This window comes from Dendrobates tinctorius, unplaced genomic scaffold (genome assembly GCF_039654945.1).
Source record: "Dendrobates tinctorius isolate UK_male_01 unplaced genomic scaffold, ASM3965494v1 ptg000151l, whole genome shotgun sequence".
NCBI lineage: Eukaryota > Metazoa > Chordata > Amphibia > Anura > Dendrobatidae > Dendrobates > Dendrobates tinctorius.
Window position 1 is genome coordinate 30,520,542 of NW_027361818.1, and position 72,089 is coordinate 30,592,630.

At 45.0% G+C, this 72,089-nt stretch overlaps 1 protein-coding gene across 1 annotated transcript; it reads left to right on the forward strand.

Annotated features, from left to right (window-relative positions):
* The first annotated feature begins 11,998 nt into the window (after window positions 1-11,998).
* Window positions 11,999-50,594, forward strand: LOC141050026 (alpha-2,8-sialyltransferase 8F-like). The gene is made up of 7 exons (XM_073546860.1): window positions 11,999-12,090; window positions 12,186-12,266; window positions 42,271-42,357; window positions 45,473-45,614; window positions 46,855-46,967; window positions 49,505-49,591; window positions 50,072-50,594. The coding sequence occupies exons 1-7, from the start codon at window positions 11,999-12,001 to the stop codon at window positions 50,532-50,534; spliced, it is 1,065 nt and encodes a 354-aa protein (XP_073402961.1). The 3' UTR covers window positions 50,535-50,594.
* Window positions 50,595-72,089: the final 21,495 nt, after the last annotated feature.

Sequence of the window (72,089 nt, forward strand, 5' to 3'; positions counted from 1 at the left end):
TAAAGAACCTGTGGTCCCTCATTAAATGTGAGATCTACAGGGAGTGAAAACAGTACACCTCTGGGAACAGTGTCAGGGAGGCTGTGGTGGCTGCTGCACATTGCAATGTGGATAGTAAACAGATCAAGCAACTTACAGAATGTATGGATGGAAGGAAGGTGAGTGTCATCGTAAAGAAAAGTGGCTCTGTTGGTCCCTTTTTTTTGGTTTTGAATGTCAGAAATGTTTATTTCTAAATTTTGTGTTGTTATATTGGTTTTCCTGGTGAAAATAAACAAGTGAGATGGGTATATATTTGGTTTTTATTAAGTTGCCTAATAATTCTGCACAGTAATAGTTACCTGCACAAACAGATATCCTCCTAAGATAGCCAAATAAAAAAAAACCCACTCCAACTTCCAAAAATATTAAGCTTTGATATGAGTCTTTTCGGTTGATTGAGAACATAGTTGTTCAATAATAAAAAGAATCCTCTCAAATACAAGTTGCCTAATAATTATGCAAACAGTGTATAATGCTCCATATATAATGGGCCCCATTTATAATGCTCCAGTGTATAATGGGCCCCATATATGATGCTACAGTGTATGATGGGCCCCATTTATAATGCTCCAATGTATGATGGGCCCCATTTATAATGCACAGGTGTATGATGTGCCCCATGGATGATGCTCCAGTGTATGATGGGCCCCATTTATTATGCTCCAGTGTATGATGGGCCCATATAATGCTCCATATATAATGGGCCCCATATGATGCTCCAGTGTATAATGGGCCCTATCTATGATGCTCAAGTGTATGATGGGCCCCATATATAATTCTCCAGTGTATAATGCTCCCCATATATTGCTCCAAACATTTAAAAAAATGGAATACCTCTCCTCGCTGGGCACTGCTCTACTCTAAACTCCTCAGCGTCGCCATCTTCTAGCTCTCTGCACTTGGACTGTCCAGGCAGAGGATGTACAGACGCGATGTCATCGTGCTCTCTGACCTGAATGTCACTGTCAGGAAATGCGGAATAGGTCACAGCGGCGGAGCAGGGAGAGGTAAATATTGCAAGTGCTGGTGCCCTGAGCAAGCAGGGGGGCCCACTCATGGGTGACGGCACTGGCACAGGGCCCCTCATAGTACGACGGTGTCTGTGACGGCGAGTGGGCCCCCCCACCATCAGAGACTTGCGTACTGTGAGGGGCCCTGTGCCAGTGCCGTGGTCCAAGAGTGGGTCCCCCCCACCTGCTCAGGGCCCCGGCACTTGCCCAGGTGTGCCAGGTGCTGACGCCTGCCGTGGGGGGTACAGCCCAGTTAGGGAGGTGGAAAAACTGGCATATGTTGAGGTGTAGGCTGGATGTTCAGCAGCTGTAAATTGAGGAATTGCAGAAGTCTGAGGAAAAGGAGGACAAAGCAAGCCATTTTGCTGGCAACCTATGTGTCATAAGGGGAAGGTGGGACAAAATCCTTTGAAACCCATGCATGATTCCAACATTTTGGGTCGACAGCCGGGTCCTTCTTTCTGTCAGGATTGATCCAGCAGCACTGAAGAATCTTTCTGATAGCACACTACCAGCAGGGCAAGCGAGCTCCTGTAAGGCATATTGTACCAATTCAGGCCAGGTGTCCAGTTTACAGGCCCAGTAGTCAAAGGGGAATGAACTGTGAGGGCGAACGTCAATAGGGAAGGAGAGGTAATTTTGAACCATAGTTGACAACTGCTGTCTCCTGTCTGTTGCAATCGATTCAGTATTATCAGTCGTGTGAGCGGTCCTCAAGAAATCAGTCAACAACATGGTCATGAAATCCCTGTTAACAATGCCAGTTCGGCTGTGTGCACCACGAACACCTCTTCCATTTGGCCCACTACTGTTATGATTGAGTCACCGTAGGAGGCAAAAACAGAAATGCTAGCTAAGTCCAGAAAACCAGAGAAGTTGGCAACTATCAGATTGCAGACCCCTGAACCTATCAACACAACTAGCAGTAGCCGTGGGGGGTTCCTACGATGACCTAGACCCCTCGATCACAGCCGGAGAGATACATAGGCCTAAAGAAGGAAAGGGGAAATCTAACTGCCCCAGAGCAGACCCCAAAGCAATAGGCAGCCCCCCACATATAATGACGGTGAAGCAAGATGAAAACACTTACACAGACAGTAAGACAGGCTGAGCAAAGACGGGGCCCAAAAACTGCCTAGATAGGAACGGATAGGAAGGCTGCTGTCTGCAATCTGCCAAAACCCTATCAGAGACAAAAGCCAACAAGCTGATATAAAAATTGCCCTGAAGCAACTAAGCTTCAAAAACTAAATCAGCACTCAGGTACTTTCAGAAGACAGAGCTCACGGAACACTGCACACTCCAGCAGGGAGTGGCAGAATCCAAAAAGCAAGAAAAACAAAAACAAATCTTAAATGCAAAAAGGCAAAACAGAAAACTTAGCTTTAGGAGAGCAGGAATCAGACTGGTGTCCAAGTGTCCACAGAGAAATCACCCGCAGGGCAGAAAGGGCGTAGGCTGCCTTAAATCCAGTCAGTGACTCCACTCAGCCAATCGTCTTCATTAGTCCCAGGTGCCTGATAATCAGGCTCACTACCTTCCTTCACTAGAATAGGGAGTTCACCAGGCCTCGGTGACGGAGGGGAAAATGAACTCACAACACACTACGGCTCGTGGTAGAACTTGCACCACTGCTATGTGCTGGGAATACTTCTACCAAAATGGTTTACCAGAGTTGCTTGTTTGTTCACCAATATTAACTGTAGGTTCTCCTGTGGCATGATGTTCTGTAATTTGCCTTTATAGCGTGGATTGAGGATGCTGGCCAACCAGTAGTCGTCATCCTTCATAATTTTGACAATGTGGGGGTCCTTTTTTAGAATCCGCAAAAGATAATCACACATGTGGGCCAATGTTCCAAGTGTCAATGATGCACTGACAGTGGTGGGTGGAGGAGCACTTTCTGCCAAATCCACATCCCTCCAGTCATGCACAAACCCTGTACTTGACCTTGGCAAGTCAACATTTTCTCTTGCCACCCGAGAAGCATCCTGGAAATTCCCACACAGCAATGGCATAAAGTGAGACTAGGGACTTTTTTTTTTAAGTGGCGGAGGAATACAGTGCGGAAGGATACCTACCTTCTGTCATTGGATTCCTGCAGCCCGTAGAGAACGGCAGCATCAGCTGATGCTGCAGTTCTCTACCCAAGATCGTCGTGGGACACACTCGTGGACTGCTTCGGATCGTGGGTGAGTATTTTTGTGGTTTGTTATGTTAATATTTATTCCGTAAAAGACAATGGCTTCGGGGAACAATGTGACACGTATTGGTAAGTATGTTACTCTATGTTATATGTACTGTATGTCTATGTATGTATTGTATGAATGTATTGTATGTAGTATGTATGTAGTATATATGTGGTATGTATGTAGCATGTAGTATGTATGTAGTATGTATGTAGCATGCATGTAGCATGCAGTATGTATGTAGCATATATGTAGTATGTATGTGGTATGTATGTAGCATGTAGTATGTATGTAGCATGCATGTAGTATGTATGTAGCATGCATGTAGTATATATGTAGTATGTATGTAGCATGTAGTATGTATGTAGCATGCATGTAGTATATAGTATGTATGTAGCATGCATGTAGTATGTATGTAGTATGTATGTAGCATGTAGTATGTATGTAGCATGCATGTAGTATATATGTGTTATGTATGTAGCATGTAGCATGCATGTAGTATGTATGTAGTATGTATGTGGTATGTATGTAGCATGCATGTAGTATGTATGTAGTATATATGTTGTATGTATGTAGCATGTAGTATGTATGTAGCATGCAGTATGTATGTAGCATGCATGTAGTATATATGTAGTATGTATGTAGCATATACAGTGGGGCAAAAAAGTATTTAGTCAGTCAGCAATAGTGCAAGTTCCACCACTTAAAAAGATGAGAGGCGTCTGTAATTTACATCATAGGTAGACCTCAACTATGGGAGACAAACTGAGAAAAAAAAATCCAGAAAATCACATTGTCTGTTTTTTTTTCATTTTATTTGCATATTATGGTGGAAAATAAGTATTTGGTCAGAAACAAAATTTCATCTCAATACTTTGTGATATATCCTTTGTTGGCAATGACAGAGGTCAAACGTTTTCTGTAAGTCTTCACAAGGTTGCCACACACTGTTGTTGGTATGTTGGCCATTCCTCCATGCAGATCTCCTCTAGAGCAGTGATGTTTTTGGCTTTTCGCTTGGCAACACGGACTTTCAACTCCTTCCAAAGGTTTTCTATAGGGTTGAGATCTGGAGACTGGCTAGGCCACTCCAGGACCTTGAAATGCTTCTTACGAAGCCACTCCTTGGTTGCCCTGGCGGTGTGCTTTGGATCATTGTCATGTTGAAAGACCCAGCCACGTTTCATCTTCAATGCCCTTGCTGATGGAAGGAGGTTTGCACTCAAAATCTCACGATACATGGCCCCATTCATTCTTTCATGTACCCGGATCAGTCGTCCTGGCCCCTTTGCAGAGAAACAGCCCCAAAGCATGATGTTTGCACCACCATGATTTACAGTAGGTATGGTGTTTGATGGATGCAACTCAGTATTCTTTTTCCTCCAAACACGACAAGTTGTGTTTCTACCAAACAGTTCCAGTTTGGTTTCATCAGACCATAGGACATTCTCCCAAAACTCCTCTGGATAATCCAAATGCTCTCTAGCAAACTTCAGACGGGCCCAGACATGTCCAGGCTTAAGCAGTGGGACACGTCTGGCACTGCAAGATCTGAGTCCATGGTGGCGTAGTGTGTTACTTATGGTAGGCCTTGTTACATTGGTCCCAGCTCTCTGCAGTTCATTCACTAGGTCCCCCCGCGTGGTTCTGGGATTTTTGCTCACCGTTCTTGTGATCATTCTGACCCCACGGGGTGGGATTTTGCGTGGAGCACCAGATCGAGGGAGATTATCAGTGGTCTTGTATGTCTTCCATTTTCTAATTATTGCTCCCACAGTTGATTTCTTCACTCCAAGCTGGTTGGCTATTGCAGATTCAGTCTTCCCAGCCTGGTGCAGGGCTACAATTTTGTTTCTGGTGTCCTTTGACAGCTCTTTGGTCTTCACCATAGTGGAGTTTGGAGTCAGACTGTTTGAGGGTGTGCACAGGTGTCTTTTTATACTGATAACAAGTTTAAACAGGTGCCATTACTACAGGTAATGAGTAGAGGAAAGAGGAGACTCTTAAAGAAGAAGTTACAGGTCTGTGAGAACCAGAAATCTTGATTGCTTGTTTCTGACCAAATACTTATTTTCCACCATAATATGCAAATAAAATGAAAAAAAAACAGACAATGTGATTTTCTGGATTTTTTTTTCTCAGTTTGTCTCCCATAGTTGAGGTCTACCTATGATGTAAATTACAGACGCCTCTCATCTTTTTAAGTGGTGGAACTTGCACTATTGCTGACTGACTAAATACTTTTTTGCCCCACTGTATGTAGTATGTATGTAGCATGTAGTATATATGTAGTATGCATGTTGCATGCATGTAGTATATATGTAGTATGTATGTTGCATGTAGTATATATGTAGTATGCATGTTGCATGCATGTAGTATATATGTAGTATGTATGTAGCATGTAGTATATATGTAGTATGTTGCATGTAGTATATATGTAGTATGAATGTAGCATGTATGTAGTATGCAGTATGAATGTAGCATGTATGTAGTATGCATGTTGTATGTATGTAGCATGTATGTAGCATGTAATTTTTTTTTTTTTTTTTACATTCAACACATTAGCCGGATGATGGGACTACTACTGTCCCATCATTGGCTAATGTGTCAATCACTGTCATGGTAGCAGGCATCGCCCGATGGGACTTGTAGTCCCATCGGACGATGCCTGCACAGACCCCCGAAGCCTGCACAGACCACCGGCAGGCCGGCACAGCCCCCCGGCAGGCCGGCACAGCCCACCGGAGCCTGCACAGACCACCGGCAGGCCGGCACAGCCCACCGGAGCCTGCACAGACCACCGGCAGGCCGGCACAGCCCCCCGGAGCCTGCACAGACCCCCTGGCAGGCCGGCACAGCCCCCCGAAAGGCCCGTACAGACCCCAGAGAGGCTGTACAAGGCAAAAACAGGGTTTTTCTTATTCCGATACCGGAAGTCCCATAGACTTGAATGGGACTTCCGGTATCGGAATCGGCGATACCGATACTTTTTTTTTTTAAGATCGGCCGATCCATTCCGATCCGATACTTTGAAGTATCGGACGGTATCGCTCAACTCTACTGCTGACGCTTACCACTAGCTGTTCGATAGTGGGACACCGAGTGTGCAACACTGGCAGCTGCAGATGGAGTGCACGTGCGACTGCGCTCTGTCGACGATCTTTCGCTTCTGGAGGAGGAGGAGGAGGAGGGTCGAACGCCTACAGCCAACTGTTTCCTATAGCATGGGCTAGGCTGCACTGTTCCACTGCCGCTGTCCCCTGTGGAGCCTGCATCCACCACATTAACCCAGTGCGCAGTGATTGACATGTAACGGCCCTGGCCATGCCTACTGGCCCATTCATCTGTTGTCATGTGCACCTTTCCACTCACTGATTGTTTGAGTGCATGGACAATGCGGTCTTTCTCATGCAGGTAGAGGGCAGGGATGGCTTTTCTAGAAAAGTGCCGACTGGGTAGGTCATAGCGTGGGACAGCGTAGGCCATGAGCTCTCAGAACGCTTCGCTTTCAACCAAACGGAAGGGCATCATCTCTAATGAAATCAGTTTGTAGGCATTCAAAGCCAGTGTACGCGGATGAGAGGATGAGTACTTTCTTGTCCTACTCAGTGTCTGGTAGGGTAAGCTGGACTTGAGAGCCGCATATGGGGGAACTAGCGGTGGACCTGACGGACTGAGAGGGGGCTGGTGATGGTGATGTTGGTGGTGGTGATGGCCTAGATTCAGTCTTTCGTTACAAAAGCATTGTGATTCCCTGACTGCTTTGGCCTTGCGACGACACCTCAACATTTCTTGCTTGTGGTGTGCTTACCGGTTGGCTTACAGTGGGGGAAGCGATGGAGCGTTGCTGGCTACCTTCAGTCGGGGCAGGTGCACATGTGCTACCTGAGGTTTTGTAGTCCGCCCACGCTTGCAAGTGCATGGTGATTAAATGTCTAAGCATGCAACTGGTATTCAAATTTCAGAGATTTTTCCCTCGGCTAAAGGTCCTTCCGCACTTCTTACAGATAACCTTTGCCTCATTAATAGGATTTTGGTCAAAAAAGTGCCACACTGCACTCTTCCTACTATGGTATAAATTTTCAGGGCTTGCACGCTGTGCTAATTTGACCGTCTTTCCAAGCTGTCCTGCAACTCTTTGTTTTTTTACCACGTTTATGGACAGCTATATGCCTGCCAGATAACCGCTGCTGCGATGTCGATGCCTACTGCGGATCCTTCTCCTCTTCTGAGCTATTGCCAGCGGCACCCTCTTCCCCCAATGGATGCCAATCCGGGTCAACAACTGGGTCATCCATCACCTCCTCTTCAATTTCAGCTGCACCTTCCTCTGTGTCACCGTGTAAGGTGGTATAGTATGCGGGAAGGGGAACCTGAGTTTCATCAGGGTCAGATTCTGGCTCAGTAGACTGCGAGGGCAATGTAGTTCTCTGGGTCAATGTACCAGCAGGATCATCTAGCAGTGGCTGTGCATCAGTGCACTCCATGTCAGATTCATCTTGGACTGGGGAATTCAGGATTTGACTTGATAACCCATGCATGGTATGTGAAAAGAGCTCCATGGAGTAACCTGAAGTGTGGCCTGCTGCATCCTTCACTTTTGGTGGGGGTGAAGGACACAAGGAAAGGTGTTGTTGCTGACCTGAAGCCTGCACTGGCGACTCAGTGCTTGCAGTTTTTAAAACTTCAGAAGAGGAGGCGACAGAGCTGGAGGCTGTTTCGGCAATGTAAGCCAAAACCTGTTCCTGATGCTCCGGCTTTAAAAGCCATTTACCTACTCCCAGAAAAGGGATCCTTCCAGGCCTTCATGAGCAAGATGATGACGCAGGCTCAACACCTCCTGCCTTAGCTGCTATTGTGCTTTTGGCATAACCAGCAGATGCATCACCACCACCATCAGTACTGCCCCCCTCACCCATGTCCGTGGCCTCTTCCACCATACTTCCTCATGTTTGAGAAAATGTACCAAAAATACAAGCAGATATATGGTACTGTATGAGGAGCATACAGCTGTATAAGGTGTAGGGGAAAAATTTAATCTCCGTATATATTTTCTTAGTCACACACAGATGCTCTCCCAGTATGGATTTGACTGTAATCCAAACAGCAGATATACAGTACTGTATCAAAAACGTACAGCCATATACGGTGTAGGGGAAAATTTAAATCTCCGTATATATTTCCTTAGTCACACACAGATGCTTTCCCAGTATGAATTTGACTGTAATCCAAACAGCAGATATACGGTACTGTATCAGAAGCATACAGCTGTATACGGTGTAGGGAAAAATTTAAATCTCCGTATATATTTCCTTAGTCTCACACAGACGCTCTCCCAGTATGGATTTGACCGTATACAAGCAGCAGATATACGGTACTGTATCAGAAACGTACAGCTGTATATGGTGTAGGGAAAAATTTAAATCTCCGTATATATTTTCTTAGTCACACACAGATGCTTTCCCAGTATGAATTTGACTGTAATCCAAACAGCAGATATACGGTACTGTATCAGAAGCATACAGCTGTATACGGTGTAGGGAAAAATTTAAATCTCCGTATATATTTCCTTAGTCTCACACAGACGCTCTCCCAGTATGGATTTGACCGTATACAAGCAGCAGATATACGGTACTGTATCAGAAACGTACAGCTGTATATGGTGTAGGGAAAAATTTAAATCTCCGTATATATTTCCTTAGTCACACACAGACACTCTCCCACTATGGATTTTACCGTAATACAAACAGCAGATACCGTATTTTTCGGACTATAAGACGCACCGGACCATAAGACGCACCCCAATTTTCAGAAGGAAAATAGGGAAAAAATAATAATGTGTCAAATGGGGGTCCGTCTTACAGTCCAAATTCAGCTTACCTGGGAAGGGATCCGGCACAGGTGGAGGAGTGGTCACAGGGGTCATTCAGTGGTACAGGCTCGTGCGGTGGTGGCAGGTTGGTTGTGCTGGAGCAACTGGGCTGTACTGTGGCAGCTGGGCTGGGCTGTGCTGGGGCAGCTGGGCTGGGCCAGCTGTGTTGTGCTGGGCAGCTGTGCTGTGCTGGGCAGCTGTGCTGGGGCTGGGGCAGCTGGGCTGTGCTGAGGCAGCTGGGCTGTGCTGGGGCAGCTTCGCTGGGGCAGCAGTGCTGGGGCAGATCTCGTCCCGAGATCTCGGGGGACGAGATTCAAATCTCGGCAACGAGATCTCGTCCCCCGAAATCTCGGGACGAGATCTGAACCTGCGCATGCGCCGTCCCTGGACCGGCAGCCATCTTCCCGGCGTCCATGTTCCCGGAGGCCACCGCAACGGAGCACTATTTAGGGGTCATTCATCCGTATTATGCATGTAAAATACGGATCGAATTTTGCATCAGTATGTGTGACCCCGGCCTCTCCCTCCTTCTTCCAACCCATTTCACCTCCTAGATAGAAGCTTCACGACAGCCACGGCACGGCATGTCCGACATGTCAGTCCAGCTCTTGTGCCATGCTGCAGTGCTCCTATAATTGTGCCCTTGGTGCATGTGATCTGTGTGCATATGTATTTTATAACGTAAACTGGTGTATATATAGAGCTCTGGCAAAAAATTAAGAGCCCACTGCACAGTTTTATAAAAATCACCATCTCTCCATGTCTGACCGCCATTCCATTCCAATGTCAGGTGAATTCCAACCAGAGTCCAGCTCATTCTACTTAATGTGCTTCTGATTAGGTGATCACCTGAACCAAATCTTATTTAATGAGGGAAAATATAAAAAACCCTGCTGTGGTGTTCACAATCCTCCTGCAATAGGACAAGCTGGATGGCAAAACAAGTGCTAGTAATATCCCGAAAGTAATAGGAATTAAGAAATAACTTTTAACCATGCCAAAGGAGCTGAAAAGAAAAGTCTTGAGTGAGGAAAAGAAGGGCTCAATTCTGGCTTTACTAGCAGAGGGATACAGTGAGCGTCATATTGCCTCCATCCTTAAAATTTCTAAGACGGCAGTCCATTACAACAAGGTCAAGCAGCAGACATTGGGGACAACAAAGCTACAGACAGGCAGAGGGCGAAAATGACCCTCCACTGACCGGGATGACCATCATCTTATTCAAACGTCACTCAACAACTGCAGGATGACATCAAGTGACCTACAAAAGGAATAGCAGCTGGGGTGAAGTGCACATCAAGAACAGTTCGTAACAGGCTCCAAGAGGCAGGGCTCAAGTCATGTAAAGGTGGAAAAATGCCTTTCATCAATGAGAAGCAAAGGAGTGCCAGGCTGAAGTTTGCCATAAGGATTGGACTATAGAGGACTGGAGTAAGGTAATCTTCTCTGATGAGTCTAATTTTCAGCTTTGCCCAACACCTGGTCATCTAATGGTTAGACGGAGACCTGGAGAGGCGCACAAGCCACAGTGTCTTGCACACACTGTGAAATTTGGTGGAGGATCGGTGATGATCTGGGGATGCTTCGGCAAGGCTGGAATTGGGCAGGTTAATCTTTGTGAAGAAGGTATGAATCAAGCTGCATACAAGGTTATCCTGGAGAAACAGTTGATTCCTTCTGCTCAGGCAATGTTCCCCAACTTTGAGGACAATGCGCCATGCCACACAGCTAGGTCAATCAATGTGTGGATGAAGGACCACCACATCAAATCCCTGTCATCACCAATCTCCAGACCTGAACCCCATTGAAAACCTCTGGAATGTAATCAAGAGGAAGATGGATAGTCACAGGCCATCAGACAAAGAAGAACCCCGGGGTGTGGCCTCCCTGTCCTGAGCTGGAAATTGCATATAAGGCTTCCCCAGACAGGTGTCCACTTATTAGGTCCAGTCCTTTTGTCTGCCCTTATTCAGACACTGAGGTAAGGATTTAATGTTAGACAGTGTAGGACTGTTCCGATCAGAGTTACCTTGTTGTGGTGGGATGGCTTTTATGCTATTTTTTGGTTGAAAAAAAAACATTACTAAAAACTCTATTATTGAAATGCACTTTTTGCTTTTTATTTACTTCGTTACAGCAGGGTTTTTGCTCACATTTTCTCTTGTAACTTTTATACGTTTTGTGGCCAATGTGAACATGCATTTATGTTCTGCATGTATACCAACTCAAGTCAAGCTCAATTTTTGTGTTTAATAAGTTAAAGATGCCGTAATTTTTAAAATATTTTTAATGATCAACTGTTCATCTATTATTCAGTTTTATATTTATTATTTTATCCTCATGATCCTTCATTCTGCACCTTTGCCATTATTATTCACGTGATTCTAAGCGTTATTACGATTTGACATCTGCCCGGTTTGGTGTTTTTTCTTTTCTAAAACGCCGCCCATTTAACAGTATAGTCCTGAAGAAGGATCCTGTGTAACTGAAATGTGTTGACTGCGAAACCTGTTCATAATAAACTATTTTAAAGAATGAAGCCAACATCCTGGATCTTTCAGCAGCAGGTCTGACACGTGTTTTCCGCCACTTGTTGAGTGACTGGTTCAAAGACAGAGAGTGAGCGAGATGCAGTGGGCGAGGGAGGACCGTGCATGGGATGAAGTCCTGTCGGATACGGTCTACATGAAGGCTCTGAACTGTGACCCAGTTGTGCAGAATACGAGAACTGGGCACGGCTCCAAGTCTGTCAAGTCTTTTCCTATTTATTATTGTTGACAAATGAGTTAAGTTCTTTGCAGAGACTCTGGATGATGAAGAGGAGGAGGGAGAAGCATCCGAAGCTGTAGGAACTGTAGTTTGAGGTGACTCAGTCAGGCTGAACCATGCGGTTGGGTTGGTATCTCGCCATCTTCACACTGATTGTCCTACATGGATTCTACAGCCACCTGCAGAGGAGGATAGAAGTCTATCTCTGGTAAGACCATTGGAATATCTCCTGTAATCTGTCGATTGATGCCTCTAGGAGCAGCGAGTAGTTGTACATAAATCACTCTGGTCTTCTGTCTTCAGGAATCAGATAAAGCACAAGCAGCTGCCACCATCACAATGTGCGGAAATCAGAGAAGTCATCCTACAGGAATCCATGAAGAGGTAAATATATATATATATATATATATATATATATACACAGTATATATATATATATATATATATATATATATATATATAGTACATAGAGTAATACACACATATAGTGTAATAAATACCCACAGAGTATAATACACACATAGTGTAATACACACACATAGTGTAATACACACATAATCTATAACCACACAGGATAATAAACACATATAGTGTAAGATACCTGCAGAGTGTAATAAACACACACATAGTATAATACACATAAAGTGTAATAAACACAAATATAGTGTAATAACCACCCGCAGAGTGTAATACATACATACAGTGGGTGCGGAAAGTATTCAGACCCATTTAAATTTTTCACTTTGTTTCATTGCAACCATTTGGTAAATTTATAAAACTTCATTTTTCCTCATTACTCTGCACCCCATCCTGACAAAATAAAACAGAAATGTAGAAATTTTTGCAAATTTATTAAAGAAAGACTGAAATATCACATGGTCATAAGTATTCAGACCCTTTGCTCAGTATTGAGTAGAAGCCCCTTTTGAGCTAGTACAGCCATGAGTCATCTTGGGAATGATGCAACAAGTTTCTCACCCCTCGATTTGGGGATCCTCGGCCATTCTTCCTTGCAGATCCTCTCCAGTTCCGTCAGGTTGGATGGTGATCGTTGGTGGACAGCCATCTTCAGGTCTCTCCAGAGATGCTCAGTTGGGTTTAGGTCAGGGCTCTGGCTGGGCCAGTCAAGAATGTCACAGAGTTGTTCTGAAGCCACTCCTTTGTTATTTTAGCTGTGTGCTTAGGGTCATTGTCTTATTAGAAGGTGAACCTTTGGCCAAGTCTGAGGTCCAGAGCACTCTGGAAGAGGTTTTCATCCAGGATATCTCTGTACTTGGCCACATTCATGTTTCCTCAATTGCAACCAGTTGTCCTGTCCCTGCAGCTGAAAAACATCCCCATAGCATGATGCTTCCACCACCATGTTTCACTGTTGGGATTGTATTGGGCAGGTGATGAGCAGTTCCTGGTTTTCTCCACACATAACGCTTAGAATTTTCACCAAAAAGTTCTATCTTCGTCTCATCATACCAGAGAATCTTATTTCTCATAGTCTGGGAGTCCTTCATGTGTTTTTTAGCAAACTCTATGCGGGCTTTCATATGTCTTGCACTAAGGAGAGGTTTACGTCGGGACACTTTGCCATAAAGGCCCGACTGGTGGAGGGCTGCAGTGATCGGTGACTTTATGGAACTTTCTCCCATCTCCCTACTGCAACTCTATGTAAAGATTCCGGACTTTCCTTTGTGCCTGTTTGCCCTGATCCAAGATGGAGTCTTATATCTCGCCCTATGATGGAACTTCCTGGCTGTCCTGATTATTTAAGTCCGGGTCGTGTACTCCTCTTTGCCCGAGTATATTGACACTGTTGGCTCCAGAGCTCCTGCTCCATGCCCCATTTTTGTGCCTTTTTCTTTAAATACAGCACCTTCCATTTATGTTCTAGTCCATGCATGTAGCTGAGGAAGAAATGCATAGTCACTGTACATGTTTAATCAAGGTTAACCACTGAATGTAAATCCCATATAGAGTCACAAAACAAAAAAAAGTCAACCTCAAATAACACAATTCTACTTATAAAGGGAAATGTAGAAAAATCACAAACAAGAGTATGCTGTGAGTTAGAAGTCTGCATAGACTTTAGCATGCTCAGTGCATATTCTAAGTGCAGCATCTAAGTGTATTGCCTATGAATTAGACCAAAATTGTACCAGAAGGGAACTGATGGTAACTGGACACAGTCACTGTAAAAATACTTCTGTTTGTCTCTACTCATCGTCCCCATAGTCCTTCAATTCATACTAACCCCTCTAATCCCTACATCTAATAATAAACTAGTTATCTTTCCTCCATACCCTTCCACCTTACATCTTCCTCAGATCTGCTCCTCAACATATAATCTTTTATCTCCAAAACACAGACAGCCACATCATACCCACTCTGCCCCACCTATGATCACTTTCTCTGCTCCTCCTTTCTATCCATCACAAATTTCCAAGACCTTTCTAACCTCATACCCATTGACTAGCTCCTGCTTCCCCAGTCCCACTAACATGAACTCAGTGGAACACTCGCTCTGTCTGCAATAAACTTTCATACATTCATTATTCATTATCTTTTCATCACTAACAAATTTTCCTTCCTCATAATCACTGAAACCTGGCTCACCCCCTCTGACACAGCCTCTCCAGCTGAACTTTCCTATGGGAGATGCCATCTTTCTCACTATACCCCACCCCAGCAGCAAGCATGGTGGAGGAGATGGCTTTCTCTAGTCAGATAACTGCTCCTTTACCCAATTCTACACTTTGCTACTCTCTGTTCTTTTGAGGTGCATTCCGTGCACATCTACTCCCCCTCCAACCTCCAAGTGACTGTCATTCACTGCCTCACAGGGCCAGCCACCACCTTTTTGACCAATTTACATTCTGACTGCTTCATTTTCTTTCTGCTCACATCCCCATTATCATCATGAGTGACTTCAACATCCCAATTGACACTTCCCACTCAGCCATCTCAAAGCTTCTATTTCTCACTTCCTTTGTTTTTTTCAATGGTCTTCTGCAGCCACTCACAAAGACATCTATACACTGGACCTCAACTTCACCCACCTCTGTTCCCTATCATACCTCTCTAACTCACCTCTCTTTCTGTCTGATCACAACCTATTCACATTATCTTTCCTCTCCAGGTGCACAATTCCCATTCTACAAACTTGCACACTCTTTCGCAGAAATCTCAAACACCTTGATATGCACTCACTTTCTGAGTCCTTTCTCCCTCTGTCAAACAAAAGTTGCTTACACAATGCAGATGTTTCTACAAATTTATATAGCCACAAAAACACCACAACAGCTGTAGCTCTCGAATCAGTCGCCCCCTCACACATACTGTACCAAAGCTTGCACAATTAACAGGCAACACTGGCACACTAGCACCTGACTAGAGAACTGGAGCGAGCATGCAAGGTTGCTGAGTGGAGCTGGAAAAGATCCCACTCCAATTAGCAGTTCACACCAATTCTCAAATATCCCTCCTTTGACACATCCTCTGTATCTAGATATCACCCCCACATCATTTTTCCCCAATGCCTCAAAGCTACTGGAACAACACGTCCATCTTGAATTGCCCTGCCACCATGCCTCCTGCTTCCTCTCTACAGTTTACATCTGACTTTTGACCCCATAATTCCACTGAAGCTTCCCTGACAAAAGTATGATCAGCTAACCACAAAACGCAAGCGACACTACTTTGTCCTCCTCCTACTGGACCTTTCCTCTGCTTTTGACAAAATTGATCATTTCCTCTCACTACAGATTCTCTCATCTCTTGACATAAGTGACTTGGCCCTATCTTGGATCTCTTCATGCTTAACAGACCAGACTTTCAGCGTTTCCCACACACACACCTCCTCATCACCTTGCCACCTATCTGTCAGTGCCCCCCAAGGTTCAGTCCTAGGGCTCCTGCTCTTCTCCATCTACACTTTCGGCCTGGGAAAGCTCATAGAGTCTCATGACATTTAGTATCATCTCTATGCTGATCACACACATATCTACCTCTCTGGACCTGCTATCACCTTCTTATTAACCAGAATCTCACAATGTCTGTCTGCTATTTCATCCTTCTTCTCTACTAGATATCTAAAACGTAATAAGAACAAGATAGAATTCATTATTTTCCCCCCATTTCACTCAATCCTCCCAAACAAATCTATCCATTAAAGTAAATGTCTGCTCACTCTACCCAGTCCCACAAGCTCGCTGCCTTTGGAAATCCTGGACTCTAATCTCTCCCCCAAACCACATATCCAAGCCCTTTCCACTTCCTGCCAACTTCAACTCAAAAATATCTCCCATATCCGCACATTCCTTAATCAAGAATTTGCAAAGACCCTAGTGCATGCCCTTATCATCTCTCACCTCAACTACTGCAACCTAATTCTGTGTGGCCTCCCTTCTAAAGCCCCCATTACACACTGCGATATCGCTAGCAATATCGCTGTAAAGTCACTGATTTTGTGACGCAGCAGCGATATTGCTAGCGATATCGCTGCATGCGATACTTACCTCCGACCGGCTCCCCCGCTGGTTATCGCTGATCGCGCGAGAAGCTCCTGGACCATTCCTCGTCGGCCACTTCCTGCTGGGCTTCCTGCTGTGGCGACGAGCGACGCGTGGAGCCGGGCGGGAGGACGCAGGATCGCTGCGTCTGACAGGTAAGTACCGATCCCCGTCCCCAGCGATGTCACTGGTGAGATCTGCCTGTGTGGCAGCTCACTAGCGACCACCTAGCGATGCACCAGCGATCCTGACCGCGTCATATCGCTGGTCGGGATCGCTGGTCCATTGCTAGGTGTAACGGTACCCTAACACTCTCTCACCCCTCCAATCTATTAACACTAGAAGTCCCAGAGAGGGGTCATTTAACATTTCTACCTTTGGAACCCAGAGACGGGTCGAATGACCTGAAGGATTTTAGCTAACATCCTATAATCACCGTCTTTTGTTCTGTAATTAAGGCCACTACTGTCGCACCACAGGAGGTGGTTGTTTTCCATTGAGTTTAGCCTTTTAGTTTCTAGTTAGTTCTATTCAGTTTATTGTATTTGATAATATAAAGACTATACATATTGTATTTAGTTTAGTTTTATTTGACCAAAAAAGCACTGAAACAATGAATCATTTTTTATATATTTTAAATAGAGAATTAGAAATTTTAGAGCAAGGTACAGCTGTGAGTGATGACCAGAAGCATTTGTGTCTAAGTCATGAGGACTGAAATGTCAGTGTGAAAAATTTACAAAAGAACAACTGTTATTTGTCTCCATGCTTTTTATTTTTGATATAAAAATAATAAAAAAAAATACAAGGAATAAAACAATTCCACACATATTTACAATAGGCTGCAGTGGGGGCTGCGTGTGTGTGTGTGAGTGGCATGTCCTTCTTGTGTGACTAGCATTTCAGCACTCACCGAGCAGTCTGTCTGCACTGTCGGAACATACCTGGCACTGGCTGGGTATCCAAATCCAAAGAAAAAAAGAGGGGGTCTCCGGCACCAAAATTAGTGAAAAAAGATAAAACTCACATTTATTAGGATGGTTTTAAAATCATATTAATAAGCCACCATGACAGGCAAGGCTACCTTACGCGTTTCAGACAGATATTACATGTCCTTAGTCATAGGTATATCTTATCAAAACTAGGAAGCTTAAATAAATGAATACCTGAGGAGACTGCAGAGTGAACACCCAGTTTAAGGTAATTAATTAGCTTCACCCTTTTGAGACCTAAGCAAGTAATGCTGCTAAACAAAGCTAACATGTAAATAAGAAATATATGTTTGCAGACATAAATGAATACATACAAAAACAGCAATAAACCATAAATCACAATAGACGTAAATAGATGAGTATTGCAAAAAAACCATATTACATTATATATTGCAAATCTGATCTATAATTTAAACCTTTTGGTGCACGAGCATCAAGAAGCAGGATCCATTTAGCCTCAGCTGATAATAGTGCAGCAAACCAATCACCACCTCGCTCCGCTCTGTGAATTCTCTCTATGCCCCTCACGGACAACGTAGACAAATCACCTCCATGCACTTCTGAGTCGTTTCTTTAACTTACGTGATGTACAACCAACATACTATTTGCTGCATGCTTCACAGCTGGCTAAATACACTACATAAGTTGTTGAACAGTTTATAAATGTTTTTATCTTAAAAATTTTACCATTATTAGCCGAAAACTCCTTACAATTAGCCATATACCTGCACAGATTACATCTGGAGGTACCACACCTAAATGAGCCCACTGTGCTGAGCCACATGTTACTGCTTCTAGGGGTGATCTACAGACTTGGTGATAGCAAATTGCCCAAATTTGTGGATTTTCTAGCTACAACGTTCACACCATTTGACAGAATATCTGTCTGAAACGCGTAAGGTAGCCTTGCCTGTCATGGTGGCTTATTAATATGATTTTAAAACCTTCCTAATAAATGTGAGTTTTATCTTTTTTTTACTAATTTTGGTGCTGGAGACCCCCTCTTTTTTTCTTTGGATTTGGATTTATAGCGCCAGTTGAACCGCACTGGACATCCCCTGTCATCAGACCGCTTATGGACCATATGGACACTGATTTACGGTAGGATGAATATTTTTTCCTCTTTTTCTGCTATTTACCTCTGGCGGTTTTTTCACGCCTCCGTTTCAGTGTGCGATCTTTTGAAAATACCTTTATACAGTTAGATTTTGGACGATTATCCTCTTTCTTCGCTGCATTCTTTCAACATGGATTTAACCACGAAGGTTTTGTTTAATAATGAGGATAGACTTAAAAAACTGGATTCTATGTTCTCCAACAAATCTAATTCTGATTATTCAGCTGGCACAGACTTGGATAATATTTTCTTTGATCTGGAAAAAACTATGCTACAAAAACTGAGGACCTGGTGGGATTCAACTATTTTGCAAAAATATGTTGATAGATCAATGATCCCTAGAGGTCCGAGAATCAGGAAAATACCAACATATCCTTTTCCAGAGTCATTTATGTGTGAATGGAATAAAATTCTTACGGATTGTTCATTGCAACTAATGAAACTTATTATTAAAGAGGAAACTAATCAGGTCATTGAGTTGGAAAAATCCATTACGGAATATCATAATCCACTGAAGGATTTTGCTGGGAACCCTGAAGTCAGGGCCAAAAATGATAAATTGCTGTATAGAATTAATAAAGAAGAGGAGAAGATTATTAGTATTAAACAGAGCAAATTTTCACGTGATTGTATTGATTATGAAACGAATAAAGTTTATAATTGGAAGTCTCCAAGAAAAATCAGACCTATTCTTAAGAACAAGAAGGGTCAATCTCTAAATAAAAGAGTGGAGTTTGTTACGGATCAGGAGACAGCTGGTGACACTACTGATCGCTTAGGTGTGGACACTAATCCCCCGACCCCTCCATCTGCTGGAGTGCCCAATATAGGGGTACCGTCAGCGTCAAAAACCGGAGATGGCATAGGGCAGGGAAGAGGCACAGGGGGAGAAAAGATACCCCAAGAGACAGTCACATCGCTGCAGATATTAGACAAAGCTTTGTCTGAGGTGTCTAATTACTCCGTGATTAATCTATCAGTACTCATACTCAGATGAAAGTGTTGGAGAAAGGAGTGAAGTTTGCACCCAGTGTTCGTGCCAATATGTTACAAAGATGTCGATAAGTTTGTCCGCTTGTTAGCAGTGAAAAACACTTTCATCAATCTGTGGCGGCTTCTGCTCCTATGGCTGATCCAGCGCCTGAATTTCCTGTTATTCCACTATCTAGGACTTTGACTGAACAGATCGCATCTAAATCCTTGATACTAATCGGAGGATTGTAAAATCTATGGAACTAAAACCGATACAAACTCCAAATCCAGACTTTTCTCCTGTCTCAGCAAGGGTCCCATCATGGACAGCTTTCAGGATGTGTCGGAGAAGGAAATAAGAGATATCCTAACTACTGACATAGGAGCTGCAAACAATCTAACAAAAGCGGAAAAAAGGCTTTAAAGGATTTATCGTGAGACACTAAGGTTGTGACCCGCCCGGCGGATAGAGGGGGCTCTCTGGTTATCTTGGATAATGCCTTATATGAGAGAGAAATTCAGAGCATGCTATCAGATTGTAATACAGAAAGTTGGACGCTGATCCTACATCAGAAGTTAATGGGAAATTAAGATGTTTAGTAGGTGAAGGGGAAGCTCTGGGCATTTTTGACAGAAAAATGATTGATTATCTTGTGTCTGAAAACCCTGTGTGTGCTATTTTTCATGGTCTGCCTAAGGTGCATAAAGAGGTATTTCCTCCTGCCTTCCATCCTACTGTGGCGGGCATAGGATCTTGCACAGAGAGACGATCTGCCTGGCTGGATGAGATTTTGCAGCCATTTGTTAAGAGAACAGTGGGTTATATCAAAGACGCGAAACACCTATTACAAGCACTGTCAAATATGTCTTGGTCCAAAGATTCGATTTGGGTTACCTGTGATGTTGAAGCCCTATATTCCCATATCCCCCACCATTTAGCTATCAGAGCTCTCAGTTTCCACTTGGAACACTATGGGGATCTTGAGGCTTCCCACATGGAGTACATTCTACAGGTTGCAGACTTTCTGCTTAAACATCATTTTTTTAGTTTTAATAAGCAGTTTTATATTCAGGTGTGTGGTTGCCCTATGGGATCATCTTTTTCACCATCTTTGGCGAATTTATATATGTCATGGTGGGAAGAGACTTATATTCATTCGTCATTTACATGACCATCTATAACCTGTCTCCCCCATATGTCTCTGAACTAATCTCCCGATACCTTCCCTCACGTAATCTCCGGTCCTCCCAAGACCTCCTTCTCTCCTCCACACTTATTCGCTCCTCACCCAACCGCCTCCAAGACTTCTCCCGAATAGCCCCTATTCTCTGGAATTCTTTGCCCCAACAAGTCCAACCATCAACCACATTTGGATCCTTCAGACAGAACCTGAAAACCCATCTCTTCAGGAAAGCCGTGATACAGACAAGGCGTGCACTCTGTGGATATGAGGTAGGTGCAAGCTGAACCTGGAACTTAGTCCAGACACTCATCCAGTGAAGAGAAAACAGCTGCACTCTGGGAAATTTTGATTTTCAATGCAAAAAATTTTTTTTATTATTGAAGACACCACAGGGGAATAGTGCGTTGAGGTAACGTTTCTACCCTATGTCGGGTCTTTTTCAAACCTCACTTAAAGCACAAGAGAAAAAGAAGCACTCATGGCAGTATGAATGTGCAGGAGGGGCTAAAGTGCCATATGTAGAAGTCCGGTCTGGCAGGGACCAGGCAGAGGTCCTAAGATGAGCTGGAAGCGTGGGGCAGCTAGCGCCGTCTGTGGTGTAGCGCCAGACACACTCTGGAGTAGCTTACATTCTTTTGCTCTTTTACAAGACCTTTGTTGAGGTGGATCAACACAATTAATTTGTTTTGTTTTTTGTCTGTCATTTTTAACCCACTTCTTTCACATCTTTTTTTAAAAGAAAAACATAACTAAATTCTTTTAGAAAAACTTGAAAAATTGAAACAGATTGTATGTTTTGCAAACTATATGTACATTTGGCAAAATGACCTGGATAATGCAGCACAACATCACGGATCAGCAGCAAAAGGTCACATCTCTCCCAAAACACTTCACTTCAAAACAAAATGTGTGGTTTATACAAATTGTCAGTTCCCTCAAAATGCAAAGTCTCTTGACCTGTGTTTCACACAGTGTTTTGAGGATGAATTCAGCTCTACTCCCCCTGCAGATTCCTCAGACAATGGCCACATTTACAAATGAAAGGATGCTAATTGGAGCCATCAGAGTCATCAGTTCGGACTAAGGGTCATTTGACCCTCTTTCGGGACTTCAAGGGGGAGCTCGAAATTTCTGGGACTTCTAGTGTTAATACAGCAAAAGGGGCAGCAGTGTTTACCTGCCCAGGTCTCCAAACTAATGCACTGTATAAAGATGGCAGCAACATCACGGGTGCAAATTACTGATGAGACATCCACTCACAACTCATGGAGGGGGAGATTACTTAGTATTAGATTGCACGAGACTTGTATAGGGCACTGTTCACACAGGTAATGCACAGTATCTGGCTTACAGCCTTTTAGTGACACACATACTATTAGATTAGGTTGGCTGCCCAGCACTATCTAAAAGCATCACATGAGAACAGACACCCTAGTTTATAAAGCCAAAAATGCTGGGCTTGGCTTCATCCTGAGAAATGAAGTGCAACAAAAATTATATATACATAATATATGAGGTATTGGTCGATATTTTGGCCATGATGTGCAAGTTCGCAACCCGCATCAAGGGTCCTCACACAGAGTCCTAACACTAAACTTAATAGCAAAGCTGCAAAAACAGTCCTAAAAATTCTCCAAAAATTCAAGAATTAATACAGCAATAGAGATGAACAAACTTGTTTGGAAAATGTTCAATTACTTTGGCTAGGATAGTGGTGCTGTATAATGATCGGGAGGGATGGCAACGTGTTTGATTGGAGGGGATGTGGAGAGATTACAGGAGCGTGTGGAGAGGTTAGAGGAGCAGCACGCCTTTTTTTTCTTTAACTTTGTGTGATTCTGGCAACCAATCAGGGAGCAGAAACCATCCACAACATCATGACAAAAGGTCTACTGTGATTGGCTGTCAAAGTCACATATCCATGACCAGGTAAAAAGTTGACATCTTGTTTTGCTGGCGCCATTTTCTCAGTGTCAAAGTCCAGAGAAGCCGCTCTTGATAGTGCTGCAAGTGAACTTGTCAATTTGCTAGATAGGATCCTGTTCAGTGTGAAATCAATCTTCCAGCATCTAACTAGATTGTGCTAATACTGTGTGGCAGTCTCCGGAGGACGCATTTGCTAATCCAAATAGTAATTTTGTGACGCAGCAGCGATATTGCTAGCGATATCGCTATATGTGATACTTACCACCGACAGGATCCCCGCTGTCTATAGCTGATCGCGTGAGATCATGCAGGTCCATTTCTCGTCGGGCGCTTCCTGCTGGGCTTCCTGCTGGCGCCGACGAGCGACACGTGGACGTGGGCGGAAGACGTCATGATCGCCGTGTCTGACAGGTAAGTAACGACCGCTGCTGCGTCGCTGCATCGCTAGTGAGATCTGCCTGTTTGGCAGCTCACTAGCGACCATTTAGCGATGCACCAGCGAACCTGATTGGGTCATATCGTGGTCGGGATCACTGGTGCATCGCTAAATGTAAAGGGGCCTTAACACTATATAAACTCACCGTTCCCTCCCACATACACGCTCCCTGATTATTACCATGGCCGGTCAGGTGAGGCAAATCTCCAGGAGTGGACCATATGGATCGTGGCATCTAAGGGACCCCAGGTGAGCCGCCAGGTGGAGCCGACCCCTATACAGGGATCGTTAGGAGCAGGCCCAGGGATTCAGGTACCACAATAGCCGGTACCGAGAGGGGCGGCTCAGAACGTACTGGAGTAGGACCACAAGACTGTAGAAGATAGGACCAGAGTAGGATTGCAGGACTGGAGCACAGATGGCAGGATGGAGCAGGGACACCGGAGTAGGACTGCAGGACTAGAGCACAGACAGCAGGATGGAGCAGGAACATGGAAGGCAGGACTGGAGTAGGACTGCAGGACTGGAGCACAGATGGCTGGACGGGGCAGGAACCCCAGAGTAGGACTGCAGGACTGGAGTACAGACAGCAGGATGGAGCAGGCACACAGAAGGCAGGTCTGGAATAGGACTGCAGGAACTGAATCACAAGTGGCAGGATGGAGCAGGGACCACAGAATACAGAACTGCGGGAGACAAGTGAGTGTATGATGAAACAGGGCCCAGTGTGCTAACAAATATGAAGATCAGGCATCTCCATCAAAAGAGGACGGCCTGATATGCCCATGTCTGGTCTGCCATTGGTCCGGCAGTGCTTCCGGGTCAGGGCACCGCCGGAGCACAAGTGACAGGAGGGACGAGCGGCCGTGGTCTATGGTGCATGCGGATTGCATGCAGAGATGCAGTCAGCCGCGGACCTGTCAGAAGAGACCACCGCATCTTCCGAATGACAGGGGGATGTGGCGTGGGAGCGAAGGCAGGGTGAGTATACAGTGGCAGCATGATAGTACCCTTTCTCTTAAGCCGCCCTCCCCTGAGATTAGCAAAAAATCTCTTGAGAATGCTGGGAGCATTGATATTCTCCTGGGGTTCCCAGGACCTCTCCTCAGGACCAAAGCCCCTCCAGTCAATAAGAAAAAGAGTCCTACCTCTAACCTTTTTCATGGTGATGATATCCTCCATCTCAAAGATATTATTGGTACCAACCGGCTGAGAAACAGGATCAGATACGGAGTGGAAGCGGTTCAGTACCACAGGTTTCAGGAGAGAGATGTGGAAGGTGTTCAGGACCCAGGCAAAGCAGGCAACCTCAATTTGTAGGCGACTTCATTGACACGTCCAAGAATTTCAAACGGACCGATGTACTGCTGGCCCAACTTGTAAGGGGCAGTTTCAACTGGATAAATTTGGACGAGAGCCAGACTGTCCCCGGTTCGATACGGTGGAGGATCCAATCTCTTCTTGCCAGCATAATTTTTCATTCGGTCAGGGGCCTTCTTGAGTGACGTGTTGGTCTAGGCCCAGATCTTGGAAAATTCTGAGGACAAGGCGTTGGCCGCGGGTACCTCGGAGGCAGGGGTTACCGGAAGGGGAACACCAGGATGTCTGTCAAACACAATGAAAAACGCCAGTATGGGTTTTGTAGGTGAACTCTGCCCAAGGAAGTAGTCATTTTGGTAGGCATTGGAGAAATGACGTAGGTACCCAATTAACGTCTGGTTGGTACGCTCCACCTGCCCGTTGGACTATGGATGGTAAGCAGAGGAAAAGTTGAGGGAAACGTTCATGAGCTTACTAAGTGCCCGCCAGAACTTGGAGGTGAACTGAACCCCCCGGTCAGACACAATACGTTGAGGTAGGCCAAGGAGTCTGAAGATCTGCTGGATAAAAACTTTGGCCAACTCAGGAGCCGAGGGGAGACTGGGCAGAGGGATGAAGTGGGCCATCTTGGACAAACGGTCCACCACCACTAGGATTACTGTACAACCGGAAGAACGGGGTAAGTTGGTGATGAAATCCATGGCAATATGTTCCCAAGGAACTGTAAGGACTGGCAACGGGAGCAATAAGCCGGATGGAAGTTATCGCGGCACTTTGTTCTTAGCACAGGAGAGACAAGAGGCCACGAAATCAAGCACATTTGGAAAAGCGTAGGCCACCAGTAGTGACACGTGATATGGGCAAGCGTCTTCTTGGTTCCGGCATGGCCCGTCAGTCTGGAGGAGTGACCCCACAGAAGGACCTTTCTCTTGAGATTTCCTGGCACAAGGGTAGAGAAAGCCAGTTCACCGGAGCCACAGTGATGATTCTAGTGGGCTCAATAATGTGCGAAGGTTCCTCCACTGTCTCAATTGGCAGGAAGACCTTGGATAGGGTGTCGGCTTTGGTGTTCTTGCTGCTGGGACGAAAACGGAGCTCAAAATCAAATAGGGCAAAAAATAAGGACCATCTGGCCTGACGAGGATTGAGTCTCTGGGAAGACTGGAGATAGGCCAAGTTTTTGTGGTCAGAGAAGATTACAAAGGGATGGACAGCCCCTGCAGGACATGACGCCTTTCTTCCAGGGCCAATTTAATGGCCAATAGTTCACAGTCGCCGATTGAGTACTTGCACTCGGATGGAGAGAAAGCCTTTGAAAAAAAAGCCACAAGGATGCAGACGACCGGAGGCAGATCTCTGGGATAGTACTGCCCCGGCACCCATTGAGGAAGTGTCCACCTCAAGCAAAAAGGGTTGGTTGCTTTCGGGACGGTGCAACACCAGGGCCATGGAGAAAGAGTTTTAGAGTCTGAAAGGCCTCCTCCGCCTCCGTAGTCCAAGAATTGAGAGTTGTCCCCTTTCAGTTGATAGCGGAAATAGGTTTGGTTACTGTGGAAAAGTGAGGAATAAATTGCCTGTAATAATTGGCAAATCTGAGAAACCGTTGTATTGCTCTTACTCCAATGGGACAAGGCCACTTGAGGATGACAGTCAGTTTCTCGGGATCCATCCTTAATCCAGCATCGGAAATAATGTAACCCAGAAACGGCAGAGAGGTTTGTTCAAAGAGACATTTCTCTATCTTAGCATATAAGCGATTCTCCCTAAGACGCTGTAACACCAGGCGAACACTCTTTCTGTGGGATGAGAGATCCGGTGAGAAGACGAGGATGTCTTCCAAGTACACGACCACACAGGAGTACAAGAGGTCCTGAAAGATCTCGTTGACAAACTCTTGAAACACCGCAGGAGCATTACAGAGACAAAAGGGCATGACCAGGTACTCGTAATGGCCGTCTAGAGTGTTGAAAGCAGTCTTCCACTTGTCACCTGCGCGAATACGGATCAGATTATAGGCTCCCCTAAGATTTAACTTGGAGAAGACCCGGGCCCCTCTGAGACGGTCAAACAACTCCGGGATGAGTGGAAGAGGAAACCTGTTCTTGATGGTAATCTCATTCAAGCCCTTTATAGTCAATGCAAGGCCGTAGAGATCCATCCTTTTTCTTGACGAAGAAAAACCCGGCTCCCGAGGGCGAAGAGGATTTCCGTATAAAGCCTTTGCCTTTGGCGAGGTTCTCCCGCACGTACTTGGACATGGCTAAGGTCTCTGCCGGAGACAGAGGGTAGATTCTGCCCCTTGGGGGGTTGAATCAGGGATTAGTTCAATTGGGCAGTCAAAAGGCCAGTGTGGAGGAGGAACCTCCGCTTCCCTCTTATCAAAGACGTCTGCATAGGAACTGTAGTCTGAAGGAAGACCAGCAAGGTCAGGGGGTGGCCGGGGAGCGGCAGCAAGACGGACAGGAGTCAGGCAGCAAGCTTGGCACGAGTGCTCCCAGTGGAGTACCTCCCCCGAAGACCAGTTGAGGAAAGGTTGATGTGTCCTTAACCAGGGGAGACCGAGTAGAATCGCATGGGAGAGTTTTGGCAAAACGTAAAACGCTATCTTCTCTCGATGTAAGGCTCCGACTTGCGACTCCACTTCCTCAGTGACCAAGGTGACGGTCTCCTGTAGTGGTCTGCCATCCACTGCAGCAATCAGGTGAGGATTACATAGGGTAACCATGGGAATTTGGTACTTGTCCACCTCTTCACGCCGGATGAAGTTACCTGCCGAGCCCGAGTCCACGTAGGCCACCTCGGACCCACGTCTCTGCCCTGAAACCACAAGAACAGATATAGTAAGAGGTTGAGAGGAATCATTAGCACCTAGGGAGGCCTCTCTTACCTGACCTAGGTGGAGAAGTTTCCCGGTCTCTCAGAACAGGTGCGCACAAAATGCGACGAACCTCCGCAATAGAGGCATAGGCCTTGTGCCCGTCTCTCCCGCCGACGCAACTCAGCCAAATTGAGGCGATCCACCTGCATGGGTTCAACAGAGGGGGTGAAGAGGACCCAGCAGGATGGGGATTAGCAGACTGGTTGGAAAGGGAGGCCGGTCTAGTGGGTTTCCTTTCTCTCGCTGACTTCCGGGCGCGCTCCTGGAAGCACAGGTCAATGCGGGTGGCCAGCGAGATAAGGTCCTCCAGGGTGGTCGGGGTATCCCAACCCACAAGTTCATCCTTTATCCTGCTAGAAAGACCGCGCCAGAATGCCCCTACCAATGCCACGTTAATCCAGCTGAGCTCAGAGGAGTGAGTACGAAAGCGGATCGCATATTGTCCGACCATGAGAGAACCCTGATGAAGGTTATAAAGAGAATCGGTAAGAGAGGGTAACCAACCCGGCTCATCAAAAACCCTGCAAAAAGGTATCCAAGAAGACCGGAAGGCTCGAGACAATGGGATCGTCCCGTTCCCAGAGAAGGTTCAGCCAGGACAGGGCCTCTACCTCCAGATGGGACATAATGAAGGCTACTTTGGCCCGATCAGAGGGATATTGCTGAGGCAACCATTCAAAATGGAAGATACATTGATTTAAGAACCCCCCAGGGTGGATAAAAATCTTGATTTTTTTAAAAAAATCAAAAAAATCAGATTTTTTTGATTTAAATCAGATTTTTTTTATTTAAATCATTTGATTTAAATCAGATTTTTTAATCAAGTTGTACACAAGCAAAACTTTGTCTTTTTGCAAATCTAATTGTTTTACACAAATAAAAATATTAAAACAGTTGATTATGAAACCTAATAATTTTTATTTGCACTATTAAACACTCAGAATTGAACTACAGAGAGTAAGTACTTTTTAACAATAGCCTATCTCTAACGTTTGAAGTAAGCAAACATCTTCAGTGAATACATCAGTCCTTTAAGCCTACTGTTTATTTAGGACTTTTAATAGGAAAACCAGTTGTCCTGCTTTAGCAGTTCCTAAGCGGTTTCGGACTGTTGTGTGCACAAAACCAAATGAAGAAAACAATCTCTCTACTCCTGCGGATGAAGCCGATGCAGTCAGTAGCTGAGTAGCTAGATTTATTATCTTTGCTGGAAGAACAAGTGATTGCGACTTCCACCAGTCCAGTGGTTTTAGTTCATTAACGACGTTATCTGCAAACATGTATTTTTGAAATGGTGCAGATTCACACTTCAATTTCAGCACAGTTGCCACAATGTCATGGTTAGTATTGGCGAGCCACTCCATTGCAGAGTTGATTTCCGCCTCAGATAATTTTTTCCCTCTGTAGATGGGATGCAAGATATTGGCTAAATAGTGTTCTTCTTTTAATGCTTGGTCCTTGCGGTGCTGTATTGCAACCTTTACATTGTTTGAGAGGTTCAAGAGATCTAGAGAACCTTCTAAATCTTTCCAAACTTCTGTGGCATCAGCTATGGTTGCAGTATCTTTCTGCATTTTATCCAACGCAATCGATATTGGCTTTAACCTTTCCAAAAGGTCCTCGGCATTTCTCTTCACACCAAGATTTAATACTTTGCTTCGTATATTAGCATCAATTTTATCCCGATGTGTTTCGCAAATGGACAATAATTTTGACCAGTTGTTAATAAACAGTTCCAAGCAGTCAGCCAAGGTATTCCATCTAACATCTTGTGGTAGAACCAACTTCAGTCCTCCCATTTCCTTGTAGGTTGCATGTGCAAAATGATTATTGCGGAAATATTTAACAATTTCTACAACATGTTCCTTGACACCCAAAATATGCAGGTCTTTTGCCAAAAGATGCAACAAATGGGCAGAACAACCGTATGTAATGACATTTGTGTCATCCTGTGCCAGTTCCGCTCGCATTTTTGCCACATTGCTTGCGTTATCAGTAACTAAGCTCCTTACTTTACATCCAAACTGTTCTTGGCATTGGTGAATTGAGTTCTTAGCAATTTCAAGTAAATATTCAGCAGTATGTGAATTTCCAGATGTGTCGATTGTGTCTGTAAGGTAAGTTTCACCATCTTCTGTTGTGACACAAGTGCTGCAAATTATGGGGTCGTTGTGGATGTTGCTCCAACCATCCAAGCTCATGTTAACAACCTTGTCTTTCAAATATTTTGTACAAGCCGCTCTATGTCGTATACAGCCTGAAGATGTTTTCCTGAGATATCAAATCTACTTGGTGGTTTGTAGCCTGGTCTAATTCCTTCGATCATTTGTACAAACAATGGGTGCTCAACTAGTCGGAAAGAAGAATTGGTTGCAAATATGAATTTAGCAATTAATTCATCAAAATGTTCTTTCTGGCTCGTCGTAGTCTTTAAGATGAATTTTTCTACACTTTGCACGCAAAGTTTTTTTTTGGGCTGCTTTGTTGAAGTTGTACCCAGATATTGATTGTCACGTGCAGCACAAGCCATATTTGACCCTGAAAGCACAGAAATTAAAAATATAAATCGACTGCGTATTTGAAGAAATATAACGAAAATATTGAAACAAACTTTTTGAACAATGTAATGGTCCTCGTCCTATAAGGGCTGTCTCAAAAGTTATGCTACTCAAGTTTTCCGGTGAGGTTGCTGTAATACTGGTAACTAATATCAGAGCCTCAGCAACTGAAAAAAATTATGTCACAAAAGTTTTAAAAATGTTTTTTTTTTAAAATGGTCAATTTGGCAGACTTCAAAAGTGAATTGCAGCCTACAATAAAAAAAAAATAGGCGTATACACACTTTATTTTTACTTAAAGGACATGTGCACCTTTATTTTTTAAGGTGCAGCCAGTCACAGTGTGCACATGTCCTCCCCCCGCAGCTCTCTTACCTCCGATGTCAGCGCTGCGGGGATCCGTGGCTTCGTTCTGCCCATCCGCGAGCGCGCCTCCATTCATTTCAATGGAGCGTGCGGCCCGCTGACGTCACGCCGCTGGATCACTGCGAGTAGGCCGCAACCGGAGGACGGGAGGCGGACGGTCAAAACGAAGCCACGGATCTCAGCGCTGCGGGGATCGGAGGTAAGAGCGCTGCGGGGGGAGGACATGTGCACCTTAAAAAAATAAAGGTGCACATGTCCTTTAGCGTTAATTTTCTGTGAAATATTGCCTTAACATAAATTTAAATTCTATACTCCAGAACTACCAGTGCTAGAAATGTTTCTTTTCATAGACTTTAACCATCCCAGTAAAATGTCTGTTAAAAAAATAGGTTGTAAATTAATTGCCAGACTTTAAGACTTACCACTAGTACTAGGCTCCTGGTGCATAAGAAGCTGTGGGGGTTCATTGACATTAGTTGTATCACTATGAACATCTTCATTTCCCTTCTGGTTGCAGTTTTCATAATGTGATTTCAAACGGCAAACAAGTCCTTGGATAATATCCTTTTGACAGTATTTGCACTTTGCTCTTGCACCTTTCTTTCCAAGATCTGCTGCTGGCATCTCAACAAAATGAACCCAAATAGGGTCTCTCTTACGACCTGCTGCCATGGCTCACACAGATCACTTATGAAGTTTGATTGTTACTACAGCCTGAGCCAAGCACTGCTGATGTTACTACAGCCTGAGCCAAGTACTGCTGACTATCCAACAAGTTTGGGCATGTCAACTGAATGCAGGGAAAAAGAAACTAAACCAAAACTGAAACCAAACTAGAAGTGTGGAATTAAAGGGGCAGTATGAACAAAATGTGGAGGCTATTAATAGTTTATACAATTAAGACATGCTGCTTTTAAACACCTACCTATTGCCATATAGTAAAACAAAAAAGATTTTTACTTACTTTGGGGTCCCCCCTCACCCTGGCGTTAGATCGTTGCCCCTAGTTTCGTCCGTGTAACTATGGGCGCACATGCACACTGCTCTCACTTCTCATTTTAATCGTGATTTATATTAAAAAAAACCTTTTGATTTAAATCAGTGATTTAAATCATGATTAAAATCATGATTTAAATCGATCCGATTTAAATAGAAAAAAATCTTTTGATTTAAATCGTGATTTAAATCATGATTTAAATCGGCGTGATTTAAATCAATCCACCCTGGAACCCCCTACAGAGCTTGGGGTCGCCACTAGAGATGAGTGACTTTGCCTTTTTTCGGGTCGAGTCAGGTTTCACGAAACCCGACTTTCGCAAAAGATTGATCGAACGAAATCGGCCGATTATTGTGAAAAGTAGAAGTCCGACTGAAACACGAAACCCAATGTAAGTCAATGGGGATGAAAAGTCGGCAGTGAGTGGAGGACAGGAAACACACCTACAGTGCCCATTTTAATGCCAAAAACAAATTCCTATTCCTTAAGCTTGTCAACCTTAATTTACTTTATAATAATAGTTAGCCATTGAAAACTGGGGGTTATTTGGCTAAAGTAGTGGGGGGGTAGGGCTGGCTCCAGATATTCGTGGGCCCAGGGCCAAAGAGTGTCACTGGGCTCCTTTAACACATGACACAATTCATGATCCTTTGATACGGCAGAGAAATAGCGGTATAGTACAATGAATTCAATTCTTACATCACATGATTGATATCCATTTTAAATTCTCCAATAGCTCCAAAAACGGACAGTATATTACTCCATACAGTATTATGGCCACCGCATAGTGCGCTATACAGAATAATGAGGCCCATATACAGTCATGGCCAAAAGTATTGACACCCCTGCAATTCTGTCAGATAATATTCAGTTTCTTCCTGAAAATGATTGCAAACACAAATTCTTTGGTATTATTATCTTCATTTAATTTGTCTTAAATGAAAAAACACAAAAGAGAGCGAAGCAAAAAGCAAAACATTGATCATTTCACACAAAACTCCAAAAATGGGCCGGACAAAAGTATTGGCACCCTCAGCCTAATACTTGGTTGCACAACCTTTAGCCAAAATAACTTCGACCAACCGCTTCCGGTAACCATGCACACGGTCAAGCAGTCCAGTGCCAGAGGCAGCAAAGCAACCCCAAAACATCAGGGAACCTCCGCCATGTTTGACTGTAGGGACCGTGTACTTTTCTTTGAATGCCTCTTTTTTCTCCTGTAAACTCTATGTTGATGCTTTTGCCCTAAAAGCTCTACTTTTGTCTCATCTGACCAAAGAACATTCTTCCAAAATGTTTTAGGCTTTTTCAGGTAAGTTTTGGCAAACTCCAGCCTGGCTTTTTTATGTCTCGGGGTAAGAAGTGGAGTCTTCCTGGGTCTCCTACCATACAGTCCCTTTTCATTCAGATGCTGACGGATAGTACGGGTTGACACCGTTGTACCCTCGGACTGCAGGGCAGCTTGAACTTGTTTGGATGTTAGTGGAGGTTCTTTATCCAACATCCGCACAATCTTGCGTTGAAATCTCTTGTCAATTTTTCTTTTACGGCCACATCTAGGGAGGTTAGCCACAGTGCCATGGGCTTTAAGCTTTTTGATGACACTGCGCATGGTAGACACAGGAACATTCAGGTCTTTGGAGATGGACTTGTAGCCTTGAGATTGCTCATTCTTCCTCACAATTTGGTTTCTCAAGTCCTCAGACAGTTCTTTGGTCTTCTTTCTTTTCTCCATGCTCAATGTGGTACACACAAGGACACAGGACAGAGGTGGAGTCAACTTTAATCCATGTCAACTGGCTGCAAGTGTGATTTAGTTATTGCCAACACCTGTTAGGTGCCACAGGTAAGTTACAAGTGCTGTTAATTACACAAATTAGAGAAGCATCACATGATTTTCCGCACAGTGAAAATACTTTTGTCCACCCTCTTTTTTATGTTAGGTGTGGAATTATATCCAATTTGGCTTTAGGACAATTCTTTTTGTGTTTTTTCATTTAAGACAAATTAAATGAAGATAATAATACCAAAGAATTTGTGTTTGCAATCATTTTCAGGAAGAAACTAAGTAGTATCTGACAGAACTGCAGGGGTGTCAATACTTTTTGCCATGACTGTATTTCTCCATACAGAATCATTGGTCCCATATAATGTTTGAAACAGTATATGATGAGCTCTACATAATGTTACAGTATATGTTGGTCCCCATGGATGAAGCTCCAGTGTCTTATGGGCCCAAATAATGCTCTATATATAATGGGCCCCAATTCTAATGCTCCAGTGTATAATGGGCCCTGTAAATGCTGCTCCAGTGACTGATGTCCACCTTTGGAATGCTCCAGTGTATGGTGGGCCCCAGATATCATTCTCCAGTGTATCGTGCTCCCCAAAAATTGCTCCCAACCTTTAAAACAATTAAATAAGTCTCCTCGCTAAGGAATCCCTTTATGCTGGACTCCTCGTTGTCCCCATCTTCCATCTCTCTGCACTTGGACTGTTTAGGCAGAGGGAGTACAGATGTGATGTCATCGCGCTCTTTGACTAGAATGTCACTGTCAGGAAAAGTGTTTGGTTTCCGGGGCAGTATGGTTGCAAAGCTTAACCTTAAAGGAATGTCCAGAAGGGCACCACCAGGAGTGGAGCCTGCGGCTTAATTGGACTCAACACAGGCAACCTCAACCATGCCATCCACAAAAAAGCTGCACAGATTGCAAGCTTAATTCCGTTAACGAACGAGACTCAGGCATGCCTCCGCGGTCCGCGTCCAGCTTACTAGAGGGACACGCGAGGCTCTGGCACGCGAGATCGGCCAATAACAGGTCTGTCATGCCCTTACATGTCCGGGGCTGCACGCGTGCTACAATGAAAGGACCAGCGTGTATCACTTACAGGTGCGGATAACTCGCTGAACCCCGTTAATGATGGGGATCTGGGATTACAATTCTTCCCCGCGAACAAGCATTTCCCAGTAAGTACAGGTCAACTGTAATTCCGGAATTAGGCCTAAACGGCATTCTAGAAAGAATGTGAAAAAATTAAGTGTCCAAACCACAGGTGCTGTAGATTGCTTAACAGCTGGGCTCCTCAGCTGAGTAGCACACAGTTCTTACATACATAAACAGGCACAAAGAGAAGGCTGGTAGTGCAATAAGAGACTGCGCTGCTGTGGTAGAATTCAAGATATCTTTAATGCCATTAAAGATATCTTGAATTCTACCACAGCAGCGCAGTCTCTTATTGCACTACCAGCCTTCTCTTTGTACCAAGTCCTTGGACCTCGTGCAGACTGCTGCAGTTGTTTTATGCAATTATAGGTGTTGTGACTCTCACAACCCTATCAGTGGAGCCTAACACTTGCTGTGCACTCATCTACTTTCCATACAGACCTACGCATTGGAAGCGCCCTGTCTCCCCCTTTTCTTTATACATAAACAGGCGGCATAGCTTGGTTCACGGGTGGCCAACTCTGCTGAGTAGCATACACAGTTACTAGGCCCAAAGTAAAGATGTATATCTTTGTACCGTGTTAGCCAGTAGATAGAAAAATATTCAGAATTGAGAGTCCTCAGTGGTTGTTACCTTTTAATGGCTAACTGAAAAGATGGTAATAAATTGCAAGCTTTCGAGACTACTAAGGTCTCTTCATCAGGCCGTCAGAGACACTTGATTGCACTATGAGGGACCCTGTGTCAGTGCCGGCGCCCAAGAGTCGGCCCACCCACCTGTCCAGGGCAATGGCACTCTTCAGATTTTGTATTAGTCAAGCCTGATGAAGAGACCTGAGTAGTCTTGAAAGCTTGCAATGTGTTACCATCTTTTCAGTTAGCCATTAAAAGGTATCAACCACTGAGGACTCTCAATTCTGAATATTTTGCTAGGCCCAAAGTATTAAGTGGTGTAAATGCAGTCAAAAACTGGTTCTTTCATAAACAGGCGGCATAGCTCGGTTCACGGGTGGGCTCCTCTTCTGAGTAGCAGACACAGTTACTAGGCCCAAAAGGATTTTCAGAACAATATGCGGTAAAAAATTATTAGAAACACACGGTGTAGCTCCTTCACAGGTGTACTACACTGCTGGCTACCAGACACCGCTACTATGCCCTAAAACTGTCTATTATCATTGAAAACCATTATTAACGTGAAAAAAAAGATATGCTTTTGTTTAACGAAACGTTCTCGAACGGAAACTCGAACAGCCGAATTTTAATCAAAGTGTTGTAGTTCGACGAACGGATCTAACACCGCCCAAAACAGCTAGAATTTGAACTTGGCCAACAGTTCCACTCAAACACCACTCATCTGTAACCAGGAGGCAGACTCAGATGGTCTCAGACACAGTATGGATTCGACAAGATTGCAGAAAGTTGATAAAGGGTACAGTATCACTGGATAACAGGTATATATAGCATAGTTTAAACATTTAAAATCTCCGTGTTTATTTCCGGCGTCCGACAAAGACACTCACAGCCTCAGTATGGATTAGACAACAATCTAAAAAGTAGAAAAAAGGAAATGTTTTTGAAGCGTACACCAGTATACACTGTTGGGGTATTTTTAAATCTTCATATATATTTCTGTCTCAGTAAGACAGTCCAGACTCTCCGCCAGAGGAAACGAGATGGATAAAAGTACAGACATAAAGTCGAGTGATTGCAGAAATTTAGGAATTACTAATCAGGGGAAAAACTCCCGGGAGAATTCTCAGAGGCGTTGCTGACCCTCAATTACTTTGTGTGTGGAGACAGCGAAAACAGTTCTTTGTGAAGAAAGGGTTGCTGTATCGCAGTACCGTGGATCCCTTCACCGTTACTCATCTCCATCAAATTTTGATCACAGGGAGAGATGTAGACATGGTCCTCACTGCCTATCATGATCTGTCAGGTAACTTTGGAGTGCAAAAGACAGAAGCCACAGGCTGTAGGCGATTCTATTGGATTGGCATGAGCGGGCACATTTAAAAATGTGGGCAGGAATGTCACACGTCTGTGAGTAGGAAAACTGTGAAAGCTGATGATAAACCACCACTGCATCTCATTGTGAGTCGACGTCCATAAGAAATGGAAGCCATTGATCATCTGAAGCTAGAGCCCGGCCAGCAGGACAGGGCATAGCTACATCTTAACCATCATCTATCAGTTCACCAAATTTGTAGTGGCAGTCCCAGGGAAGGATTTGACAGCCCAGACTACACAGCGGAGGAGCAGGGAGAGGTAAATATTGCAAATGCTGGGGCCCTGCCCAAGCAAAGGGGGCCCACTCGTGGGCGTCAGTACTGGCACTGGGCCCCTCATAGTACGCCGGTGTGTCTGATGGCGGGTGTGCACCCCCACCGTCAGAGACACTTGATTGCACTATGAGGGACCCTGTGTCAGTGCCGGCGCCCAAGAGTCGGCACACCCACCTGTCCAGGGCAATGGCACTTGCACGGTTGCGTGCGCTACGTGGTGACCCCAGCCATGGGGGGGGGAGGCACCCCAGTTAGGGAGGTTTAAAAAATGGCATATGTTGATGTTGGACATTCAGCAGCTGCAAATGGAGGAATTGGAGAAGTCCGAGGAAGAGGCGGACAAAAGCGACCCATTTTTCTGGCAACCTATGTGTCATCAGGGGAAGGTGGGACAAAATCCTTGGAAACCCATGCGTGGTTCATTTTAATGAAGGTTAGATCATCAACATTTTGGGTCTACAGACAGGTCCTTTTTTCTGTCAGGATTGAGCCAGCAGCACTGAAGACTCTTTCCGATAGCACACTAGCAGCAGGGCAAGTGAGCTCCTGTAAGGCATATTGTGCCAATTCAGGCCTGGCATCCAGTTTAGAGGCCCAATAGTCAAAGGGGAATGATCTGTGAGGGAGAACATTGATATGGGACGAGAAGTAGAGTGTAACCATAGTTGACAACTGCTGTCTCCTGTCACTTTCAATCGATGCAGTATTACCAGTCGTGTGAGCGGGACTTGAAAATTCAGTCCACAACATGGTCATGAAACCCCTGTCTCCAACGCCACTTCTGATGTGTGCACCACGAACACATCTTCCATGTTGCCCCCTACGGCTCGTTGGAGAACCATCACCGCTGCTGTGTGCTGGGAATGCCTCAAACAAATGGTTTACCAGAGTTGTTTGTTTGTTAGCCAATATTAGGCCAAGGTTCTCCTGTGGCATGATGTTTTGGAATTTGCCTTCATAGCGTGGCCAACCAGTAGTCGTCATCGTTCATCATTTTGGCAATGCGGGGGTCCCTTTTTAGGATCTGCAAGGCATAATCTGAGATGTGGGCCAATGTTCCAGGTGTCAATGATGCACTGCGAGTGCTGGGTGGAGGAGCACTTTCTGGCAAATCCAGTCACACACAAAGCCTGTACCAGACTTTGCCACGCCAACATTTTCTCTTGACCCACGAGAAGCATCCTCCCCTAAATAATCATCCCCATCATCATCCTCCCCCTCCTCTTCCTCTTCTTCCTCCACCTCGTCCAGGAGAGGTTCCGGAGTAGACAATGGCTGACTGTCATCAAGGCTTCCCTCCTCCTGTTCCTCATCCTCCTCGGCTGCAGACGCCTGCTCCTTAATGTGCATCAAAGTTTGCATGAGCAGACGCATAAGTGGGATGCTAATGCTTATGATGGCGTCATCTGCGCTTACCAGTCATGTGATTCCTCAAAACACTGGAGGACTTTACAGAGGTCTTTCAGCTTCGACCACTGCACACCCGACAACCCGATGTCTGCCCTCAAAGTGCCTGGCCGTGTATCCTCCCACAAATGCATTACGGCCTGCCTCTGTTCGCACAGCCTCTCAACCATGTGCAGGGTGGAGATCCACCTTGTTGCAACGTCTATAATTAGGCGGTGCTTGGGAAGTTGGAGCAATCGCTGCAGCTTCTGCATACAACTGGAGTGTACAGGCGACTGGCGGATGTGCGAGCACAGTCTTCGGACCTTCTGGAGCAGGCCTGTTAACTCCGGATAATTATTGAGGAAGCACTGCACCACCAGGTTCAAGGTGTGAGCCAGACAAGCTATGTGTTGGAGTTTTGAAAGGGCTATGGCTGCCACAAAATTCCGGCCATTATCACTACCTTGCCTGCCTCAAGATGTTGACTGCCCAGCCATGACTCAGTTTGACGCTGCAAGTAGTCGGCCAGTACCTCCGTGGTGTGTCTGTTGTCGCCCAAATACATCATCTTCAACACAGCCCGCTGAAGCTTACCACTAGCTGTTCGATAGTGGGACACCGAGTGTGCAAAACTGGCAGCTGCGGATGGAGTGCTCGTGCGACTGTGCTTTGTGGAGAGCTTTCGCTTCTGGAGGAGGAGGGTCGAACGCCTACAGCCAACTGTTTCCTATACCGTGGGCTAGGCAGCACTGTCCCACCGCCGCTGTCCCCTGTGGACCCTGCATCCAAAACATTAACCAAGTGCGCAGTGATGGACATGTAACGGCCCTGGCCATGCTGTTATGAGCTCATTTTCTCCTTCACCTTTGATGTCCGATGAACTCCCTCTGCTGGTGAAAGGAGGTAGTGAAATTGATTTGGATGGGAAAAACCTGTCATCTGAACAGGTGGAGTGTGATTGGACATCCGGAATCTCTGAGTGGATATAAGGCCGCCGACGCCCTGCTGGGTTGCTGGTGATCCTCTCTGCTCTGAGCTCTGGCCTCCAGTTTGGTCCTGTCTACTAAAGCTAAGTTTTTGCTCTGCTATTGTTCCATGAGATTTTGTCTGGTTTACTTAAGTGTTTGTGTTCAGCCAGCCCTGGTAGGGACTGGCTGAACTCCATTTTTGTCTCTGATCAGTTGATCTCTTTGCTCTGTTTTCAGAATATACTTGAGTGCTGATATAGTGATTTTGAAGTCTAGTGACTTCAGGGCTTTTTCTATCAGACGTGTTGGACATTATTTTTTGGCAGGGTTTTTGCGTGATTGCAGACTGTTGCTTTTCTTTCCTGTCCTATCTAGTTAGTGAGGGCCCCATCGTTTGCTCAGCCTGTCTTTCTGTCTGTGTTTGTGTTTTCATCTGTTTTCACCATCAATACATGTTGGGGGCTGTCTATTGCTTTGGGGTCTGCTCTGGGGCAGTTTAGATTTCCCCTTTCTTTCTTTAGGTTTATTTAGTTCTCCGGCTGTGAATGAGGTGTCTAGGACCACCGTAGGAACACCCCACGGCTACTGTTAGTTGTTGTGAATAGGATCAGGGGACTGCAATCCGCTAGCTACCAACCTCTCCGGTTTACTGAACTTAGCTTGCATTTTTGTTTTTTCCTCCTCCAGTGACTCATTCATAACACCATGCCTACTGGAATATGCATCTGTTGTGAGGTGCACATTTCCACTCACTGATTGCTTGAGTGCATGGAAAATTTGGTCTTTCACATGAAGGCGGAGGGCTGGGAAGGCTTTGCGAGAAAAGAAGTGCCGACTGGGTAGGTCATAGCGTGGTACTGCGTAGGCCATGAGTTCACTTCGCTTTCAACCAACCGGTAGGGCATCATCTCTAATGAGATTAGTTTGGTAATGTGGGCGTTCAAACCCAGTGTACGCAGATGAGAGGATGAGTACTTTCTTGTCCTACTCATAGTCTCTGGTAGGGCGAGCTGGACTTGAGAGCTGCATATGGTGGAACTAGCGTTGGACATGGCGGACTGAGAGAGGGTTGATGATGGTGATGGCGTTGGTGTTCTTTCTGATGGCCTAGATTCAGTCTTTCGTAGTAATAACATTGTGATTCCCTGACTGCTTTGGCCTTGCGACGACACCTCAACATTTGCTGCTGGTAGTGTGCTAACTGGTGGGCTTACAGTGGGGGAAACGATGTAGCGTTGCTGACTACCTTCATTGGGAGCAGTTGCACATGTGGTACGTGAGGTTTGGTAGTCCGTACCACGCTTGCAAGTACATGGTGGTTAAATGTCTAAGCATGCAACTGGTATTCAAATTTCGCAGATTTTTCCCTCGGCTAAACGTCTTTGCGCACTTCTTACAGATAACCTTTGCCTGATCATTAGGATTTTGTTCAAAAAAAGTGCCACACTGCACTCTTCCTACTATGGAAGACATTTTGAGGCCTTGCACGCTGTGCTAATTTGACCGTCTGGCCAAGCTGTCCTGCAACTCTTTTGGTTTTTGTAGCCCGTTTTTGGACTGCTCCGGGCCTGCCAGATAACAGCTATGTCGATGCCTGCTGCGGATGCTCCTCCTCCTCTTCTGAGCTATTGGCAGCGGCACCCTCTTCCCCCAATGGATGCCAATCTGGGTCAACAACGGGTCATCCATCACCTCCTCTTCAATGTCATGTGCACCTTCCTCTGTGTCACCATGTAAGGTGGTATAGTATGCAGGAAGGGGCACCCGAGTTTCATCAGGGTAAGATTCTGGCTCAGTACACTACAAGGACAATGTAGTGCTCTGAGTGAATGTACCAGCAGATAAATCTAGCAGTGGCTGTGCATCAGTGCATTCCATGTCAGATTCTTCTTGGACTGGGTAATTCACAATTTGACTTGATAACCCAGACATGGTATGTAAAAAGAGCTCCATGGAGTAATCTGTAGTGTGGCCTGCCGCATCCTTTACTTTTGGTAGGGGTGAAGGACACAAGGAAAGGTGTGGTTCCTGACCATGAGCCTCCAATGACGACTCAGTGCTTTTATTTTTTGAAAGTTCAGAAGAGGAGGCGATAGAGCTGGAGGCTGTGTCAGCAATTTAAGCCAAAACTTGTTCCAGAAGCTCCGGCTTTAAAAGCGGTTTACCTACTTCCAGAAAAGGGAGCCTTCGAGGCCTTGTGGAGCCAGACGATGATGCAGGCTCAACACCTCCTGCATTAGGTGCTATGGTGCTTTTGCCACTACCAGCAGATCCACCACCACCACCAACACCATCATTACCAGCTGGCAACCCCCGCCCACTTCCACGGACTCTTCCAACACACTTCCTCATTTTTGGGAAAATGTACCCAAAATACCAAGAGCAATATGGTACTGTAAAGCAAGGTACATGGTGTATATAGTATAGGGGAGAATTTGAATCTCCCTACAGACTTGAGGACACTGAACTATTATCTCAGGCCCAGTGTAGATTATACCTCAATATAACAGGCTGAAATTGGATGGTGTATAAAATGTCTATATAGGACTGGGGAGAATTTGAATCTCCCTAGAGATTTTAGCAAGCTGACAATTATGCTCTCAGTCCCAAGTATGGCAGCAGACAGCCTAATGAGCAGGACTGCTGCACACAAAAGTGTGGAAAAATGAACGCTTGGTAACTGGGCAGAAAAGAGGAAGAAAAGTATTTTTGCTTTTAAAAAAGCAGTTTGCACAGCAGTGTGAAAACAGCAATGCAGCTATCAGGTAGCCTTATAAGGCAGCCTAACAACCAACAGAGCTGAATGCACCAAAATATAGCCTCCCCTTGCACTGCACACTAACTGGTGTGTTGTACAGGCAAAATCGCTAGCAGCAGAAGCAGTTTTTTGTATCTTCTTCCCTGCCTTACGCTCTCCCTACAGAATCAGCAGTAGCAGCACCTCTCCCTATTCTGAGATCGGCAGAAGTAAGATGGCGGTCGGCGTGCACACCCTTTTATAGCCCCCTGTGATGCCACACAAAGCAAGCCAATCACTTGCATGCCCTTCTCAAAGATGGTGGTGACCGCTGCCTATGTCATCGCGTTGCCCACCGTGTGCGTCCTCCATCATTGGCTGAAAAAGGGTGCTGGAAGCATCTTTTGAAACGCGACTTTGACGCCATGGTCGCCGACCTCATGTCCGACCTCTTGCTATGGTCGGGTTTCGTTTCATGAAACCCGACTTTTGCGAAAGTCGGCAACTTTTGAAATTGACCGACCCGTTTCGCTCAACTCTAATCACCAGTGCTTCTACATCTTGACTGGCCTCAAGAAGGGCCCATCGCTGTACCCAAGAGTGTCAACTAGAATGTAGTAAACATGATAATTTGAAATGAAGCTAGTTTTTTTGTATTCTGAATTACTTAGATTTTAGGGATGTATTAATAGATCACCCTAATAATCAGTCTGGACAGAGGCCAATAGCAAAGGCTAATCTTAACACTGCCATTGATATAGTGTGAAGGATGGTGACCACCAAAGAATTGCGTGTTATATTTGTTTCATCTCTCTGCAGAATGAAAGCCAATACCTTCAGGAAATACATGAATGACCTCCAGAAATGTCCCTGGAAATACAACCAAACAGAGCATGATCTGCTGAGGTGAGGACACAAATGCATCAAAAAGTTCTGAAGCCAATTCAATGAGACAAAAATCATCCAAAAATATAATTTACTGTAGACGCCTCCATGTACAAGACTGCAGCTTATCCACATGCTCTTTGATTGTATGCTGAAATCTTCTGTTTAATTGAGCTGCATTGCAGACAAATCCAGAGCTGCATTCACAATTCTCCTGGCTGCGGGAGACAGATACACACTCCTTGCACCTACGTAGGTTTTCCTTCATGCAGGGCAAAGATTGAGTTTTCTACACCAAACCCACTTAGACTGACAAGAGAAGGGTACAATAAGTGACTATTTTGTGGAACAGGAAAAATATATATCTTTTTGTACCGTGTTAGTCAGTAGATAGGAAAATATTCAAAATTGAGAGTCCTCAGTGGTTGATGCCTTTTAATGGTTAACTGAAAAGATGGTGACACATTGCAGCTTTCGAGACTACTCAAGTCTCTTCATCAGGCATAGACTAATACAAATTCTGAAGATTCACATATTTATGCACAACACAGCACAGAAAGAAAGAATGCAATAGATAAGACAAGTGACCTGAAGTAGCAGTTTATCATTATGGGAGAAGGATAAACAGTTGTGGCCATAAATATTGGACCAGTTTATTGATAAGGAGTGTGAATGTTTTATAGTCGGGTTCTGTGTTGTGATGCCTCCATAAGGTCTGGGGGCAAATTCCTTAATTGATGTAAAAAGACATAAATCCATGCGACACATTCATTCCAGCATTGAGAGTGTCAAAGGTCATCATGAGTTTGTACTTTCAGACCCTCCTGTCTTTCCGAGATTTGAAATTTCCTCTTAAAAGAAGTAATTTAATGTCCATCATGCTATGACCGGGGATACAAAAATGTTTGGCCACAGTTAGATCCATTATTTTTTCTCTTATTGTGTGACGATTAGAATTCATCCTTATTCTCATTTTTTGCCTGGTCTCCCCCACTACAGACCCCCCAGTTGGACATTTAGTACAAATAATTAAGTACACCACATTAGATGTGATGCAGCTGAAAGTACCTGGGATCTTGTAGTCCTGATGTGAGTTGGGGATCTTTATCTTGTCCGTGGTCATTATAAATGGACAGGTTTTACATTTTTTCTGGTTGCAAGGAAAGGTTCCTGCAGCTGTTGGAGAGGACAGGGAGCTTATGACAATGATGCTTCTTAGATTTGGGGGCTGCCTAAAACACAGCAGTGGGGGGTCTGGAAATATGGATTGTAATCGGGCATCTTTTTGTAGTAAAGGTTGTAATTTCCGTGCAGCTCCCCTTAGCACCTCCAGATTTGGATTGTAGGTCACTATTAGAGGCACACGGTTGTTTTCATCTTTAGCTTTGCAATGTAGTGTAATGGTGCTGCAGTGCAGTACAGCGCAACCTCCACCAAGGGGTCCTGGTGAGGGAAGAGAGATTGCACACACAGCGCAGCACCACTGTGCAGAAGCACAGGGGCCACCTGTTGGTGAAATAAAGGTCAGATGAGCTGAGTCAGAAACTTAGAGGGAACAAAGTACCAGAGGTCACAGCAATGCATGTAGTCAAATACAAGCCAGAAGTCAGAACCAGATGGGAGCAGAGATAACAGAGACAGTCAAAACAGGTCAGAAGACAAGCCAGGTCACATACCAAGAGGTCCAAGCACAGAGAGCGAACACTAAGGCAAGCGGGGTGGCAGGAAAGGGATGTCACCGGATCAGAGTACACTGGCAGAGGACAAAACACGGTATCAAGAGGTCTGCTGCTCTAGCCTGGGAGCATGAACTATCACTGACATTGGTCTACAGGCCACAGCAGACTGAAAAAGCCCCACAGAACCCAAAACAAAGCAGAGAAGGTTAACTCCTGCACGACCAGACCGGGGAGAGAATATCAAGCAACAAACCCTGACCTGGATCATGAAATTAGCAGGTGATTCCTTGATATTCTGGTGGCTCTTGTAATTTGGTTTTCAATTGTTCTTGGGTGGTAGCCCTGATTCAAAAAGGTCTTTCTGAAGTGACCAAGGTGTTCATCTCTATCCATGGGGTTGGAACATATACGATTATATCTGATGGCTTGGTTGTAGACAATGGAGTTTTTTATGTGTTTTGTACGGAAGCTGTCCCATTTAAGATATGTTGGACGGTCGATTGGCTTCTGATACAGGGATGTCTCTATTTCATTGTTCTTTAGCTTAATGATGGTGTCCAAAAAGTTAATTTCAGTGTTGTTGGAGTGGCTGAGTGTTAAGTTGATGGTGGAATGAAATTGATTAAACTGTTCATGGAACATCTTTAGCTGTTGCACAAACTAGGTCCAGATGATTAAAATATCATCAATGTAGCGGTAGTAAGCCAGAGGCTTGGCTTGATGGGACATGAGGACAAAAAGTCGCTTTCAAGCTTGGTCATGAAAAGATTTGCATACTGTGGAGCCATTTTTCTTCCCATAGCTGTGCCAGTCTCCTGTAGATAGCTCTTGTTGTCAAATTCAAAGTAATTGTGGGTGAGGATGAATTTTGTGAGTTTCACCACAGAATCAGCATCAGACCCGGTGTTTTACATGAAGACTATGCAGGCATTTAATCCATCCTGGTGTAGGATATTAGAGTACAAAGATTCCACATCCATGGTGGCCAGGATGGTTCCTTCTGCTATAGGACCTATTGCTGCTAGTTTATTCAATAGGTCAGTTGTGTCCTGAATGTAGCTGCGTGTACCCTTTACCAGTTGTTTAAGAACACCCTCTACCCATCCAGATACCTGCTCAGTAAGTGTGCCCACACATGAAATAATTGATCTTCCTGGATTTCCAGATTTGTGGAAAGCATGTAGAATGTCCCAGTTCTTGGACAATCTGGTATCAGGTCATCGGCTCTTATGGATTCGTCAGGCAGACAAGATACCAACTTGTTTAGTTCCTTGCAATATTCCTGTGTAGGATCTGACACCAATTTTCTGTAGAAGCATGTGTCCATAAGTTGTCTGTTTGCATCCTTCATATAGTCTTTTTGTATTTTGTGGAGAGGTTTGTAATTACTCCTCATTAGGCCACTTTTTCATCTAGGAGGTTTTTCTAAATTCTCTCTTTTTATAATTGACTTATAGACTGCAGTTTGGAAGCTGTTGTGATGCGGCTCACATGTTGATAGTCACTCAGGAAAACTCTCCGCTTGGATTCCAAATTAAATATGAGACGAACTCCAAGAAAGTGACTATCAATGAAAAAATCTTTCAAATGCTTCCAAAGGTAAGTCCCAGAGGAAATGTGTAAATCCCCTGGTCAAAGCTCAGGTCACAACTAACAGGATTCTCACTGGAAGTGTGGATCCCTGGACCATAACCAGTATGGCCATGGCTGACGTGAGATCAAGAGATTTCAAGATCGGAGAACAGAATAGTCACCAAGTAGCAACAACTATGCCATTTGAAACTTATGGAGCTGAAGAGAACTCAAGAACTAAGCGAAGAGTCATCACCATGAGAATGGTTAGAATGTACAAACTGGACAATGAGATGAAGAATTAAAAAGAAGATGGATCAGTAAAGACAAAATGTTCAGTGATACCTGCAGATCGACAAATTCAAAAGAACATGACAAAGACAGTAACTAGAAGCAATGTTCTAGGTCAGGTTCCAAGTCAAGGTATCTTCATTCATAGACAATTTGAGGAGCTGGATATGTCATGGGAACCAATGTTTTCAGGGTGCAGTGGCAACTCGAAGAGACTAGGGGCTGGAAGTGACTTTATTGTTGGTACTATATGGGGCTATATCATAGATTAACCAGAAAGTAAACCCACTGACCTAACAAAAATACTGGGGGAACCCCATTTAGTAAGTTATTTAGCTTTTTTTCTCTTTTATTTGAGTTCATCCATGAATACAAAGGAGGATGGAGTGCAGCCTAATGAGTCATGAAAATGTATATAGAAGAAGGAACGCTCATTCCGTGATAGGTGAATTCATATCAAATGTTTAATGAAGTCAATGCAAGAAAGCGGACGGCACCGCTGTTACCGTGCTAAGGTCCGTGGCTGGCAGCAGGTGGAGAGCTCATGTCCAGGACTCCCGGGTGCTTGACCTCGTAGCAAGACGATTGTAGTTTCCAAGAGAAAAAGGTCGCACTCTGCGGGATAATGATGAATGTTTATTGACACTGAATTACATGTCACGTCGGAGATGCAGTCCTTCACATCTCCGACGTGACATGTAATTCAGTGTCAATAAACATTCATCGTTATCCCGCAGAGTGCGACCTTTTTCTCTTGGAAACCAAAATATCAAATGTTTAACATACCAAAAACACCAGACCTAAGGAAAACTTAAGATTTTTTTTCCGTTCAGAGACAATAAGATCAGTTCAGATACAGATGAGATTGGGGAAAATCACACACAAGTCACTTACTCCCAAGGTCTCATGAGAAGTTTGTACTCGTCCCCGCTCTTGATATAATGACACTGACGTATGGTTGCCCATTTTATTCCAGGTTTCACCATTCACCAGTAAACCCTTAGATACTTGTGCCATCGTTGGAAATGGAGGAATTTTGCAAAACAGCTTTTGTGGGGACGAAATTGACAAAACCGATTATGTGTTCAGGTGACGAAGTAATGATTGTATGTATTCTACTTAATAGGCTGAAATGTAGTTTCTGCTCGTCCAAACTCCAACATGGGCATCCAAGTTTGGATCTGAGCAATTAGTTAAAGTGCTTCTTGCAATACTACATTTCCTACATTTGGGGTCATTCCCTGTGGACTTCAGCAGCTCAATGCATGCTGGTGCAGCTTCAATGCAGGTTTAGTTCAGTTTGGTGCAATCCCTTTTAGAGAGGTTAAGTTATTAGAGTCAACTTCTTTCTCACTGGCAATCGGCTGATCAATGATGACCCAGCTCTTGTAGACCCCTGACAAACAGCTGAGTTTGCCATTGTAAGCCACTACCAGCTAGATACAGTGCCTTGCAAAAGTATTTGGCCCCCTGGAACTTTTTAACCTTTTCCCACATATCAAACTTCAAACATAAAGATACCAAATGTAAATTTTTGGTGAAGAATCAACAACAAGTGGGACACGATTGTGAAGTTGAACGAAATTTATTGGTTATTTGAAATTTTTTTTAAATTCAAAAACTGAAAAGTGGGGCGTGCAATATTATTCGGCCACTTTACTTTCAGTGCAGCAAACTCACTCCAGAAGTTCATTGTGGATCTCTGAATGATCCAATGTTGTCCTAAATGACTAATGATGATAAATATAATTCACCTGTGTGTAATCAAGTCTCCGTATAAATGCACCTGCTCTGTGATACTCTCAGGGTTCTGTTTGAAGCACAGAGAGCATCATGAAGACCAAGGAACACAACAGGCAGGTCCGTGATACTGTTGTGGAGAAGTTTAAAGCCGGATTTGGATACAAAATGATTTCCAAAACTTTAAACATCCCAAGGAGCATTGTGCAAGCGATCATATTGAAATGGAAGGAATATCATACCACTGGAAATCTACCAAGACCCGGCCGTCCCTCTAAACTTTCATCTCAAACAAGGAGAAAACTGATCAGAGATGCAGCCAAGAGGCCCATGATCACTCTGGGTGAACTGCAGAGATCTACAGCTGAGGTGGGACAGTCTGGCCATAGGACAACAATCAGTCGTGCACTGCACAAATCTGGCCTTTATGGAAGAGTGGCAAAAAAAAGACATTTCTCAAGGATATCTATAAAAAGTGTCATTTAAAGTTTTCAACAAGCCACCAGGGATACACACCAAACATGTGGAAGAAGGTGCTCTGGTCAGATTAAACCAAAATCAAACTTTTTGGCAACAATTCCAAAAGATATGTTTGGCATAAAAGCAACACAACTCATTACCCTGAACACACCATCCCCACTGTCAAACATGGTGGTGGCAGCATCATGGTTTGTGCCTGCTTTTCTTCAGCAGGGACAGGGAAGATGGCTAAAATTCATGGGAAGATGGATGGAGCCAAATACAGAACCATTCTTGAAGAAAACCTGTTGGAGTCTGCAAAAGACCTGAGACTGGGACGGAGATTTGTCTTCCAACAAGACAATGATCCCAAACATAAAGCAAAATCTGCAATGGAATGGTTCACAAATAAACGTCTCCAGGTGTTAGAATGGCCAAGTCACAGTCCGGACCTGAATCCAATCGAGAATCTGTGGAAAGAGCTGAAAACTGCTGTTCACAAACGATCTCCATCCAACCTCACTGAGCACGAGCTGTTTGCCAAGGAAGAATGGGCGAGAATTTCAGTCTCTCGATGTACAAAACTGATAGAGACATACCCCAAGCGACTGCAGCTGTAATCGCAGCTAAAGGGGGCGCAACAAAGTATTAAGGTAAAGGGGCTGAATAATATTGCACGCCCCACTTTTCAGTTTTTGAATTTCCACAAAAACTTAAAATAACTAATAAATTTCGTTTAACTTCACAATTGTGTCCCACTTGTTGTTGATTCTTCACCAAAAATTTACATTTGGCATCTTTATGTTTCAAGCATGATATGTGGGAAAAGGTTGAAAAGTTCCAGGGGGCCGAATACCTTCGCAAGGCACTGTATCTAGCATTACACGAGTGCTCTAGTCTGACTCATAGCAGTAGGTCAATAGTGGGTGTCGAAAAGATATTACAAGGCATAAAGACAGGCGTAATGTTAATGAGACAAGAAAATGAACTGCAACCAAGAGACAACCAAGTGAACACTATAAAACGCCCCCAGTGAGTGGTTGTCGCAGTGGAAGTGTAGCATTATTGTTGCATTGTCCTCTAGAGGACGTACTGGTCATAGTAGCTCAATGTTTCCGCTAACAGCAGGTAGCCTTGAGTGTAGGGACTCATTTTTATGAAGTCCACTTTCCCTACTAAGCCATATGGAGTGGCTGTCTTTTTGGGACAGCCCCTTTCAGGCTTTTTTGTCCTTATGAGTCCTAGTACTTCCTTGTGTCATGTCCTTGCCATCGGTCAATCTTCAGCCTCTTTCTCAACATCTCTCTCTTACCAGATGACTTCTTATAATGTTCCCACAATTAAAGAAGCTCTTGTCGTTTTGTTAGTAAATCAATCCATGACCCGATTCAGATCATCTCTTCACTCGTACATTCCGTCTGTTACAGGTTTAATTTGCCACCCATGACCATAGCCGATGACATCGGCACCAAGTCCAATATTGTCAGTGCAAATCCGAGTATCTTAATTCAAAGGTGAGAAGGACACTTTTTTGGAATGACAATCTTGTTGAGATGTGCAGAAGTAAGGTGACTAGGATCTTGTCAAAATAATTTCTCAGATTTTTTATCTATTTGGTAAATATGAGCCCATTGGCAGCATCAACTCCAGATCTACAAGGGCCAAGGTCTGGCTCCCTTCTACCTCTGCCTACTTCCTATCAATCAAAAAGAAGGCATACTCAGAACATATTAGACCCCAAGTCATGCCGTCTGTGACATCTGCCCATGTTTAGTTACTTATTATGACTGTGTCGTTTTCTGTAATCGTTTCATCTCGGATGACCGATACAACCATAAATTCATCACATTCCAATATTCAAAGCCATATAAAAAGCTATTTCCCTATTTCATGTCACTTTTATCCATGTCTCCATTATATTGGTGGCATGTTATCCTTTGGCGGGAGGGACTGATATTCACTTACTGTAACATTTTTTATGTATTTCTTTCCAGGTTTCATAAACTCCATGAGAGAAGAAGACCATTCATTGACCTTTTGAAGGACTATAACTCAGCCATGATCCTGTTACCAGCCTTTTCATACTTGCATAACATGGATGTCTCTTTTCGTGCTTTACATACGGTACAAGACTTTGATTTGCCAAACAAAGTGATCTTTTTCCATCCAGAATACCTAAAAAATATCTCAATTTACTGGAGGAAGAAGGGGCTAAAGGTAAAGCGTTTGTCTTCGGGGCTCATGCTGGTCAGTGCAGCTATCGAGCTCTGCAAGAAGATCACTCTTTATGGGTTTTGGCCATTTTCCGAAGATCTGGAAGGAGACAACATTCCTCACCACTACTATGACAACAGGGTGCCCAAACCTGGTTTCCATTCAATGCCTGAAGAATTTTATTTTTATACTCAGATGCATTTGAAGGGCATATTACATCTCAAAGTTGGACTATGTTCCTGAGGAACTTCACAGTCACATAGGGTTCTACTAAGCTGAAGATCTAAAGCTACAGATGGAGCTTGCTGGATGATAATGGAGCGTCGCCGTCATCCACGGTGCTCCTCATAGCTCAGCTGGATAATGATAATGAAGGACATTGTATAATATAAGAATCTACTATGTATAAAGCCATAAAACCCTGACCAATATTATGCAGATTATTACACCACTGAACTCTAGAGATATTCAGAACATCACTCTTTTCCCTTTAGCTCCTGACACATACAGTACATAGTGATATTTTCTGCAGATTATTACACCACTAGTTTGTATTTTTCATTTCAGAGCACAGTTTTTCACACTTTATTCTGCCTCTTGGCATTATCGGCTTCTATTGTGTAGGTGTGAGGTCCCTTAAAGATATGATTGCACAATCCCTAAGGAATAATTTGTTGAACATTCCCTTTTATCTGCCATTGTTCACCTGCTGATATTGTACACATATGAGTTACATACATTTACAATTTGTAATTGGTTCATTGTAGATTGTCAGAAATGGGATGATTACACTCCGTCTCCGAGGTTGGGGGAAAGGTTAGGGATCAGGATAGATATGCAGATCAGTCAACATTCGAATTTGCCCATTTGATGGATTTCCTGGGAAATATGACTCACGGAGAAGTTATTGTTCCTTATTTTGATTTTAAGCCTTTTCACACCACAGAGCAAAATAAACATATGATGTAAAAAAATTAAAAAAAATTTGTCCTCTCAAAACTCATTTCTCCAGTCCGTCCACTCCTCACCGTCATCCATATGATTCTCGCTGCATTTTATGATCGCCGCAGCTCTTATCAGAAATCCTTGGACCTCTCATGTTAGACTGAGACTTTAAGTTGTGATGAGACCAGGAACGATTCTGGTGCACGAAAGGTCACAATCGTGCACAACCAAGTGCGTGCATGCGCAGAATGCTCCTGGGCCTCATTCCAGACAGAAGTCCTGGCCTAGCATGAAAGGCGTTCAGAGGATGTGATGAGGATTGGACGGGTGACGTGAGGAGTGCAGAGGCCGTACAGATGAGCCATTAGATCAGTATAAGTATTTGTTTATTCATTTTTTAATATTTAGATACACCATTAGTGTTGAGGAAAAAGGTGGCCAACAGGACAGAGGCAAATTGGTTAAAAGCTGGGTGGTAAGTAAAGATCAGAGGTTAAGATAGGGTTTAGTATAGTAGTTAATTTTTACACTTAGATCCGAGGTGGGGGATTGAATTTGCAGTGGTAATTTAGTATTATGGAATGGGTAGAGTTTAGGGTTTGGGTTAATAGTTGGGTGTTTGTGTAAGAGCAGAGGTTAGAGTTTAGAGTATTAGTTGCTGTGGAGACACGGGAGGTCCACTAGCCAAAACAGCATGGACAAGGGATCATCCCACCAAACACCCACTCTCCTTTTACGGTGGCCATAACGCTACTCAGACAACACAGGGTGAGGGTAAAACAGTGTGGCAATGCTTTATTGAACCACAAAACATGCAAATAACACATACACATTCTTACTTTTGTGGTAACAACATAACAAACGTTGACCCCACACAATGATGTATGTATCTTTAAAATTTTGAATTTTATTAGACATAAGAATACAACATTACACACAAATATACACAGTAGAAGTGCTGGAACATAAAATAGAAAAGGGACTACAGTCCATGGAATCCCACATTGCGGCATCAAAAATGACCACCCACCAATGTGGGGTTATACAAGAGGGACAAAAACCACTATCGTTATATCATCATTATCAAAGTAAGATTACATGGATTAAGATACAACGTTGCAATTGTTTGTATTGCTGCGCAAAAAACGCAGTTTTATGAGACAAAATTGCCCACAGTAAAGTATCAAGCTACAAAAAATAGGCCATGATCACCACAGTAAGGCATAAACCCTGTAGTGCTCCCTATAGCATAACCCCCATCGGGGGCCAAATTATCATACATAAATAATGGCTAGACTGTTCCATACCAGAATGTGCCAGTGGAGATGCCTGGACGTCCCTCTGCCCCGACGCGCGTTTCGCACTGCTTCTTCGGGAGGCGTGTCAGGGCAGGGGGATATCCTACCATATACCAGTATTATGTGTGCATACTAATAAAAAATATGCAAACCTGTGTTTAAATATATCCACCATCGCGAATGGCTGCCAACGCATGCGCAGTGAGAATATGACCTCAGCATTGCAGGAAGTAATCAAATCGCGCGTGCGCAGTATATTCCTACGTCGCTAGGCAACGCGACCACAGCACACACCTCAATATACCCATCATCACCAATGGCTGGCAACGCATGCGCAGTGAAAGTATGACCTCAGCATTGCAGGAAGTAGTCAGATGGCGCGTGCGCAATATATTCCTACGTCTCTAGGCAACGCGTCCACAGCACACACATCAGCTTAATACCGACAATGGCCACAAACGCAACATCATTAGAGGCGCCTGCACTCAGTGGCTCTATACTCACCAGGCAAGATCAGCTATACCTGCCTAAAAAGTGCCGGGAAAACCTGCTCATTGTTTCAAAGGGTATTCATGACGCATGCGTGGTACCACAAGGGACGTGATACAAAGGGGGAGGAGTACATCGCGGTCACATGACCCAGCGCTGCACAATCCCAATAGAATTATGCCCACCAAAATCATGGTCTGACCACTTTGCACCCTCCAACGTCCAAGTGGTCAGACCATGATTTTGGTGTGCATAATTCTATTGGGATTTTCCACTGAGTGCAGGCGCCACTAATGATTTTGCGTTTGTGGCCAGTGGTTAGTATGCACACATGATACTGGTATATATGGTAGGATATCCCCCTGCCCTGACACACCTCCCGAAGAAGCAGTGCGAAACACGCGTCGGGGCAGAGGGACGTCCAGGCATCTCCACTGGCACATTCTGGTATGGAACAGTCTAGCCTTTATTTATGTATGATAATTTGGCCCCCGATGGGGGTTATGCTATAGGGGGCACTACAGGGTGTATGCCTTACTGTGGTGATCATGGCCTATTTTTTGTAGCTTGATACTTTACTGTGGGCAATTTTGTCTCATAAAACTGCGTTTTTTGCGCAGCAATACAAACAATTGCAACGTTGTATCTTAATACATGTAATCTTACTTTGATAATGATGATATAACGATAGTGGCTTTTGTCCCTCTTGTATAACCCCACATTGGTGGGTGGTAATTTTTGATGCCGCAATGTGGGATTCCATGGACTGTAGTCCCTTTTCTATTTTATGTTCCAGCACTTCTACTGTGTATATTTGTGTGTAATGTTGTATTCTTATGTCTAATAAAATTCAAAATTTTAAAGATACATACATCATTGTGTGGGGTCAACGTTTGTTATGTTGTTACCACAAAAGTAAGAATTGGTTTCTGTGGTGTATTCTTTGTATATAGATTGTATCATATACTGGGCCATTTTGTGACTTTAAATAACACATACAGTAGAACAGTCCCAGCAAAATACCTAGCATGTTGAACAGTTACAGAGTCTCACCCTTCCGCTGACTCACTGGATCAGAATAGTTTTGACTTCAGAGCTTACAGGGCCGACTACCCCACCTGTGGCATGTAAAGAGAGGAGGTAATGACAAGCTTAGGAACATGACAGTCCATTGAGTTACAAGGCCAGTTGACCAGAAGGTCACATCCTGGCTTCTCCGAATATCTCCATGGAGCCTGGAGACCGGTGGGTCCCACTCCCAAACATATACATGGGGCTCAGGTGACCAGTAGGTACAAATCCAGACTACCCCAAATGTATCCATGGTTTAGTGATCATCTATGGAGCAGATCTGTATTCTTCCAGCAGGGGCCTGTCGTGATCCCACCGCTGTCACCAATATGTCACAAACCTCTGCTGATATGGGTATGTCAGCGGACGGAGGGATGCGATGCACTGCCGACACATGGCTATCACAGGCACAGTGGGGGCTTATCATAGTTATCCCACCGCTGGCACCATGTGACAAAAAACAGCAAGCTAGTCTCGCCCTAACAATTTATCGCAGGGGGGTTATTTTGGAATACCCACCACTGCTAACAATCTTCCACGAACTGCGGGAATTTATGGATATCCCACTTTTCAGTTCCACTTTGGAACTCTCAGCTCTCCGGTTCCCCCCCTTACCCTCAGGTCAGTCAGGGAACTACACCTAGGATAATCGGTCGCCAGACGGGCTGTTTATCGTGCACGGGCGATCAGGCCGCTGCAGTGAGGGAATTATCAATGCTTTGGCCTCAGCCACCCAATCAGCATATAACACCATTCCGTCATTGCCAGCTAGCCCAACCAACCAAAACACACCACGCCGCCACCAGCTCCACTCCAGGTTTCTCTGCTTAAGTTATAGACTTAATAGAGGGGTTTGAAGCCAACTCAATCAATAGCGTAATTATCTTAAAGGTGCTTAAGTTAGTTTCTTAGAGCATGAAGACAGGCTAATATGTTTACGATTTATTCCCCAAAGTGGGGCAGTGATTACAAAGATAAAACGATTTTACAAAGTTGAGACTTCAGATATGTACATTGCAAATATAAAATAAAAGGGGATTAACATAGATCAACACTTACAGTTGCTTAATGGTCTTTTGGCAAGCCATGTGGCAGGGGGAGGGGATGCCAGCCATACATCCCCGTTCATCTGCGAACCTCTAGGCATGAAGTCTCTGGCAGAACTGAAGAATTTTAAAGGAGGGATATCTTATAGCCTAGGGTCGGTTACATCACGAAACAGGCAGTCTGGAGAGGGTCAGCCCCCCTTTCTCTAAGTTGCAATCAAACTAAAAACTTCTATTGATTATATCTCGCCGAGGGTAGCTCGTATTGTCAAGCACATGGTATCATTTTTTGTAGTTCCTTGAATATAATAATTCAAAACCAAACATGCAGTAGTTATGACATACCATTTGGGAGTAATCAATATCTCAGTTTCTAGGGGTGCTATGATCGTGAAAATTATGGTCCAGAAAGTTGGTGTCGTGCCCTACGCAAATATGTGGTTTTTATTAGTCTGCCGTGAACGAGGTGAATGCTAGAGCTTCTTTTAATATTCCCCATAATTTGTCCAGCCTCATGGCTTCAAACAAAGACAGTCTTTCCCCTGCCTGTGCAGGGATGGGGAAGGGGATAGCTGCTGCCGCAGGAAATGTCTGGTGTCCTATTTCCAGCAAGCAGATAGCTGTGGGGAAAAAAGGAGGGGGCCGCAGCTGTGGCAGGCAGATTTCTCATCTGTGTGTGGAGGAATGGAAAATTCTAGAGTGTTCCAGAAGACAACTCTCACTTAACATTACAGGGCCGTGGTCCCTTAAGCTGGCATCCTGTAGAATGACAAATCTGTGTCCATCGTGAAGGAGCCATAATGTCTTACATCCTGTAGAGAGTCTCTGGTTCTTTGGATCTCTATAATGTATCTATCTGTCTGGATGTCTGAGGTATAACTGTATATGGAGGTAGCTTTCTTTTTTATACTTAAATGTCCTTCAGGTCAGCATTCACAGATAAAGGGGAAAAAATGGTGGTGAGACCAACTTGCATTGTTTGACTATGTAATCTATTTACATAGTTTTTTCCTCCTCTGTTTTACAAGTCAACAAACTACCTGGCCTGGACAATTTCAGGGAATTAGGCTGCAAGCTTAAAGCAAGGACCTCCAAGGTGGTATTTTCTGAAATATTTCCTGTGCCACGTGTCACGCCAGAGAGGCAACGGGAGATTAGGGAGATAAATAAGTGGCTCAGAAATTGGTGTAGGAAGGAGGGTTTGGGTTCTTGGAGAACTGGACCAACTTCTTGTGTGGCTACAGGTTCTACGCTAGGGACGGGCTGCACCTCAATGGGGAGGATGCACCTGTGTGGGGGAGAAAATATCTAGAAAGCTGGAGGATTGTTTCAACTAGGGATTGGGGGGTATTCATTTTATAGGAGGGGAATATAGTGGAGATAGTGACCTGGGCACAAATAAAGAAATTGGGGGTGGGGGTGGCATGGGGGGTGGGGTTAGAAAAGTTAATAATTTAAGAAAGAATAGAGGTACAGAGAGATACATAAAGTGCATGTATACTAATTCCAGAAGCCTCGCCAACAAGATGGAGGAATTAAAATGAATTTTGTTGGAGCATAATTATGACATGGTGGGGATATCTGAGACATGGCTGGACGAGAGCCATGACTGGGCGGATAATTTACAGGGCTATAGCTTGTTCAAAAATGACCATACAAATAAGCGAGGGGGTTATATGTAAAATCATCCTTAAAACTCATCCTGCGTGATAATTTATGTGAATCTAATGAAAATGAAGCGGCGACTCAAGGAGAAGTCATTATTATGGGGGACTTCAACTACCCTGAAATACATTTGGGAACCGAAACCTGTAGTTCTAGCAAAGGTAATAGATTTCTGACAACTATGAGAGACAATTACCTTTCACAACTGGTTCAGGACCCAACAAGAGGGGGGGCACTGCTAGACCTAATATTAAAGATTCCATAATAACAGGGTCTGTACCACAGGACTGGCGTATAGCAAATGTGGTGCCGATATTCAAAAAGAGGCCAAATCTGAACTTGGAAATTATAGGCCAGTAAGTTTAACCTCAACTGTGGGTAAAATCCTGGAGGGTTTTCTAAGAGATACTATACTGGAGTATCTGAAAAAGAATAACCTCATGACCCAATAGTAACATGGGTTTACGAGGGACCATTCCTGTCAGACTAATCTGATGAGCTACTATGAAGAGGTAAGTTCCGGACTGGACCAAGGGAATGCAGTGGACGTGGTGTACATGGACTTTTCAAAAGCTTTTGATACGGTGCCACACAACAGGTTGATACATAAAATGAGAACAATGGGATAGTGGAAAATATGTGTAAGTGGGTTAAGAACTGGAAACAAAGGGTGGCTATTAATGGAGCACACTCGGACTGGGTCACGGTTAGCAGTGGGGTGCCATAGGGGTCAGTATTGGGTATCACAGGGGTCAGTTTTGGGCCCGCTTCTTTTTAACATAATTATTAATGACCTTGTAGGGGGCATAGAGAGTAGAATTTCAATATTTGCAGATGACACTAAACTCTACAGGGTAATGAATAGAGAAGGACAATTTTATATTACAGGAGGATTTTTGTAAACTAGAAGCTTGGGCTGATAAATGGCAAATGAGCTTTAATGGGGATAAATGTAAGGTCATGCACTTGGGTAGAACGAACAAGATGTATAATTATGTGCTTAATTGTAAAACACTGGGCAAAACTGTCACTGAAAAAGACCTGGGTGTATGGGTGGACGACAAACTCACATTTAGTGGCCAGTGTCAGGCAGCTGCTGCAAAGGCAAATAAAATAATGGGATGCATTAAAAGAGGCATAGATGCTCATGAGGAGAACATGATTTTACCTCTACATAAGTCACTAGTGCGACCACACTTACAATACTGCGTACAGTTCTGGTCTCCGGTGTATAAGAAAGACATAGCTGAACTGGAGCGGGTGCAGAGAAGAGCGACCAAGGTTATTAGGGAACTAGGGGGGTCTGCAATACCAAGACAGGTTATTACACTTGGGGTTATTTAGTTTGTAGAATCGAAGGCTTAGGGGTGATCTTATTACAATGTATAAATATATGCGGGGACAGTACAAAGACCTTTCTAATGATGTTTTTACTCTGCTTCCTCATTCTCTAATGGGTATTTTATACTCCTCTAAATCTTTCTCACCTCAGATTTGGACTTTGCATCCACCTAGTCTAGATCTAAGTACTGAGGTGGTGAATGATCTTCTCTCTCATCAATGCCCCATTTTAGTGACTTTCACTTTTTCAGATGAAGTTGTTTTCATTTACACCATCTTTACCATGTTAATCCCAGTGAGTCATTTCCTCTGTGGATGAAACATTTCTTCATTTATGCAGCACAGCTTGTAGCCTCGCGCCTCGTTATCTCTTTACATTAATTTTTCTAATCTTCTAAAATAACACTTGACATTGTATTAAATCACTGTCACATTAATCATCTTTCTGGGGCGAGGCTTGGATTATTTATAGACATAGAAGATTATGGTGATATGAGGAAACAAATAGAGCCAAGTAGATGAGGAACCGCTGGTGGACATCATGATGAAACTATTCATAGAAAGTCCTATACATCATAGATAATCTTGTTATTTGGTTTTTTCAAGAGTGGCTAGCCAATGTTTCTGGTGGCAACTTGTCTCCCCTATAATATAAACATGTGTGGGGATGATGAAGGATTTGTAAGGTATGGGGCAAAAAGCTCTGTCTATGTACAGGTGTAAGGAGAACATCTCATGGCAAGTGTGATCACAAAGCCAAACCAGAGTCCATTACTGCCATATAAGAACAGGATACTGGGACTATGGGAGCCACAGACCAAGACGATATCAGAATGGAGACTTAGACAAGCTGTGACAACAGTTGGAAATAGTTACGGTGGTGACAGAAGTCACCTATGATCCCTCATGTAGTGAAACCTCCACCAGGGGGAGCTGGTGAGGGAAGAGAGGTTACACACTAAGAGCAGCAACCCTGAGCAACAGCACAGGTGCGACAGGTAACGAGAGAGAATGGTCAGACGAACCGAGTCAGAAACTAGCAGGAGTAGACGTACCAGAAGGAGCAGCAATACAAGGAGTCAAAATACCAAGCCGAGAGTCAGAAAGCAAGAACATGAGCACGATGTCCAAAACGTGAGACGAAATATGTGGCCGGGGTACAAGCTGGGGAGTCAGATGCCAGAGAGGGAGCGTAACAGCAGAGACGAATACCAAGAGACGGGGTGAGAAATCAGTCCGGGTCATACACGTGAATATCAGTCAAAGGCAGGAGGAACACCAAGGTACAAGGGTCAGAGGCTCTAAACTGGAAGCTTGAGCTATCACTAACACTGGTCAGCAGGCTGTGAGAGACTGAAATAGCCCAGCTAGCTCCAGAACGAGGCTGAGGAGATTAACTCCCGCATGACCAGTCCGGAGTGAAGACAGCAGAAAATAAACTCCGGACTGGACCATGACAGTACCCCCCTCTCAATGGGGGGCCACTGGACCCCCAGGCTTCCCTGGATGACAAGTGTGAAAGGCCCGGACCAACCGATCCGCATGGACCGAACGCGCCGGCACCCATGACCGATCCTCAGGACCATATCCTTTCCAATGGACGAAGTACTGAAGTGAACGACGGAGCATACGAGAATCCACCACCTGTTCCACCTTGTACTCGGTCAGACCATCTACCATAACAGGCGGCGGGTGCGAGGGAGACTCATCAGAGGAAGGCACCGACGGCTTCAGAAGCGCTTTATGGAACACATTAGGAATCCGTAATGACGGAGGCAAACGCGCAGGCAAAAGGCCACAGGATTAATCACCTCTAAAATCTCATACGGACCAATAAACTTGGGACCCAACTTAGCAGAGGGAATTCTCAGCCTTATGTTTTTGGTAGATAACCATACCTTATCCCCCACCTGATAAGTCGGCCCCACCGAAAGACGTTTATCCACAAAAAATTTATATTTGCCCTGAGCCTCCCCAATGTTTCTCTGAACCTCCCTCCAAACCTCCTCCAACCGCAAAAAGGCCGAATCAGGCCCTGGACACTCCGAATCTAGTCTGGAGAATTCACCAAAATGAGGGTGAAACCCATAGTTGCAGAAGAAAGGAGAAGTACCAGTAGACTGATTGACACGATTATTGAAGGCGAATTCCGCTATAGGTATCACAGAGCACCAATCATCCTGTCTGGATGTGACAAGACACCGGAGGATCTGCTCCAATGACTGATTGGTCCTTTCAGTCTGACCATTGGTCTCGGGATGGTAGGCCGATGAAAAGGTCACACTGATGCCCAGCCTTTTACAAAAAGCTCTCCAGAACTTTGCCACGAATTGCACCCCTCTATCAGACACCACACTGACAGGCACACCATACAACCAAATCACATGCTCAATGAATAGCTTGGATAGAGTCTCAGCATTAGGAAGGCCCGTTAAGGGTACAAAATGTGCTTGTTTACTGAACCTATCCACAACTACCCAGATCACGGTTTTGCCATTAGAGGGTGGGAGATTGGTGATAAAATCCATGGACAGGTGAGTCCACGGTCTATCCGGAATTGGCAGTGGCACCAATTCCCCGGGCGGCCAGTTGTGGGAGGCTTTAGCGCGGGCACAATTTTCACAGGAGGACACAAAACCAGTGACATCAGAAGTCAACGAGGGCCACCAGAACAGCCTAGTGATGGCTTTACGAGTGGCCGAGATTCCTGGATGCCCACTCAGAGCTGAGTCGTGGAACTCCCGAAGCACCCTTAACCAATACTGGACAGGCACAAAGAGCTTATTTTCAGGTATGGACGGAGGAGCAAGAGATTGGGCCTCACGAATCTCCTGCTCCAATCTCGGGGACACCACAGCCACCACCACCCCGCGCTGAAGAATGGAGGAAGGAGGCTCACGAGGTGATACCGGATCTAGGCTGCGAGACAAGGCATCCGCCTTCACATTCTTGGAACCTGGTCTGAAAGTGATGGAAAACTGAAATCGGGAAAAAAAAAGTGACCACCTTGCCTGTCTTGGAGTCAGACGTTTGGCAGATTCGATGTAAGACAGGTTCTTGTGATCTGTAATGACAGTGATACGATGGACAGCCCCCTCCAAAAAATGCCTCCATTCTTCAAAAGCCAATTTAATGGCCAACAACTCTCGGTTACCCACATCATAATTCCTTTCAGCAGAGGAAATTTTTTTAGAAAAGAAGGCACAGGGTCTTAAGTTAGTTAATGTGGTGGGCCCCTGAGACAACACAGACCCCACTCCCACCTCAGAGGCATCCACTTCTATGATGAATGGTTTAGACAAGTCAGGTTGCACCAGTACCGGAGCAGTCATGAAACGTTCTTTTAACAAAGAAAACGCCGCCACAGCTGGAGCTGACCAGTTTTTGAAATCCGCCCCCTTTTGGGTGAGATCAGTGAGGCGTTTGACCACTTGAGAGAACCCCTTGATGAATTTTCTATAATAATTTGTGAAACCCAGAAATCGCTGAAGACCCTTGAGATCTCTGGGTTGCACCCAATCCACAATGGCCTGTACCTTCCTAGGGTCCATACAAAACCCCTCAGTGGACAGGATGACCCCTAGAAAGGACAATTCTTGAGTAAAAAATGAACATTTCTCCAATTTGGCAAAGAGTGAGTTCTCCCTGAGCCTCTGGAGAACTGCATGAAGATGACCCATATGACTTTGTCTATCAGAAGAATATATGAGTATATCGTCAAGATAAACAACTACAAAGCGTCCAATAAAATCAGAAAAAACATGGTTAATGAAATTCTGGAATACCGCTGGTGCGGTAGTCAAACCGAAGGGTATTACCAAATTTTCAAACAGACTCTCAGAGGTGAGAAACGCAGTTTTCCATTCATCCCCCTCCCGCATACGGATAAGATTGTATGCTCCCCTGAGGTCCAACTTAGAGAACCACCTGGCCCCCGACAATTGATTGTACAAATCAGGTATCAGTGGGAGAGGGTAAGCGTTTCTTATGGTTATTTTATTCAGTTCTCGAAAATCGAGGCATGGGCGTAAACCACCATCCTTTTTTTTCGCAAAAAAGAACCCTGCTGCCACGGGAGAGACAGATGGCCGTATATGCCCTTTACGGAGGCTCTCAGAGATATACTCCTTCATAGCAGCCCGCTCAGGGCCGGAGAGATTGTACAGCCGGGCTTTGGGCAATTTGGCACCGGGAATAAGATCCACAGCACAATCGAATGGGCGGTGTGGTGGTAGAACCTCAGCCTCCTTTTCGGAGAACACATCCTGAAAATCCTTCAGGTACTCTGGAATACCCTCCAGACTGACGGATGACATAGAAACAGTAGCAAGACAATTTTCAGAACAACCAGGTCCCCATTTAACAATATCCCGGGACCCCCAGGCAATAACCGGGTTATGCTGTTGCAACCAGGGAAGCCCTAACACCAGACCAGCAGGGAGGTTATCCAAAACAAAGCATGACATGCGCTCCTGGTGTAGGGCCCCCACCCTGAGGGTGAATTCTTTAGAAATGAAATGGAGACCATCCTTAGTGAGAGGTGTAGAGTCAATAGCCACAATTTTTAAGGGAGTCCCCAACCTAACTGTCCCTAATCTACAGCGAGCCACCAGCTTAGAGTCAATCAGGTTCAGGGATGACCCACAGTCTACAAAAGCCGAAGTATGGAAAAAGCCGTTCTCAACACCAAGTTCCACCTTTAGCAGTATCTTTGAAAAAGAAGAAAAAGGTACCTGAGAGTCTGGGTGACCTCCACGATTATCACCCAGACTCAGCCGCTTGTTAGTCGGAGGACAGGAGGGGCAGTCTTTTTTCCAATGTCCGGGATCTCCGCAGTAAAAACACAATTTTCCATCACTTCGCCGTTTCCTCCCTTTCTCCTGGGGGTTGGTGGCTCCCACCTCCATAGGTTCAGATGGAAGCATAACATCAGGGTTAGCAGGGAAAAACGGAAACCCTCGCTGAGTAACACCTCTCTCCCGCAGTCTCCGATCCATACGGATAGCCTGAGTCATAGCCTCCTCCAATGAGCTGGGAGGTGGATGGAGAGCCAGAGTGTCCTTCAAGCAATCCAACAGTCCCTTCCTGAACAGACATCTCAGTGCGGAGTCGTCCCAGGACACCTCAGTGGACCATCGACAGAATTCGGAGCTGTACCATTCGGCTGACTGCTTCCCTTGCCCCAGACACAAAATAGTGTCCTCTGCCACCCTAACTCGGTCTGGTTTGTCATAGATAAGTCCTAGGGCCTCAAAGAACCTATCTACCGACATCCGTTCAGGGGCAGTAGGGGGCAACGAAAAAGCCCAGGATTGGGGACCCTCCCTAAGTAAGGAGATAACAATCCCCACCCACTGAGTCTCATCCCCAGACGATCGGGGTCTAAGAGAAAACCATAATTTACAACTGTCCTTGAATATGTGAAATTTCTCTTTTTCGCCAGAAAATGTGTCAGGAAGTTTAACTGAGGGTTCAGGAGAGTGCAAAATAACATCTACAGAGTCACCTGGTGGACAAACAATATGAGAGGTGTTTCCCTGCATGGTCTTAATAGTCTCAGTCAGTTCTTTCTGTAAGTGGGTATGAGACATGACAAGGGACTGATGATTCACAGAAAAGTCCTGCGCCATCTGCGTCAAACTGGACACTTGATCTGCCAAGTTATGCAGCAGATCCATGACCAAAGAAAAAAAAAGTGCAAAATCCTGTTTAAATGTATAGGTTAGTGATAATGTAGTGAAACCTCCACCAGGGGGAGCTGGTGCGGGAAGAGAGGTTACACACTAAGAGCAGCAACCCTGAGCAATAGCACTGGTGTGACAGGTAACGAGAGAGAATGGTCAGACGAACCGAGTCAGAAACTAGCAGGAGCAGACGTACCAGAAGGAGCAGCAATACACGTAGTCAAAATACCAAGCAGAGGGTCAGAAAGCCAGAACATGAGCACGGGGTCCAAAACGTGAGACAAAATATGGGGTTGGGGTTCAAGCCGGGGAGTCAGATGCCAGAGAGGGAACGTAACAGCAGAGACGAATACCAAGAGACGGGGTCAGAAATCTGTCCGGGTCATACACGTGAATATCAGTCAAAGGCTGGAGGATCACCAGGGTACAAGGGTCAGCGGCTCCAAACTGGAAGCTTGAGCTATCACTAACACTGGTCAGCAGGCTGTGAGGGACTGAAATAGCCCAGCTAGCTCCAGAACGAGGCTGAGGAGATTAACTCCCGCATGACCAGTCCGGAGTGAAGACAGCAGAAAATAAAGTCTGGACTGGACCATGACACCTCACAATCCCATTTAGATACTGTTGGACCCTAACAACTGGATCAGAACCATAAAGAAAGAAACAATGAAAAGAAAATGAGGTTCCGTGGCTCATCCATTGATTAAAATGTCCAGATTTTCTATTTGTATGATGAAGAGAGAAAAAAAAAACTGATGTGTTTCTGACGAGTTAAACACCTTAGTCATGACTGATCATGAAGATGAAAATGAATTCGACAAAATTAGACTCAACAATCGAGGAGACATGAAACATACCAAAAGTAAGTCTAAATCTAGGGAAATAATCTTATACAGAGACCGCAACCAAAGTTTACTGAGAACCAAATGCCCAGCTCTCTTCATGAACTGGTAACCTATGGCACACGATAAAGATCAGTCAAGTGCTTCTGTGTTAAATCAAGACCCTATTCTCAAAAATGTCACCAATAATGGATGAAGATATGTGACCAAAGGAAGCCTTTCATTGGGTAATATACTATCACCTAGTAGGTTGCGAAAAAAAAGTCTAATACTTAACCGGCTGGAGGAAGATGCTATAATTATAAGCAAGGAAAAGAGCTCGCAACTCCAGAAGTCCGGAGCACGGAAGCCTGCAGTGCCGCAGGAAGGAGGCAAGAAAGGGAAGGGGAAAGTATCCAGCATCTGAATCCTCGGTAAAATAAAACCTTTATTCAAAAATATAAAATTCCCTAGATATAAAGGTCACAACGATGTGCATGGGATTGGACACGTGGACAAAGGCGTTTCGGAATGAGATCTTCAATCATTGCATACACGATGAGGCTTACACACTCGGATGCTGGATATTTTCTCTTTCTCTAAGATGGTGTAATGTTTCTGCTTTTGCCAAGGAAAGACAGATGGTTCCGGTATCGATGGACGGAGTTGCACGATTGGTGTTTTTATCCATTGTGACTCCCCCCACGTAGTATACCGCATCAAGTGTAAAGGCTGTAATGTACGACAGGTTGGCTGCACCAACAGAAAGCTGGAAGAAAAAGTATAGAAGAATCGTTATTAGAGTTGAGCGACTTTTGGTTTTTTAGGGTCGCGTTTCGTTTCGTGAAACCCGACTTTTCCAAAAGTCGGGTCGAGCAAGATCGTCCGATTATAGGGAAAAGTCGGGGTCATCCCGAAACACGAAACCCAATGTAAGTCAATGGGGAATAAAAGTCGGCAGTGAGAGGAGGACAGGAAACACACCTACAGTGCCCATTTGAATGCCAAAAGCATCAATTCTTCTTTCTTAAGCTTGTCAACCTTAATTAACTTCATAATACAAGTTACGCACTGAAAAATGGGGGTTATTTGGCTACAAACTGTGGGGGGGAGGGCTGGCTCCAGGTTTTCATGTGCCCTGGGCGAAAGAGCGCCCCTTTAACACATACCACAACTCATCATGCTCCGATACGGCAGAGAAATAGCGGTATAGTCCAATGAAAAATACCTCACTTTTTACATCTCATGACGAGGCCCATCTATTTCTCCATACAGAATCATTGGTCCCATATAATGTTTGAAACAGTATATGATGAGCTCCACATAATGCTACAGTATATGTTGGTCCCCATGGATGAAGCTCCACTGTCTTATGGGCCCAAATAATGCTCCAAACATAATGGGCCCCATTTCTAATGCTCCAGTGTATAATGGGCCCTGTAAATGCTGCTCCAGTGTCTGATGTCCACCTTTGGAATGTTCCAGTGTATGGTGGGCCCCATCTATCATTCTCCAGAGTATAGTGCTCCCCAAAAATTGCTGTCCCAACATTGAAAACAATCAAATAAGTCTCCTCGCTAGGGAATCCCTGTACTTGTCTGGACAGGTGCTGTAGCTTGCTTAACAGCTCGCCAGCCGTTCTCACGCCCAGTATGGATTACACGTGATTGCACAAAGGTGAGAAAGGGTACCGTATCCCCAGATAACATGTATGGATAGCGTACACATTCAAAATATATGTCTCAGGAGGCAGGCTCAGACGGTGTTAGGCCCAGTATGGATTGCACGTGATTGCACAAAGGTTAGAAAGGGTACCGTATCCCCAGATAACATGTATGGATAGCGTACACATTCAAAATATATGTCTCAGGAGGCAGGCTCAGACGGTGTTAGGCCCAGTATGGATTGCACGTGATTGCACAAAGGTTAGAAAGGGTACCGTATCCCCAGATAACATGTATGGATAGCGTACACATTCAAAATATATGTCTCAGGAGGCAGGCTCAGACGGTGTTAGGCCCAGTATGGATTGCACGTGATTGCATAAAGGTTAGAAAGGGTACCGTATCCCCGGATAACATGTATGGATAGCGTACACATTCAAAATATATGTCTATACAGCATGAGGCAGGCTCAGACGGTGTTAGGCCCAGTATGGATTGCACGTGATTGCACAAAGGTTAGAAAGGGTACCGTATCACCGGATAACATGTATGGATAGCGTACACATTCAAAATATATGTCTATACAGCATGAGGCAGGCTCAGACGGTGTTAGGCCCAGTATGGATTGCACGTGATTGCACAAAGGTTAGAAAGGGTACCGTATCCCCAGATAACATGTATGGATAGCGTACACATTCAAAATATATGTCTCAGGAGGCAGGCTCAGACGGTGTTAGGCCCAGTATGGATTGCACGTGATTGCACAAAGGTTAGAAAGGGTACCGTATCCCCGGATAACATGTATGGATAGCGTACACATTCAAAATATATGTCTATACATCAGGAGGCAGGCTCAGACGGTGTCAGGCACAGTATGGATTTGACGGCCCAGATTACACAGCGGAGGAGCAGGGAGAGGTAAAGATTGCAAATGCTGGGGCCCTGCCCAAGCAAGGGGGGCCCACTCGTGGGCGTCGGTACTGGCACTGGGCCCCTCATAGTACAGCGGTGTGTCTGACGGCGGGTGTGCACCACCACCGTCAGAGACACTTGATTGCACTATGAGGGACCCTGTGCCAGTGCCCGCGCCCAAGAGTCGGCCTACCCACCTGTCCAGGGCAACGGCACTCGCACGGTGTCGTGCGCTAGGTGGTGACCCCGGCCATGGGGGGGGAGGCAGCACAGTTAGGGAGTTTTAGAAAGTGGCATATGTTGATGTTGGACATTCAGCTGATGCAAAAGGCGAAATAGGTGAAGTAACAGGAAGAGGTGGACCAAAGCAAGCCATTTTTCTGTCACCCTATGTGTCATCAGGGGAAGGTGGGACAAAATCCTTAGAAACCCATGCGTGGTTCATTTTAATGAAGGTTAGATCATCCACATTTTGGGTTGACAGACGGGTCCTTTTTTCTGTCAGGATTGATCCAGCTGCACTGAAGACTCTTTCCGATAGCACACTTGCAGCTGGGCAAGCGAGCTCCTGTAAGGCATATTGGGCCAATTCAGGCCAGGTGTCCAGTTTAGCGGCCCAATAGTCAAAGGGGAATGACCTGTGTGGGAGAACATCGATATGGGAGGAAAAGTAGTTTGTAACCATAGTTGACAACTGCTGTCTCCTGTCACTTTCCATCGATGCAGTATTACCAGTTGTGTGAGCGGTATTTGAAAAATCAGTCCACAACATTGTCATGAAACCCCTGTCTCCAACGCCACTTCTGCTGTGTGCACCACGAACACCTCTGCCAAGCTGCCCCCGGCCCGTACGGCTCGTGTGAGAACCATCACCGCTGCTGTGTGCTGGGAATGCCTCAAGCAACCGATTTACCAGAGTTGCTTGTTTATTAGCCAATATTAGGTCAAGGTTCTCCTGTGGCTTGATGTTTTGTAATTTGCCTTTATAGCGTGGATCCAGGATGCTGGCCAACCAGTAGTCGTCATCGTTCATCATTTTGGCAATGCGGGGGTCCCTTTTTAGGATCCGCAAGGCATAATCTGACATGTGGGCCAATGTTCCCGGTGTCAATGATGCACTGCGAGTGCTGGGTGGAGGAGCACTTTCTGGCAAATCCACATCCCTCCAGTCACGCACAAACCCTGTACCAGACCTTGCCACGCCAACATTTTCACTTGCCCCACGAGATGCATCCTCCTCCCCTAAGTAATCATCCCCATCATCATCCTCCTCCTCCTCTTCTTCCTCCACCTCGTCCAGGAGAGGTCCCTGAGCAGACAATGGCTGAATGTAATCAAGGATTCCCTCCTCCTCTTCCTCCTCATCAACATTGGCTGCAGACGCCTGCTCCTTAAGGTGCGTCAAAGTTTGCATGAGCAGACGCATAAGTGGGATGCTCATGCTTAGGATGGCGTCGTCTGCGCTTACCAGCCGTGTGCATTCCTCAAAACACTGAAGGACTTTACAAAGGTCTTTCAGCTTCGACCACTGCACACCTGTCAACTCCATGTCTGCTCTCAAAGTGCCTGGCCGTGTATCCTCCCACAAATGCATTATGGCCTGCCTCTGCTCGCACAGCCGCTCCACCATGTGCAGGGTGGAGTTCCACCTTGTTGCAATGTCGATAATGAGGCGGTGGTTGGAAAGGTGGAGCAATCGCTGCAGCTTCTGCATATGAACGGAGTGTACAGGCGACCGGCGGATGTGCGCGCACAGTCTTCGCACCTTCTGGAGCAGGGCTGTTAACTCCGGATAATTTTTGAGGAAGCACTGCACCACCAGCTTCAAGGTGTGAGCCAAGCAAGGTATGTGGCTGAGTTTTGAAAGGGCTATGGCTGCCACAAAATTACGGCCGTTATCACTAACTACCTTGCCTGCCTCAAGATGTACACTGCCCAGCCATGACTCAGTTTGTCGCTTCAAGTACTCGGCCAGCACCTCGGCGGTGTGTCTGTCGCCCAAACACATCATCTGCAACACAGCCTGCTGATGCTTTCCACTAGCTGCTCGATAGGGGGACACATCGTGTGCAACAGTGGCAGCTGCAGATGGAGTGCTCGTACGACTGCGCTCTGTGGACGAGCTTTCGCTTCTGGAGGAGGAGGAGGAGGAGGGTCGAACGCCTACAGCCAACTGTTTCCTATACCGTGGGCTAGGCAGCACTGTCCCACCACCGCTGTCCCCTGTGGACCCTGCATCCACCACATTAACCCAGTGCGCAGTGATGGACACGTAACGGCCCTGGCCATGCCGACTGGACCATGCATCAGTTGTGAGGTGCACCTTTCCACTCACTGACTGCTTGAGTGCATGGACAATGCGGTCTTTCACATGATGGTGGAGGGCTGGGATGGCTTTGCGAGAGAAGAAGTGGCGACTGGGTAGGTCATAGCGTGGTACTGCATAGGCCATGAGTTCGCGGAAAGCTGTGCTTTCCACCAACCGAAAGGGCATCATCTCAAACGAGATTAGTTTGGCAATGTGGGCGTTCAAACCCAGTGTACGCGGATGAGAGACTGAGTACTTTCTTGACCTACTCATAGTGTCTGGGAGGGTGAGCTGGACTTGAGAGCTGCATATGGTGGAAGTAGCGGTGGACAGGGCGGACTGAGAGAGGGTTGATGATGGTGATGGAGTTGGTGTTCTTTCTGATGGCCTAGAATCAGTCTTTCGTTGATATAACAGTGGGATTCCCTGACTGCTGTGGTCTTGCAACGACACCTCAACATTTGCTGCTGTGCTAACCGGTGGGCTTACAGTGGGGGAAACAATGTAGCGTTGCTGACTACCTTCGTTGTGATCAGTTGCACATGTGGTACTTGAGGTTTGGTGTTGTGTCCACGCTTGCAAGTGCATGCTGGTTAAATGTCTAAGCATGCAACTGGTATTCAAATTTTTCAGATTTTTCCCTCGGCTAAAGGTCTTTGCGCACTTCTTACAGATAACCTTGGCCTGATCATGAGGATTTTGTTCAAAAAAGTGCCACACTGCACTCTTCCTACTTTGGCAGACATTTTGCGGCCTAGCACGCTGTGATCTTTTGACCCTCTGGACAAGCTGTCCAGCAACTCTTTTGATGTTTGGAACCTGTCTTTGGAGTGCTCCGGGCCTGCCAGATAACAGCTGTTGCGATGTCGATGTCTGCTGTGGATGCTCCTCATCTGAGCTATTGGAAGCAGCACCCTCTTCCCCCAATGGATGCCAATCTGGGTCAACAACTGGGTCATCCATCACCTCCTCTTCTTTGTCATGTGCACCTTCCTCTGTGTCACCGTGTATGGTGGTATAGTGTGCGGGAATGGGCACCTGAGTCTCATCAGGGTCAGAATCTGGCTCTGTACACTGCGAGGACAATGTAGTGCTCTGAGTGAATGTACCAGCAGAATCATCCATCAGCGGCTGTGCATCAGTGCACTCCATGTCAGATTCACCTTGGCCTGGGTAATTCACCATTTCACTTGATAATCCAGGCATGGTATGTGAAAACAGCTCCATGGAGTAATCAGTAGTATGGCCTGCGTCATCCTTCAATCTTGGTTGGGGTGAAGGACACAAGGAAAGGTGTGGTTCATGAACATGAGCCTCCAATGACGACTCAGTGCTTTTACTTTTTACAACTGAAGAAGAGGAGGCGATAGAGCTGGAGGCTGAGTCAGCAATCTAAGACAAAACTTTTTCCTGATGCTCTGGCTTTAAAAGCGGTTTGCCAACTCCTAGAAAACTAAGCGTTCGAGGCCTTATGTAGCCAGACGATGACGCAGGGTCAGCACCTCCTGCATTCGGTCCTATTTTGCTCTTGCCACTACCATCAGATCCACCACCAACACCATCATTACCAGCTGCCAACCCCCGCCCAATTCCACGGCCTCTTCCACCAGCCTTCCTCATTTTTGGTAGAAATGTAGACAAAATCCAACAAACTATATAGTAATGTAAAACAAGGTACAAGGTGTCTATAGGACAGGGGAGATTTTGAATATCTGCACACACTTGTGGACACTGGACACTTTTGGATTGTGTGAGGCTCACTGATATCTGAGCGCTATGTGACAGGCTCGATGGCACAGCTGTGACAAAAGTGACTAGAGGATAAGGGAGATTTTGAATATCTGCACACACTTTTGGACACTGGACACTTTTGGATTGTGTGAGGCCCACTGATATCTGAGCGCTATGTGACAGGCTCGATGGCACTGCTGTGACAAAAGTGACTAGAGGATAAGGGAGATTTTGAATATCTGCACACACTTTTGGACACTGGACACTTTTGGATTGTGTGAGGCCCACTGATATCTCAGCGCTATGTGACAGGCTCGATGGCACTGCTGTGACAAAAGTGACTAGAGGATAAGGGAGATTTTGAATATCTGCACACACTTTTGGACACTGGACACTTTTGGATTGTGTGAGGCCCACTGATATCTCAGCGCTATGTGACAGGCTCGATGGCACTGCTGTGACAAAAGTGACTAGAGGATATGGGAGATTTTGAATATCTGCACATACTTTTGGACACTGGACACTTTTGGATTGTGTGAGGCCCACTGATATCTCAGCGCTATGTGACAGGCTCGATGGCACTGCTGTGACAAAAGTGACTAGAGGATAAGGGAGATTTTGAATATCTGCACACACTTTTGGACAGTGGACACTTTTGGATTGTGTGAGGCCCACTGTTATCTGAGCGCTATGTGACAGGCTCGATGGCACAGCTGTGACCTAAGTGACTAGAGGATAAGGGAGATTTTGAATATCTGCACACACTTGTGGACACTGGACACTTTTGGATTGTGTGAGGCCCAATGAATATCTGAGTGCTATG

What these genes read in the sequence shown, in the direction of transcription:
- LOC141050026 (XM_073546860.1), top strand. Translation starts at nt 11,999, where the DNA reads ATGCGGTTGGGTTGGTATCTCGCCATCTTCACACTGATTGTCCTACAT. An exon ending in AGGATAGAAGTCTATCTCTG is followed by an intron (nt 12,091 to 12,185) that starts GTAAGACCATTG and finishes TTCTGTCTTCAG; the next exon opens with GAATCAGATAAAGCACAAGC. An exon ending in AAAACCGATTATGTGTTCAG is followed by an intron (nt 46,968 to 49,504) that starts GTGACGAAGTAA and finishes CGTCTGTTACAG; the next exon opens with GTTTAATTTGCCACCCATGA.